The sequence below is a fragment of the Salmo salar genome, chromosome ssa09, assembly GCF_905237065.1.
Source record: "Salmo salar chromosome ssa09, Ssal_v3.1, whole genome shotgun sequence".
Lineage (NCBI taxonomy): Eukaryota > Metazoa > Chordata > Actinopteri > Salmoniformes > Salmonidae > Salmo > Salmo salar.
In genome coordinates this window covers 1537115-1609203 of record NC_059450.1, presented here as the reverse complement: position 1 = coordinate 1609203, position 72089 = coordinate 1537115, and the positions used below count along the sequence as shown (strand labels likewise).

General features: G+C 41.7%; 1 protein-coding gene across 3 annotated transcripts; it reads right to left on the bottom strand.

Annotated features, from left to right (window-relative positions):
* Positions 1–53754: 53754 nt before the first annotated feature.
* LOC106610621 (protein odd-skipped-related 1) lies at positions 53755–62028 on the bottom strand. Of its 3 annotated transcripts, none has more exons than XM_045723337.1 (4): positions 61757–62023; positions 61233–61499; positions 55496–56236; positions 53755–54670 (listed from the first exon to the last, which is right to left on the bottom strand). In XM_045723337.1, exons 3-4 carry the CDS (start codon positions 56194–56196, stop codon positions 54538–54540), a joined length of 834 nt encoding a protein of 277 aa, XP_045579293.1. In that variant the 5' UTR covers positions 56197–56236; positions 61233–61499; positions 61757–62023; the 3' UTR covers positions 53755–54537. The 3 variants fall into 3 exon arrangements, with proteins under 3 accessions (XP_045579293.1, XP_014065511.1, XP_014065510.1); XM_014210036.2 differs by having other exon boundaries at positions 61404–61499; XM_014210035.2 differs by lacking the exon at positions 61233–61499 and having other exon boundaries at positions 61757–62028.
* Between the last annotated feature and the right edge of the window lie 10061 nt (positions 62029–72089).

Below are 72089 nucleotides of genomic sequence, written 5' to 3'. Positions count from 1 at the left end.
TGTGTGTGTGTGTGTGTGTGTGTGCGCGCGCGAGCAAGCGAATGTAGTGTGTATGTGTGTGTTGGAGTGTCGGTGTATGTATAGTATGTGTAAGTGTGTGGGTACTGTAAGAGAGTCAGTGTACAGTACATAGTGTACAACGTGGTGTTCGACCTAAGCCTATCCTGTCTTTTCACCTGAATGGTCGTGAGAGAGAGTATAAGAAGAGAAGCCATTTAAGAGCATCGGCACACAGTCCAATTCTCCTTTTCCCCCACATCCTTTTTACTGCTGCTGTAAGAGCCGACAAGAATGATTTTGGCTGATGGGCCAAAAGCCTATTTAGAAAGATATAAATATAGCAATAGAACGTCAGGTGCTCTGCGGTCTGGTATCCATAACTACTAAACTGCAGCCGGCTCCCATGATTACAGGCCCACGGTGTAATTTCTAACGTCTGCTTTTGCTTAATCTCGTTCTTCCCTCATCTCTCACCCCCCCCCCCACCCCTTCCTTTATTGCTAACATCTGCAAGAATAACAATGGTTTCGAATCTACAGCACAATTGATAGTATTGGCTCGAAGCTGCTACAGGGGCGAATTCTTGGGGTTGGCAGCTCTCTCTTTTTTTTTGCACATCTTAATTTTCTATTAATTTCAACAGGCGATCAGTTTAAATTATGCAGAGATTCGTTTTTTGACAAGGAAAGGTGTGTTACAGTATCTGGGCGATTCATCACAATTAATGTTATTAGAGTTATTATTTTTATGCTGATTAATTTTACCCTTTGTCTGGATACAAGGTTAAATCTAGCCCTTCTTCTGGAAAGGGGATAGAAGTATGTTTGTTTGGTTAGTGTTCATCTGCAAACCTCTCAAAGAGAAATGCCTTTTGGATTAGTTTTTGAGGGGAAACAGACAATTAGAGGCTGTCTGTTGAGGATGTTATTGAAAAATCATTCACTACCAAGAAAAGGGGTGCAGAAAGTTCAACAAGAGAGAACAGTGTGCTTGTTGTGGATGGAAGTGTTTGTATAGTGTGAGTACTGTCTGAGTGTCTGTTGAATTGAAAATGACTGATATACATTTTTCCTACAGTACATGGATTCAATGGAGCCTCTGCAGTTTTCTTCATTATAAATAAATGTTATTATCAAATCAGTCACAGAGAGGGTGATAGATAGTTTGGTTGGCGGAAAAACGGTACAATTGTTTTCAAGGCATTTTGCTAATAGGGAGAGCTCCCAACATGTAACACCAAATGTCAGCCACAGAATGTTAACCATACATTGCGGTTTTCACAGTGAGGAGGTGAGGACGTTGGTGAACTAGGTGTAAAACATACCACCCTCCCCTTTCAGTAGCATAGGTCTACTTGTCGCCCTCAACCCAGTATCACAGATTATTGTGAAATAGACACAAATTGTTTATTGGAAATTTGTGACAGGCGCACAAAAAATATTTTTTCAATTGCAGTATATGATTTTGTATACAGTGCATTACAATCACAGATGAAGACAATAGGTTACTTAAAAGACAGAAACGATAAGAGGGAAGTTGGTCGGGGAGGATGGGTGGACTTAAAACACAAACTTCTAGCAATCCAAAGGTTGTGTGTTCAAATCTCATCATGGATAACTTTAGCTACTTTGCAACTACTTAACATGTTAGCAACCCTAACCTTAACCCTTTAACTTAACTCCTAAACGTAACCCTTTAACTACTTAGCTAACTAGCTCTAACCTTAACCCCTACCCTAACCTTAACCCTAACCTAGCTAATGTTAGCCACCTAGCTAGCTTAGCTAACATCAGCCACAACAAATTGGAATTTGTGTAATGTACACGAATGCGTTATGAAGAAAGAAAATTGTGTAATACACACAAAATGCGTTGTGATGAAAATCTTGTCATAAATTTAGAATAAGTAGTTTGTGTCAATTTCACAATAATCTGTGATAGTGTGTTGGTTGTTATCTACAGAAAATGGGGGTGAGTTGTTGAGACAGAGGTGGGAATTTGTGTTGGGTTTCAACTGCATATATTTAGCCTATTAACTGGAAATAGCTTGCAAAGAGCCCCCAAAATGTAACACAGATGGTACTGCCCGATTTGGATGACTCACTTGACTTCAGAATTCTCACAGAAGCATCATCCCATGGGCAGACACTGCTAATGTAGATGTACGTAGATTAATAGAATGTAATCAATTCCAAAATGTCTACTTAAATGAAAAAGCAATATCTAGGCCAACAACCGATTCAATAAAGACATTATCCACACATTCTGTATTCGTTTTTGCTTTGGTTTGGCACACACACACACACACACACACACACACACACACACACACACACACACACGTGCGCACGCGCACACACACACACACACACACGTGCGCACGCGCGCACACACACACTGATGTAGACATAAGAATGATATTAGCTTGTTATCTCTGTCAGAATCCAGTGAAAAGGCAGCAGGAATCCCTTACAAGTGTAGCTTGACCACTTGTTGATAGTTTATAAACATTGTTTAAATGACTGAGTGAGGGTGGCTGACACTTCCAATGTTTGTCTTCACACAGATAATTGAGGAACCACTTGCCTAATGAGCGGCCTGTAACTCTTAGCACTCTGTTGTCAAGTGCCACTCTCAACATCAGTGGAGAGATGAGGAGTTAGAAAACCAATCTGAAGTGAAGGGTTAAATAATTATATGGCCTGCAAACTGGGCCAGGGCTGAGTGTGTGTGTGTGTGGTGTTAATTGAATCATATACTGTTTCAAAGTTATCACTGTAAAAATATTGACAAGCATTTTGAGTTATTCTCATGAATTACAATACAATCAAAGCAAAGTATATTTGCCTTGTCTAGTATGACAGAAGTGCTTCTGTTGGGGAATGAAACTTGATTAATCAAAACAAGTGGCTGAAATAGAAGCTGACATTTCTGCTGGTTGACGTTTATTGTCACGAGTCTTGTCATGGAGGCAGAACTGAGAGATTTCCATTAGAAAAGTCAAAATTGTTATATTGTAAAAATGTATGAAAACAATTTAATTGATTTAAGGTTAGGGTTAGCTTTAAAATCTGATTTTATTACTTTGTGGCTGTGCAAGCTAGTGATCACTCTGCAGAGCTGCCTCCAGAACAAGATTCTTGATGAAAAATGCAAACCTGTAACATTTTTGTAGAGATGGCCTGCAAAACCAGAGCCATTCCAAGAGTACACTCTTCGAAAAAAAGGTTCCAAAAAGGGTTATTTGGCTGTACCCATAGGATAACCCTTTTTGGTTACACGTACAACCCTTTTGAGTTCCATTTAGAACCGTCTGTGGAAAGGGTACTACATGTAACCCAAAAGGGTTCTACCTGGAACCAAAAGGGTTCTCCTATGGGGACAGCAGAAGAACAATTTTTGGTTTTAGATCATCTTTTTTCTCAGAGTGTAGATATACAGTAGATAGCCTTAGGCTGTATAATTATCTAACACACACATTTCACAGCAAGGTATTTAGATCATTTAACTATTCCTTTTTTAAGGGATGAGGGCATGAGAGGCTCAGAAAGTTTGGGCTGGATTCAATCTGTATTGGTGAAGTTCAGCGTTATAGCATCATTGAAATGTAAAGGCAATGTTCCCACGTTAGTGGAGAATGCATCACGGTAAACACTGCATATGCTGGCTCAATAGTAAATTACCTTTACATTTCGATAGCGCTTAAGCTATACAGATTGAATCGAGCCCTTTGACATTGTACTCATTGTGACTGAATTACATTTTATCTTTATGCTGATTATCACATGGATGTGAGAGTTATTTAGATTCGAGTATCAATAACCACTCTATTTCAAGGGGGCTTTGTCATGTTTTAGCATGGTATTCCTTATTCGTTTTGTAACAAAAAGAGGCAGAAGTAAAGTGAATTTTCTCAACAGAGGAAGCTATATTGTCAATGTTATGGTTATAGAATAAACCCACATTTGTAGAAAAAGGATCCATCTTCACTGAAAGAGGCCTTAGTTCACAGGATCATGTTCATTAGGGAGAAAACATTTAGAAACTGGGTGAATCTGGTCCAAAAATAAATACAAATTCTCGTCAATGGTTCAAACTATGTGCCCCACTAAACAGGAACCATAATGTTAGCTGGTGAGATGGTGCGGGGGAAGGGGGGGCACACCAGTGAGGTAACACATCGCACGGCTGAGGAAAGTAATTTTTTCCATGAAGCAGCATCACATGAATCATAGTGGAAATCAACATAAATAGCCAGGTTCAGTACATCAGTTCAGGTCCACCGACCAAGGGTGTGTCCAAAAAATCATATATGTAAATTTGATGGTCCCAAAAGGTCTGTGAAGGCAAAGGTCAGTTATGACAGGCTCCCTTTATAATTATATACATTTTTCAAATTAACCTGGAGCACCTCATAACATAATACTGTGACAGATGCCCATCCGGCTTAGAATGAGATATAGGCTAATGGTGTTATATTCTGTTATTGAAATACATGTTATAATTGCACGGTGTGACTGACTTCAGAACCTAACTAATTACCTGGATTTATACTGTCATTAAGATGTCACGATTGACCCCTGCATGACTACAGCTATTTCCGTCGGCCTTTGTGTTTCAAAGAAGTCATATCCCTTGACTTATTCCACATTTTGTTGTGCAACAGCCTGAATTCAAAATGGATTAAATAGATTTTTCTTTTCACCCATTTGCACACAATACCCCATAATGACAAAGTGAAAACATGTCTTTAAAAATGTTAACAAAAGTATTGAAAATTAATTACAGAAATATCTCATTTACATACAGTAAGTATTCACACCGATTACAGCCCTGAGTCGTCTTGAGTATGTCTGTATTAGCTTTGCACATCTGGATTTGGGGATTGTCTCCAATTCATCCCTGCAGATTTTTTCAAGCTCTGTTTTATTTTATTTGATTTCATTTAACCTTTATTTAACCAGGAAGGGCTCATTGAGATTTGAAATCTCTTTTTCAAGAGCGTCATGGCCAAGATAGGCAGCACCAAGGCATTACAAAATTACAGACAGACATGAAATCAACTACAGGTAATCTAGTAAAAAAACATAGAATGCATACGAGTATAACAAAATCATAAAACAGCTAATTAAAAACAGGGAATCAGCCTCAAAATCCTTCATCAATGATTTAAAAACACCAATCGGGACAAGTTCTTACAGTTTAAAAGTGTTTTGTAAGGCGTTCCAAGCCGATGGCGCAGAGCACATGAAAGACCTTTTATCAAATTAAGTTCGTACAATTGGAACAATTAGCAGGACAAAGTCCTGCGAACAAAGAGAGTACCCACCACACCGAACAATAAAAATGCCCAAATAAAATGGTAGTGTAAAATGGCTTTGTAAATAAAAGTATACCAGTGACTGAGCCTAGAATTGACTAGAGAAGGCCAGCCAACCCTTGTATATAAAGTGCAGTGGTGCGTAAGGGTTTTGCAGTTTAAAATAAATCTCAATGCCCCATGGTAATGGGTGTCAATTGATCTCAAATACTGAACGGAAGCATTCATATATTAAATATCTTCATAGTCTAGTAAAGGCATAAATGTAGCTGATACTAGCCTCCTTCTGGCTTCAAAAGAAAAACAGGCCTCATTCCTAAAATAAAATCCCAACTTCAGCTTCAATATTTTCAGTCATTGAATATGCAATTTAAAAGAGAGGACATCATCAATTAAAATGCCAAGATATTTATATGAGGTTACAGTCTCAATCTCATTGCCCTGACAGGTAGTAATAGGTGAAAGGTTCAGAGGTCTATTTCTTGCTTTAGAAAACACAATTAGTTTAGTTTTGTCAGTATTGAGGATACGCTTCAATTCAAGGCACAAGGTATGTTGAACACTATAAAGCGCAGTTTGCAAGTTCTGGAAAGCTTTTGTGAGAGACGAGGCACAACAATAACAGTATCATCAGCATACATGTGAAGTTGTGCATTTTGGACATTTTTGTCTAAATTATTTATATTAATAGTGAATAAGAGGGGACCAAGTACAGAGCCCTGGGGCACACCATTACAGACAGACAATTTAACAGACATGAGCCCATCAAATTGAGTGCACTGAGTTCTATCAGGAAGATAGTTCGCAAACCATGCAACTGCCTGCCCCCGAAAGACCTACGCTCGACAATCTCTGCCTCAGTATAGCATGATCACCTGTATCAAAAGCCTTAGAGAGATCAATAAAAAGTGAGACACAGTGCTGGGTTTCAAGTATTTTCACCAGGGGTGACAGCTTTGAGATTGGCCAATAATTATTTAAAAGAGTTGGATCTCCCCCTTTTAAAAGTGGTTGGACAAATGCTGATTTCCAGATCTTTGGAATTTCATTACATTCCAGGGTTAGATTGAACAGATATGTAAGTGGTTCAGCTATGAAATCAGCTGCCAGTTTTAAAAAGCAGGGATCAAGAAGATCAGGACCTGCAGGTTTTCTCTGATCCAGGGATTTCAGGGCTTTATGTACCTCCTGCACTGAGAATGGCAAAAAGTTACAAGTTTGACCAGCTCTCACTGGTTCATCCACACAGGGTTGTACAGAGCCAGAGGATACTGAATCATACAGCCTACCAGATTATAGAAAGTGCTCATTGAAACATATACAGCAACAGTCCTTCAATACACTTGACGGTAATTCATTAACATTACTGTTACCAGACATAGACTTAATAGCCTTCTAAAACTTTCTAGGGTCATTCAGGTTGTCAGTGGTTACAGACATAAAGTTTTCAGACTTGGCCTTCCTGATTACATGGGGAGCAATGGTGAACAGCAATCTTCAAGTTTTTCACAGATTTTCAAAGGGATTCTTGGTTTTGGATGGTTTTGCAAGGACTTTCACATTCTTGTTTTGAAGCCATTCCAGTGTTCCTTTGGCTGTATGCTTGAGGTCCTTGTCCTGTTGCAACGTAAATCTTCACTTCAGTCTAAGGTCATTTGAAATGTGAAGCAGGTTCTCATCGACTATTTGCCTGTTGTTGGCTCCATTCATTGTTCCGTCTCTCCGTCTATCCTAGTCCCTGCTGCTGAAAAGCAATGTGGAGTGTCATAGCGAAGGGGTGTGAATACTTAAGTAAATGAGATAGTTATTCATTTCATTTCTAATACATTTGCCAACATTTCTAAAAACATGTTTTCACTGTTATTATGGGGTTTGTGTGTAGATGGGTAAAATGCATATATTTAATCAATTTTGAATTCAGGCTCTAACACAACAAAATGTGGAATACGTCAAGAGGTATAAATACTTTCTGAAGGCACTGTATATGCTTGAGGTAGGTACATCACAAACATAAAAATGTAAACACTAGAGGCGCCCCCTTTTGGAGGGAGTGTTAGGGAGTGTTACATTTGCTAGCAAAAAGAAGTGCGGTAGCTAACTTACTGTTCATCTTAGAAATCCAGAATTAAAATTATCCAAATGGTGTGAATTAAGATACAGATTTTCATAGTTGGTTCTGTATTGATTTGTAGATTTACAGTATCATTGATCTACAAATCAATACATAACCAACTATTAAATCTGAATCTTATTTCCCACCTTTTGGATATCAAAAACAACTTTACACGGGGTTGGACAAAGTTCCCCTGCTCACCAATGACTGTTGTCTATGTGGAACAGAGTCCAGACCCGTTGAACCAGAGGTGGGTGCTTACTACTGGTCCTTGCACTTTCCATTCCCCTGCCTGAAAATGTAACTTCTGTTTAGAGTGATCACCCCATTTCTGAGACACATTTCAGCAATGGCTAAATACTGTATATCTGAATGGAAGACCTTTATCTGTTCGTGAATTTCAAATGTCATCTGGCTTTTACTTTCTCATTCTTTCACTCTTCAAAAGCTGATCCAAGACCATTCGTCATGTCAATGACTTCCTACCATTTGAATTATGCAAAAATGTGCTAACTTCTTTCATCTTATACTGTAAACACAAGACAGCTGAGTCTTTTTCTCTCAAAGCGTGTGGGGGGAAAACCGGGCAAAGGGAAACATGTAGTTCAATGCGTCGAGTGAGCACCTGTATTTTAGCAGGATGGCAGGATTTGTATCTGAAATTCACTCTAAGCCATTCTTAAAATACCTCAAAACATTTGGATGTTATTTTTTTAGTTTAAGACTTGGCAGGTGTGTAACACGACTCTCGATCGCAGATGATTATATTCTTCCAACAGAAAACCATTTTTAAAAGCGGGTGGATGGATGTCTTGGCACAGAAACTGTTATTGCATGTCTGCAGGTGTTTGGTAATTGGATTAATGCAAAAAGGGACAAAGAGAAATTCCTGTTGTCCTTGAATTGAGAAGCGCTGAGGAAAGACACATTTTTGTCTCATACAGCCAGGCCATGGAATATGTGATGACAAGTCATTCATTCCCCCACCCACAACCACCCACCATCTTCCCAAACTCAAACTTTTCTCCCCCAAAGCTTTCCTTCCTTTAAAATGTAAAAGGAAAAAAAGTGAAACTGCTGTGAGCAATCACCTTTTAGAAAAGGGTTTATCTAAAAGGCTAACCATAATAACAGCAGCGGGTGAGGGATGACGATAAAGGCTGCCCGGGCCTCGCTGAGGTTTGATCCTTCTCCAAGAGCAACTTGGGTAACCTTAGCCATACAACCCCCCCGAGCGCACTGTGTATTCCTTACTCCTTTCACCCAAGGTGTCTAGATGAAACAACTACTTTGTGAGGCTCTAGACAAAACAATTGTCACGTTGATGTTGTGAAAGGCCCTGTTGCAAATTGTCCTGTGAAAATGTTTCTTTATTGTTTTGGTAAAGTTCAGCCCCCTGAATGTTGTTTCAACGTTTGGTTCATTGAGCACCTTGTGCGGTGTGGGTCTCTCGGTTCAACTCGACAGATAAACGCAGCAATTTGTTTAATTCAACGTTAGACAATTTAGGAATGGTAGCCCATGGATAATTTTGTCAATATAAGTGTGCAAATGTATTTCGTAGTTATTAAACTAAGCAGTAAAATGACTATTCAACATACTGTCTAGTTCTCCAGTAAATCATGCCCTTTCATAAAGCCAAACAATAGCTGATTGAGCTTTTTGGGGAAACAGTTGCTTTCCTCTCACAAGGGATTTTTTTTTCCAGCTATTGCACAAGGTACAATCAGAACATGTCTTGATCTGCTCAGAGCACAATCTGTAACTGTGCTGTCTTGTTTATGACATACAGTATCTTCTCAAGACACTTCTGACTACAAATTTGACCTCTGACCTGCTCAGTGCCGGTCAATGTGCTCGAAGCAGATCAAGACATGCTCTGAGTGTACCTTGTGCAATGTCTGAAAAAAAAATCTATTGTAGTTCATTGGTAAGCCTACTCTCACCTGGCAATTTCACCTTTGCTAACATCTGAAGACGGCTATCATTTCAGTGACACGGTACAGTTGACTTCAGGGACTGGGACCAGAAATTGGGCCAGGCATTTCATCAGAAACATTTTTTGGGGAGATATCCAATTGGAAGTTACAGTCTTGTCCCATCGCTGCAACTCCCATACTGACTTGGGAGAGGCAAAGGTTGAGAACCATGCATCCTCCAGAACACGACCCCGCCAAGCCTTACTGCTTCTTGACACACTGCTCGCTTAACCCGGAAGCCAGCTGCACCAATGTGTCGGAGGAAACACCGTACAGCTGGCGACCAAAGTCAGTTTGCCTGCGCCCGGCATCGCAACACTGCGATGCAGCACTGTGAAGCAGGGCCAGCCATTTCTAACACACAGGACTATTTTATTCCTCTAGGCCTGAGGATCCATCTGGCATTTGCCAGAACTGCCCAATGTCTGTCTCTAGTTGACTTCAGAGTGAAAGCCTGCTGTTGTATGGTTAGGATCTGCTTCAAGGAGATCTTCTCCCCCAATGCTCACCTCACTTCCTTCTAATCTTTTGAGAAGGAGGCGAGGAGAGAAGATGCAAGGAATCTCAAATCAAATCAAAGTTTATTTGGCACGTGCGCCGAATACAACAGGTGTAGACCTTACAGTGAAATGCTTACTTACAGGCACTAACCAATAGTGTGAAAAAAAAGGTGTGTGTGTGTGTGTGTGTGTGTGTGTGTGTGTGTGTGTGTGTGTGTGTGTGTAGGTAAGTAAAGAAATAAAACAACAGTAAAAAGACATTTGAAAATAACAGTAGCAAGGCTATGTACAGACACCGGTTAGTCAGGCTTATTGAGGTAGTATGTACATATAGGTATGGTTAAAGTGACTATGCATATATGATGGACAGAGAGTAGCAGTAGCGTAAAAAGAGGGGTTGGCGGGTGGTGGGACACAATGCAGATAGCCCGGTAGGCCAATGTGTGGGAGCACTGGTTGGTCGGGCCAATTGAGGTTGTATGTACATGAATATATAGTTAAAGTGACTACACATATAAGATAAACAGAGAGTAGCAGCAGCGTAAAAGAGGGGTTGGGGGGGCACACAATGCAAATAGTCCGGGTAACTATTTGGTTACCTGTTCAGGAGTCTTATGGCTTGGGGGTAAAAACTGTTGAGAAGCCTTTTTGTCCTAGACTTGGCACTCCGGTACCGCTTGCCATGCGGTAGTAGAGAGAACAGTCTATGACTGGGGTGGCTGGGGTCTTTGACATTTTTTAGGGCCTTCCTCTGACACCGCCTGGTGTAGAGGTCCTGGATGGCAGGCAGCTTTGCCTCAGTGATGTACTGGGCCGTACGCACTACCCTCTATAGTGCCTTGCGGTCGGAGGCAGAGCAATTGCCGTACCAGGCAGTGATGCAACCGGTCAGGATGCTCTCGATGTTGCAGCTGTAGAACCTTTTGAGGATCTCAGGACCCATGCCAAATCTTTCCTGCCTGGTAGTTTCCTGAGGGGGAATAGGCTTTGTCGTGCCATCTTCACGACTGTCTTGGTGTGTTTGGATCATTCTAGTTTGTTGTTGATGTGGACACCAAGGAATTTGAAGCTCTCAACCTGCTCCCCTACAGCCTCGTCGATGAGAATGGGGGTGTGCTCGGTGCTCCTTTTCCTGTAGTCCACAATCATCTCCTTAGTCTTGGTTACGTTGAGGGATAGGTTGTTATTCTGGTACCACCCAGCCAGGTCTCTGACCTCCTCCCTATAGGCTGTCTCGTCGTTGTCGGTGATCAGGCCTACCACTGTTGTGTCATCTGCAAACTTAATGATGGTGTTGGAGTCGTGCCTGGCCATGCAGTCGTGGGTGAACAGGGAGTACAGGAGGGGACTGAGCACACACCCCTGGGGAGCTCCAGTGTTGAGGATCAGTGTGGCAGATGTGTTGCTACCTACCCTCACCACCTGGGGGCGGCCCGTCAGGAAGTCCAGGATCCAGTTGCAGACGGAGGTGTTTAGTCCCAGGTTCCTTAGCTTAGTGATGAGCTTTGAGGGTACTACATTACATTACATTACATTTAAGTCATTTAGCAGACGCTCTTATCCAGAGCGACTTACAAAATGGTGCATTCACCTTATGATATCCAGTGGAACAACCACTTTACAATACATTTACATTTACATTTAAGTCATTTAGCAGACGCTCTTATCCAGAGCGACTTACAGATTGTCAATGAATAGCATTCTCACATACTGTAGGTGTTTTCCCTGTGTCCAGGTGGGAAAGGGCAGTGTGGAGTGCAATGGAGATTGCATCATCTGTGGATCTGTTTGGGCGGTATACAAATTGGAGTGGGTCTAGGGTTTCTGGGATAATGGTGTTGATGTGAGCCATTACCAGCCTTTCAAAGCACTTCATGGCTACTGATGTGAGTGCTACGGGTCGGTAGTCATTTAGGCAGGTTGCCTTTGTGTTCTCGGGCACAGGGACTATGGTGGTCTGCTTGAAACATGTTGCTATTACAGACTCAATCAGGGACATGTTGAAAATGTCAGTGAAGACACCTGCCAGTTGGTCAGCACATGCCCGGAGCACACGTCCTGGTAATCCGTCTGGCCCCGCAGCCTTGTGTATGTTGACCTGTTTAAAGGTCTTACTCACGTCAGCTACGGAGAGCATGATCAGACAGTCGTCCGGAACAGCTGATGCTCTCATGCATGCCTCAGTGTTGCTTGCCTCGAAGCGAGGATAGAAGTGATTTAGCTAATCTGGTAGGCTCGTGTCACTGGGCAGCTCGCGGCTGTGCTTCCCTTTGTAGTCTGTAATAGTTTGCAAGCCCTGCCACATCCGACGAGCGTCAAAGCCGGTGTTGTATGATTCAATCTTAGCCCTGTATTGACGCTTTTGCTGTTTGATGGTTCGTCGCAGGGCATAGGGGGATTTCTTGTAAGCTTCCGGGTTAGAGTCCCGCACCTTGAAAGCGGCAGCTCTACCCTTTAGCTCAGTGCTAATGTTGCCTGTAATCCATGGCTTCTGGTTGGGGTATGTACTCCAACTGTCGGGACGACGTCCTCGATGCACTTATTGATAAAGCCAGTGACTGATGTGGTGTATTCCTCAATGTCATTGGAAGAATCCAGGAACATGTTCCAGTCTGTGATAGCAGACTGGACAAGGTGATTGCCTTGATTAGAGTTCCACTAACTTGGGCCAGCAGTCATCAAACGTGGCATTTAGGATGTAACCTTTGGTGGATCTCTTGACATTTGGATTCATAAATGTTACAAGTCCATGTTGATTCATGGTTGGTGCACTGCGAGGCAGACATTTTAAAATACTCCTACCTTCCTAATCTTGTTTTTATTCTAAAAATCTGTAAGACATTCTTCGAAAGACCATCTCCTCTTGACCCATACCTTATATACTTTAGTTTACTTCACTTTAATTTAAAAAAAATGTTACGTACTGCTCATACACTACATAGTGCGTAATAAAGTATTAAGACCCCTTGACTTTTTCCACATTTTGTTAAGTTACAGCCTTATTCAAAAATGCATTCAATTGTTTATAATATACACATAATAACCAATAATGACAAAGCAAAAACAGGTTTTAGATATTTGTGCAAATGTATTAAAGAAATATAAAAATCACATTTACATAAGTATTCACACCATTTACTCAGTAATTTGTTGAAGCACCTTTGGCAGCGAGTACAGCCTCTAGTCTTCTTGGGTATGACGCTACAAGCTTGACACAGCTGTATTTGGGGACTTTCTTCCATTCTTCTTTGCAGATCCTCTCAAGCTCTGTCAGGTTGGATGGGGAGCGTCGCTGCACAGCTATTTTCAGGTCAATCAAGAGATGTTCAATCGGGTTCAAGTCTGGGCTCTGGCTGGGCCACTCATGGACATTCAGAGAAGCCACTCCGGACTCAAGGATCTCTGTGTATTTTGCTCCATTCATCTTTCCCTTGATCCTGACTAGTCTCTCAGTCCCTGCCGCTGAAAAACATCCCCATAGCATGATGCTGCCACCACCATGCTTCACCGTAGTAATGGTGCCAGGTTTCCTCCAGACGTGACGTTTGGCATTCAGGGCAAAGAGTTCAATCTTGGTTTCATCAGACCAGAGAATCTTGTTTCTTATGGTCTGAGTCCTTTAGGTGCCTTTTGGCAAACTCCAAACGGGCTGTCCTGTGCTTTTGACTGAGGAGTGGCTTCCGTCTGGCCAATCTACCATAAAGGCCTGATTGGTGGAGTGCTGCAGAGATGGTTGTCCTTATCCACAGAGGAACTCTGGAGCTCTGTCAGAGTGACCATCAGGTTTTTGGTCACCTCCCCAACCTAGGCCCTTCTCCCCCTATTGCTCAGTTTGGCAGGACGGCCAGCTCTAGAAAGAGTGTTGGTGGTTCCAAACTTCTTCCATTTAAGAATGATGGAGGCCACTGTGTTCATGGGAAACTTCAACGCTGCAGAAATGTTTTGGTACCCTTCTCCAGATCTTTACCTCAACACAATCCTGTCTCAGAGCTCTACGGACAATTCCTTTGACCTCCTGGCTTGGTTTATGCTCTGACATGCACTTTCAACTGTGGCACCTTGTATAGACAGGTGTGTGCCTTTCCAAATCATGTCCATTCAATTGTATTTACCACAGGTGGACTCCAATGAAGTTGAAAAAAAAATTCAAGGATGATCAATGGAAACAGGATGCACCTTAGCTACATTTCAAGTCACACAGCAAAGGGTCTGAATACGTACAGTTGAAGTTGGAAGATTACATACACTTAGGTTGGAGTCATTAAAACTTGTTTTTTAACCACTCCACAAATTTCTTGTTAACAAACTAAAATTTTAACAAAGTAAATAGGACATCTACTTTGTGCATGACAAGTAATTTCCCAACAATTGTTTACAGACAGATTATTTCACTTATAATTCACTGTATCACAATTCCAGTGCGTCAGAAGTTTACATACACTATGTTGACTGTGCCTTTAAACAGCTTGGAAAATTCCAGAAAATTATGTCAGGCTTTAGAAGCTTCTGATAAGCTAATTGACATCATTTGAGTCAATTGGAGGTGTACCTGTGGATGTATTTCAAGGCATACCTTCAAACTCAGTGCCTCTTTGCTTGACATCATGGGAAAATCAAAAGAAATCAGCCAAGACCTAAAAAAAAGAATTGTAGACCCCTACAAGTCTGGTTCATCCTTGAGAGTAATTTCCAAACGCCTGAAGGTACCACGTTCTTCTGTACAAACAATAGTATGCAAGTATAATTACACTGGGACAACGCAGCCGTCATACCGCTCAGGAAGGAGAAGCGTTCTGTCTCCTAGAGATGAACGTACTTGAGTGCGAATAGTGCAAATCAATCCCAGAACAACAGCAAAGGACATTGTGAAGATGCTGGAGGAAACAGGTACAAAAGTATCTGTATCCACAGTTAAACGAGTCCTATATTGACATAACCTGAAAGGCCGCTCAGCAAGGAAGAAGCCAGTGCTCCAAAATTGCCATAAAAAAAGCAAACTACGGTTTGCAACTGCACATGGGAACAAAGATGGTACTTTTTGGAGAAATGTCCTCTGGTCTGATGAAACAAAAATAGCACTGTTTGGCCATAATGACCATCGTTATGTTTGGAGGAAAAAGCGGGATGCCTGCAAGCCCGAAGAACACCATCCCAACCGTGAAGCACGGGAGTGGCAGCATCATGTTGTGGGGTGCTTTGCTGCAGGAGGGACTGGTGCACTTCACAAAATAGATGCCATCATGAGGGAGGAAAATTACGTGGATATATTGAAGCAACATCTCAAGACATCAGTCAGGATGTTAAAGCTTGGTCTCAAATGGGTCTTCCAAATGGACATTGACCTCAAGCATACTTCCAAAGTTGTGGCAAAATGGCTTAAGGACAACAAAGTCAAGGTATTGGAGTGGCCATCACAAAGCCCTGACCTCAATCCTATAGAAAATTTGCGGGCAGAACTGAAAAAGTGTGTGTGAGCAAGGAGGCCTACAAACCTGACTCAGTTACACCAGGTCTGTCAGGAGGAATGAGACAAAATTCTTCCAACTTATTGTGGGAAGCTTGTGGAAGGCTACCTGAAACGTTTGACCCAAGTTAAACAATTTAAAAGCAATGCTACCAAATACCAATTGAGTTTATGTAAACTTCTGACCCACTGGGAATGTGATGAAAGAAATGAAAGCTGAAATGAATCATTCTCTCAACTATAATTCTGACATTTCACATTCTTAAAATAAAGTGGTGATCCTAACTGACTTAACCTGTTAGGGCTAGGGGGCAGTATTGACACGGCTGGATAAAAAAACGTACCCGATTTAATCTGGTTACTACTCCTGCCCAGTAACTAGAATATGCATATAATTATTGGCTTTGGATAGAAAACACCCTAAAGTTTCTAAAACTGTTTGAATAGTGTCTGTGAGTATAACAGAACTCATATGGCAGGCAAAAACCTGAGAAGATTTCATGCAGGAAGTGGCCTGTCTGACAAGGTGTCGTTCTTCTTGCCTCTGTTTATTGAAGACTGAGGATCTCTGCTATAACGTGACACTTCCTACGGCTCCTATAGGCTCTCAGAGCCCGGGAAAAAGCTGAATCGTGGCTTTGCAGGCTCTGGTTGAAAAAAAGTGGCGCGTTTGGGTAGTGGCTGGTTACAGTACTGTGAGACTCAGGCGCGTGCCCGCGTCGACCAAATGCTTTGTTTTCTTTCCTCTGTTTACCTAAACGCAGATTCCCGGTCGGAATATTATCGCTTTTTTACGAGAAAAATGGCATAAAAAATGGATTTTAAACAGCGGTTGACATGCTTCGAAGTACGGTAATGGAATATTTAGAATTTTTTTGTCACGAATTGCGCCATGCTCGTGACCCTTATTTACACTTCGGATAGTGTCTTGGAACGCACGAACAAAACGCCGCTATTTGGATATAACGATGGATTATTTTGGACCAAACCAACATTTGTTATTGAAGTAGCAGTCCTGGGAGTGCATTCTGACGAAGAACATCAAAGGTAATCAAACTTTTGTAATAGTAAATCTGACTTTGGTCAGGGCTAAACTTGGTGGGTGTCTAAATAGCTAGCCGTGATGGCTGGGCTATCTACTGAGAATATTGCAAAATGTGCTTTCACCGAAAAGCTATTTTAAAATCGGACACCTCGATTGCACAAAGGAGTTCTGTATCTATAATTCTTAAAATAATTGTTATGTTTTTTGTGAACGTTTATCGTGAGTAATTTAGTAAATTCACCGGAGGTTTGCGGGGGGTATGCTAGTTCTAGACGTCACATGCTAATGTAAAAAGCTGGTTTTTTATATACATATGACCTTGATTGAACAAAACATGCATGTATTGTATAACATAATGTCCTAGGTGTGTCATCTGATGAAGATCATCAAAGGTTAGTGCTGCATTTAGCTGTCTTCTGGGTTTTTGTGACATTATATGCTAGCTTGAAAAATGGGTGTCTGATTATTTCTGGCTGGGTACTCTGCTGACATAATCTAATGTTTTGCTTTCATTGTAAAGCCTTTTTGAAATCGGACAGTGTGGTTAGATTAACGAGAGTCTTGTCTTTAAAATGGTGTAATATAGTCATATGTTTGAGAAATTGAAGTAATAGCATTTCTAAGGTATTTGAAAATCGCGCCACGGGATTACACTGGCTGTTGCGTAGGTGGGACGATTACATCCCGCCTAGCCCAGAGAGGCTAAGACAGGGAATTCTTACTTGGATTAAATGTCAGGAATTGTGAAAAACTAAGTTTAAATGTATTTGGCTCAGGTGTATGTAAACTTCCGACTTCAACTGTAGGTAAATAAGTTAATTCTGTTTTTATGTGTAATACATTTGCAAACATTTCTAAAAACGTGTTTTCATTATGGGGTATTGTGTGTAGATTGATGAGGAATCATTTTTATTTTATTCGTTTTGGAATAAGGCTGTAACGTAACAAAATGTGGAAAAAGTCAAAGAGTCTGAATCCTTTCCGAATGCACTGTACATACAAAAGAAAGTGGACACCCCTTCAAATTAGTGGATTCGGCCATTTCAGGCACACCCATTGCTGACAGATATATAAAATCGAACACACTGTCATGCGTCTCTACAAAGACAGACATTGACATTACTGAAGAGCTCAGTGACTTTCAACGTGGCACCGTCATATGATGCCACTTTTCCAACAAGTCAGTTCATCAAATGTATGCCCTGCTAAAGCTGCCCCAGTCAACTGGAGCAACAATGTCTCAGCCACGAAGTGGTAGGCCACACAAGCTCATAGAACGGGACCGCCGAGTGCTGAAGCGCGTAGCGTGTAAAAATCATCTGTCTTTGTTTGCAACCCTGACTGCCGAGTTCCAAACTGCCTCTTGAAGCAACGTCTGCACAAGAACTGTTCATCGGGAGCTTCATAAAATGGGTTTCCATGGCCGAGCAGCTTCACACAAGCCTAAGATCACCATGAGCAATGCCAAGCATTACAGCTCACCGCCATTGGACTCTGGAGCAGTAGAAACGCGTTCTCTGGAGTGATGAATCACGCTTCACCATCTGGCAGTCCGACGGACTAATCTGTGTTTGGCGGATGACAAGAGAACGCTACCTGTCTATATGCATAGTGCCAACTGTAACGTTTGGTGGAGGAGGAATTATGGTCTGGGGCTATTTTTCATGGTTCGGGCTAGGCCCCAGTGAAGGGAAATCTTAACACTACAGCAAACAAAGACATTCTAGACAATTCTGTGCTTCCAACTTTGTGGCAACAGTTTGGGGAAGGCCCTTTTCCTGTTTCAGCATGACAATGCCCCTGTGCACAAAGCGATGTCCATACAGAAATGGTTTGTCGAGATTGGTGTGGAAGAACTTGACTGGCCTGCACAGAGCCCTGACCTCAACCCCATCGAACACCTTTGGGATGAATTTGAATGGTGACTGCGAGCCAGACCTAATCGCCCAACATCAGTACCTGACCTCACTAATGCACTTGTGGCTGAATGGAAACAAGTCCCTGCAGCAATGTTCCAACATCTAGTGGAAAGCCTTGGCAGAAGAGTGCAGGCTATTAAAGCAGCAAAGGGGGACCAACTCCACATTAATGCCCATGACTTTAGAATGAGATGTTCAACGAGCAGGTGTCCACATACTTTCGTCCTGTAGTGCATCTGACTCTACTTTTTAGGAAAACCAAATATTTGAGGTGGGCCTCATAGGTATGGTGAGTGTTGTGCTTGGCCGAAGCTGAGCTGCAGCTTTGATAATAAGCGGTGTGTTCAGGAAGTCATGATCCCGAGTTACCAGAAGCCACCTGCGGCTTGGTTCAACTCCGGGGGGAGAGCACAGTATTTTGTTTGGACACCAGTTCAGGTCTGCATGCTGGACACAGCTTTTAATCCTCATATTTATTGTTTAAATGTACACAGCAATATGACATGGATGCAGAAAGTAAACAGCATAGTGGATCGATATCCGCAATAACTAAGAGCGTAGAAGCGCAAGGCTCAACTTCTCCACTGTTATGGTCCCATGGCTACTATGCTGTAACAGCATGAAGCGAAACCCATGTACATGCAAAGATACTGTGTGTGACTGTGTGAATACAATGTCTTGCATCACGCTCATCTCAATATCTGCCGTGCTGCTCATGGCAATGTCATTTCGCCGAGTCTAGCTTTAATATTCAAGATACTTGGCTTTACGTTATGATGTTTATACTGACACCCTCATTCAGATTTAACTCTAATCATCCCATCACAATTGTCCCTAGGCAATTGTTTCCCCGTTAGCAGTAGTTTCATATAGATGTAAATGTTAGACAGTTACTGGTTCATTGAAACACAATGTTATTTCTTCCATTTCCCTATCTTCCATTGTCCTATCTGAAGATGATCATCTTCCCATTCATTGAAATATGTGATCGGTTTCTGACCTTCACAAGCATATGTTTCCCATTCATGAACGAGTGGAATCGGCCAAACCATTTTAGTGAGAACGTCTTTATAGGTGAAGAATGTCCTTTTAAAAGTAATTTATACATACTGTACATTATTTTCTACAATTCTACAGTTTCCCATTACACTTATATTGTTACTGTGTTTCTTGAGAAATATAACATGTGTTGGTGTATTTGTCAGTAATGACTGAGAAAGTAGGAACAATTTAAAGATGTACAAATGACATACAAATGCACACAAATATCCCACAAGGCCGCTGATTTAGACAAATAAGTGTTGCACCTTTATTAAGGTACATTATGGTCGTTGTGCATTTTGTAGTCCAATTAATGAAGAGGTAATATAACCCCCAGATAGATTTTCTCTTAGAATCATTAAGATTATTAATGGTGACAGACAAGGTTTCTTTCAGTGGAAAATGTAGGGGTTTCAAAACATAAACAATGTATTCTTACTCAACCAATAAGATTTATTTGCCCTGTCACTCTTTATTAAAAGGATTTCTAACAATACACACCCTCTCGTATTTTTACTAGTTTTTTCGCGAGGTTCAATAGTAATGATTAATAGTGTCACCCCAGGCTTCCAAAAAGTGATTAATTTGTGTAAATGAAATGTCAGCGAACGGCAACAGTACAGGTTATACAGTACACCTGGCCAACAGGAAAAATACAGTAGAAATGCAATGATATCCCCTCTCATGTTCACAAACAGGTATTCACTAGCAATATGGAACTCTGTCTCATTGATATGTAAATGTTGGTTTTTGTCAATATTATTAATACATCATAGGTGTAGGCATTTGTGAACTTAAAGTGGGCTATTATAAGGAGACATGAGCTGTTATGTTCATAGCAAACATTGTACATGCATTGTACACAGGTGTTTCAAATGAAGTGTTACCAAATGTATATCTACTTGACCCCATTACCATCCCAAATCAGTCAGTATGCATAGTTTGAACATGCCTAGTTGTTTTACTACGGCCTATAGAACATTTATTAAAAACCTCAGTGGGCTCGAATCCAGCCAGACACCGGCCCATTGAACCTTTCAAGGTTTAGTGTTAGGGACATAAACAATATAAAATACATTTTCAATCACAGCTTGCATGCGTCTTGGCCTGCTCTCCACCAGTCTTTCACATTGATGTTGAGTGACTTTATGCCACTCCTGGCGCAAAAATTCAGTGCAGCTCGGCTTTGTTTGATGGCTTGTGACCATCCATCTTCCTCTTGATCACATTCCAGAAGTTTTCAATGGGGTTCAGGTCTGGAGATTGGGCTGGCCATGACAGGGTCTTGATCTGATGGTCTTCCATCCACACCTTGATTGACCTGGCTGTGTGGCATGGAGCATTGTCTGCTGGAAAAACCAATCCTCAGAGTTTGGGAACATTGTCAGAGCAGAAGGAAGCAAGTTTTCTCTGAATTTTTTCCAGAGCTATATGTGTACTAAATGGTACCTTAATAGCAAAAATTGTATATACAGTACATGTGCACATATCTCCCATTGATGTGCATGATTTAACTGAAATTACAAATAATGCCCTTGTAACCTAAATTAAGAATTTACCCTTACTGAATGACCCTAAATAATTATAAATGGCAAATCAGTGTATACTTTACTGGATGAATGCAGTCTTTAGTTCTTTATTTCTTTCTTTCTTGGGCTGTTCAGAAAGGAGGGTGATCAGTGCCAGACAGAAAATGCAATGCTTAAATTCTAAATAGGAAGGGGAAAATGATAAATGCATTTTTATTTTCATATGAGTGTGCATGATGTATGCAGCCTGGTCTCATAGACTAGACATAACATAGTAAATGTAAATCCGGGACACACAAATTAGTATGATGCAGTGCGTTAGGAAAGTATTAAGATCCCTTGACTTTTTCCACATTTTGTTAGGTTACAGCCTTATTGATTAAATAGTTTTTTCCCCCTCATCAATCTAAACACAATACCCCATGTCAAAGCAAAAACGGGTTTTTCGAAAATTTAACTAATAAAAATAAATAAATAAATATTACATTTACATAAGTATTCAGACCCTTTACTCACTTTTTTGAAGCAACTTTGGCAGCGATTACAGCCTCGAGTGGTCTTGGGTATGACACTACAAGCTTGGCACATCTGTATTTGGGGAGTTTCTCCCATTGTTCTCTGCAGATCCTCTCAAGCTCTGTCAGGTTTGGATGGGAAGCTTTGCTTTCAGGTCTCTCCAGGGATGTTCAATCAGGTTCAAGTCCGGGCTCTGGCTGGGCCACTCAAGGACATTCAGAGACTTGTCCTGAAGCGACTCCTGCGTGGTCTTGGCTGTGTGCTTAGGGTTGTCCTGTTGGAAGGGTTGTCCTTCACCCCAGTCTAAGGTCCTGAGCGCTCTGGAGCAGGTTTTCATCAAGGATCTCTATATACTTTGTTCTGTTCATTTTTGCCTCAAGCCTGACTAGTCTCCCAGTCCCTGCTGCTGAAAAACATACCCACAGCATGATGCTGCCACCACCATGCTTCACCGTAGGGATGGTATTCTAGAGCTCTGTCATAGTGACCATCTCCCTGACCAAGGCCGATTGCTCAGTTTGGCCAGGCGGCCGGATCTAGGAAGAGTCTTCGTGGTTCCAAACATTGTCCATTTAAGGATGATGGAGAACACTGTGTTCTTGGGGACCTTCAATGCTGTAGAAATGTTGTTACCCTTCCTCAAATCTGTGCCTTGACACAATTCTGTCTCGGAGCTCTACGGACAATTCCTTTGACCTCATGGCTTGATTTTTGCTCTGATATGCACTGTCAACTAAGGGACCTTAGTGCCTTTCCAAATCATACTCAATCAATTGAATTTACATCAGGTGGACTCCAATCAAGTTATAGAAACATATCAAGGATGATCAATGGAAACAGTATGCACCTGAGCTCAATTTCGAGTCTCATAGCAAAGGGTCTGAATACTTATGTAAAAAAGGGTATTTCTGTTTGCGAAAAGTTCAAAAAACTTGTTTTCACTTTGTCATTATGGGGTATTGTATAGAATGCTGAGGATTATTTTTAAATCCATTTTAGATTAAGGCTGTAACATAACAACATTTGGAAAAAGTCAAGGGGTTTGAATACTTTCCGAAGGCACTGTATGTTATGTTTGGTATGGTTACATAGGACAGATGGTTTCTTAAGGCAAAAACAAAAGTAAGGAGGTTGGTTGAGGTGGATGTGTGGGTGTGGGTGTGTAAGTCGAACATCTAGCAACCCAAAGGTTGCGAGTTTGAATCTCATCAGGGATAACTTTAGCTGATTAGCAACTTTTCAACTACTTACTACTTTTTAGCTATTTTGCTTCTACTTAGCATGTTACCTAGCCCTTCCCCTAACTGCAACTATTTTAGCTAACCCTCACCTAACCCTTTAACTTTAACTTTAACTCACCTAATCCTGAACTTAATCTTAACCCTAACCCCTAACCCCTAGCCTAGCTAATGTTAGCCCGCTAGCTAAGGTGAGCCACCTAGCTAGAATTCGAACATATAAGTTTTGAAAATTCGTAACATATAGTACGTTTTACAAATTTGTTACATTTTTTTTATGTTTTGCTAATTCGTAACATAAAATACGAATTGTAATTCGTAAGATATCAAACGAAATGGGTGATGGACTACCACAAATTAATACATACCATACGAAACACTAAATATCATAATAAATAGAGGGTCTCGGATTTGCGTATTATATAATATGAAATGCTTTAAGACCAGGTTGAATTTATGTCACAATTACATTTAAAAGTTTGAAAATAGTAAATGGTTAATTGAAAATTATAAATGGTAAACAGAAATTCTAAATAAAAATGGTAAATTGTAAACGTAGAAGCCAAATTGCAAACAGAAAATCGTAAATGCAATGTGCAAAGTGAAATTGGCTGTTTTCTAGTGTATGCTATTGCTTCTTGGAGGTGGGAACCAGGAGAGCAACACACCCTCATGTACTAGTACATCCTAGCCATGTCGTGCTCTCTGTACATTGATTTTAGACTAGTGTAACCAACACACATGGTGCTAACCCAGGTTTCCTGAGCACCAGAAAAGCATAGGCCTGCAAAGCTGAAGCCTAAGCATTGACTCGGGGAGCCAATGCTACTCTTCAGGTCTCAGGCAAGGTTAAACCTAATCATCAAGCATGTGTAGTAACTGAACTACCTCAGTTACAATTCACCATTCTTTGACCTCCTCCTCCTCACAGAGACCCATCTGAGCCACTGCACAAATAGGAACAAGCATCGTCTGCACATCAGTGGAGGACATTAGCCCGCTAAACCAAAGCCTATAGCCAATGCAACTCTTCAGGTATCAAGCAAGGTTCCTCATCATGCGAACAACAAACCAGAAAGAAGTGGTTTGATGACCACGCACATGTGATGAGTAACTTTGTGTAACTTTGCCTGAGTGAGATCAGAAAAATTGCAATGGCTCCCCAAGCTAATTTGCCTAGGCTTTGGCTTAGCAGGTTAAGGTGTTCTTCTGGGGTACAGGACACCAGGTTCAAACCCCATCAGTTACACTAGTGTAAAATCAATGCACAGTGAGCGTGACATGGCTAGGATGTATCTCTGCAGGGTGGTGTCGTGTTGGTTTCCTGGTTCATGCCTCCAGGAAGCAATTTGCTAATATTTTGAAAATGAAAAGAGAAAAAAAAAATGCTACATTGGGCAGTTGAAAAATAAAAATACCCACTTTCCATTTACCATTTTTTGTTTACCATTTGCCAATTTAATTTATAAATTCCATTTCAAATTAGCCATTTCAGATTTTCATTTAAACATTGCAATTTCATTGTGGCATGAATTAGTGATCTAAAAATATACGTGTATTTATCATTTTCACATTCCTATTTAGCATTTAAGCATCTCATTTTCAGGTAACACTTTATTTAGATAGTCCATCTGTAGACACAGTAACATTTTAACTATCTACTAACCCAATTTCTAACCCTAACCTTAACCCTTATCCTAACACTAAACTTAACCTTAGCAAGCAGATGCTTATCAACAGATTGTTGCTAGTATGATCATCTGGCACTGCTCACCCTCCATAGTTCAGCAACGTTTTCTGTTACTTCACTAATCAGGAGTCAGAAGGAATTTAGAGGGAAAGAACAGCTACAGTAAATGCCAAAGGAGGATGACTACGGGGAAGCAGAGTGGAAGTCAGGGTTAGTCAAAATCCCAAGCTATGCTTTCACTCCCGGTAGGGAACCTGGTGCAAAGTACCTAGGGCACCACTTTTAGATTTCCCCAATGTTCATAATTAAACGTTGGGGGGGGGGGGCGCTCCTTGGGCTCATATTTTTTGCAATGGGCTATTGTGTTTGTGGAGCCAAATATGAGCAAATTTGATACTGAATCCCTGCTATCTGTTAACTTTGGCAGGGGTGCAGGGATTATGGGGATGCTTGCCTGTGTCTTACTCCACCCCTCCGACCCTCTCTCAGGTCGCAGAGTTCCTTGAAGCCACTGGTCTGTGTGTTTGGGGGGGGGGTGAAGTCGTGGATGGGAGCAGGGAAGGATGAAAAATGGAAGGGGAAGCATGGGGGGTTATCACAGGGAAGACATTGTGATGCAGCTCGGAGTGAAAACCTGCTCTCCAGTGTCTCAGAGAGCCGAGGTTTGCTGAGAAAACACTTCTCCAGCCTTTTTTTGTGCCCTATCTCCCCTCGCTGCTCATGCCGCTGTGCTGGATTGTAGGATGAGCTGATTCTGGGGCTGAGAAACTTGAGAGCCGGCTGCCCAGTGGGAGAGACCAGAGTCAGCAAACAAGCGGCAGAGCAAATAAGTGACATGTATTGTTTGCGTTTCAGCCTTTGTGTGTGTGTGGGGTGTGTATACGTACGTGTGTGTAAAAGCGTGGCAATGTTGTTCAAGTCCCTCTTGGATCACAAAACGTTTCATTCTGCTTATCAGGAGCGATTGGCACTTCTTTTCCATGGTGGCCATCTGAGGTGTCTTCCAGATTGCCACTGATACTGTATCTGTATTCATGCATGGCTTCTCTTCTCCACAACTTTTCCAGAGGAGTAAGATTAAAGGGCCTGACCAAGGGGAAAGTGGCAAAAACGCTTCTCAGTAGGAGCACAAAAGACCAGAGGTGTTGGTTCACCCCTTATCAAGACGAGGGAGGGGAGACGGGAGGCCAGGTCGGGGTGTGAAACCCAGGGAGGGGGTCAGGGATGTAGGGTTAGCCCCCTACTACTGAGCCTACTGACCCGTTACAGGGGTGGGCTCTGCCTCTGGGTTAGTAGGGGGGACGGTTTATTTACCTAGCCTTCGTTTAGAGAGCGTCTCCCCTGAGTGATTGATGGTGGTTGCATAGGTAAAACCGCTGCTGTGTTAGTCTGTGTCCAATCTAATCAGCCAATCACTCACCTCGGCAGGGGGTGGGGTGGGGGAGATACTGTGGGGTGGAATACTGGATGGAGAAAGAGCAAGAAAGGTTCGGAGGATAACTACAGATGCACACACCACAAACTGACAAAGTTAATAGTCACATAATACAAATGTGGTACTTGGCGGTGATCTGTTGGGACAGAGAGAGAGTTTGGGGTGACACAAGCGCTCACACACAGCTATCAAATGCTCTTAATCCAGGCAGAGAATTTGTGAACTCTTCTGACATGAAAGCTATCAATGCTTCCCATTGACAGGATCAACATAGCCTGCTGCAAGACATTGTTTATCAGCCTACCATCAGAGGAACAATGGGACAGTATTTTACTGTTGATATGGCATTATCACCACACACACACACAAGCAAGCACGCACATACATACATCATTTTTAGGAGAAGTAACATCTCTGTTTGGCTTGCCCGGAACAACACTGAAGTTTATCGAAATGTTCATTAATGACTCAAGTTGAACGGCATGGGTCATCCCCCACGCAGAGGCCCACACGCAAGTATGCAAACAAACACACACACCGTAGAATGTCAGCATATTAATATGCTTTCTGTTTGACTCAAAAGAGAAATACAATTAGCAATTTTTCATGGGCCACAGAGACCATCTTCTAGGAAGGAAGGGTCTTGTGTACTGGTGTTGAGAGAGAAAACAGTGATGCCACCCTAAGCTACACTAATGTTGTTCCAGACTGTGTTTACAATGGTCTAGGCTATCAATGGGGCCACAGACTTGTGCTTTTTAACTGCAGGAGTACGAAACCTCACACCGCTTATTGGTGGTTGCGGTACCTTCAGCCTGTTTGCTTTTTATTTACATTAACTTATTAGCACTGTCAGTTGAACACTTTCTCCACTTTCTAGTTCTGTCTTTTCCTCGTTACTTGACTTTCAAAATGCAGTTAGTAGAAGTAGCGGTTGAATTGGTTTTATTTCATCACTATTTTAACCAAGTAAACCTAATCAAATAATTGTAGGGTGATAAGACAAAAATAACAAATGAAATTAAAGCCCCCATGCTTAAATTAGATTTTTAATCATCACTGTATTTCTAATAAATCAGTGTCTGTTAATTTCATGAAAATAACTCAAAATATATATTTTAAAATGTATTTCCTTTTTCCATTGAAATGCTCAGTCTTGTCATGTGGGCAAGTTGATACAAATGTACATATATTTACAGTTGAAGTCAGAAGTTTACATACACCTTAGCCAAATACATTACATGCATGTATTGTATAACATAATGTCCTAGGGTTGTCATCTGATGAAGATCATCAAAGGTTAGTGCTGCATTTAGCTGTCTTCTGGGTTTTTGTGACATTATATGCTAGCTTGAAAAATGGGTGTCTGATTATTTCTGGCTGGGTACTCTGCTGACATAATATAATGTTTTGCTTTCGTTGTAAAGCCTTTTTGAAATCGGACAGTGTGGTTAGATTAACGAGAGTCTTGTCTTTAAATAGCTGTAAAATAGTCATATGTTTGAGAAATTGAAGTAACAGGATTTTTAAGGTATTTGAAAATCGCGCCACTGGATTACACTGGCTGTTACGTAGGTGGGACGATTACGTCCCGCCTAGCCCAGAGAGGTTAAGAATTATAGATACAGAACTCCTCTATGCACTCGCTATGTCCGATTTTAAAATAGCTCTTCGGTGAAAGCACATTTTGAAATATTCTAAGTAGATAGCCCGGCATCACAGGGCTAGCTATTTAGACACCCACCAAGTTTAGCCCTCACCAAAGTCAGATTTACTATAAGAAAAATGTTATTACCTTTGCTGTTCTTCATCAGAATGCACTCCCAGGACTTCTACTTCAATAACAAATGTTGGTTTGGTTCAAAATAATCCATTGTTATGTTCAAATATCCTCTGTTTTGTTCGTGCGTTCAAGACACTATCCGAAGTGTAAAGAAGGGTGTCGCGCACGACGCGTTTCGTGACAAAAAAAATCTAAATAGTCCATTACCGTACTTTGAAGCATGTCAACCGCTGTTTAAAATCAATTTTTATGCCATTTTTCGTATAAAAAAAGCGATAATATTCCGACCGGGAAAGCGTGTTTACGTTCAAAGAGAGAGAAAATAAAAACATGGGATCCCCTCATGCACGAGCCTCAGTCTGATGGTCCTCTGATAGACCACTTACCCAAGGCGCTAAAGTTTTTCAGCTTTTTCCCGGGTTCTGAGAGCCTATGGGAGCCGTAGAAAGTGTCACGTTACAGCAAAGATCCTACATTTTCAATAAACAGAGCCAAGAAGCCCAAGGAATGGTCAGAGAGGGTACTTCCTGTACAGAATCTTCTCAGGTTTTTGCCTGCCATATGAGTTCTGTTATACTCACAGACACCATTCAAACAGTTTTAGAAACTTTAGGGTGTTTTCTATCCAAAGCCAATAATTATATGCATATTCTAGTTTCTGGGCAGTAGTAATAACCAGATTAAATCGAGTACGTTTTTTATCCGGCCGTGTAAATACTGCCCCCTAGCCCTAACAGGTTAACTAACCTCCAGACGAGCTTCAATGCCATACAACTCTTATTCCGTGGCCTTCAACTGCTCTTAAATGCAAGTAAAACTAAATGCATGCTCTTTAACCGATCGCTGTCCGCACCTGCCCGCCCGTCCAGCATCACTACTCTGGACGGTTCTGACTTAGAATTTGTGGAAAACTACAAATACCTAGGTGTCTGGTTAGACTGTAAACTCTCCTTCCAGACTCACATCAAACATCTCCAATCCAAAATAAAATCTAGAATCGGCTTTCTATTTCGCAACAAAGCATCCTTCATTCATGCTGCCAAACATACCCTCGTAAAATTGACTATCCTGCCGATCCTTGACTTCGGCGATGTCATTTACAAAATGGCCTCCAACACTCTACTCAGCCAATTGGATGCAGTCTATCACAGTGCCATCTGTTTTGTCACCAAAGCCCCATATACTACCCACCACTGCATCCTGTATGCTCTCGTTGGCTGGCCCTCGCTTCATATTCGTTGCCAAACCCACTGGCTCCATGTCATCTATAAGTCTTTGCTAGGTAAAGCCCCGCCTTATCACAGCTCACTGGTCACCATATTAGCACCCACCCGTAGCACGTGCTCCAGCAGGTATATTTCACTGGTCACCCCCAAAGCCAAATCCTTATTTGGCCGCCTGTCCTTCCAGTTCTCTGCTGCCAATGACTGGAACGAATTACAAAAATCACTGAAGCTGGAGACCCATATCTCCCTCACAAATCACTGCACCTGTACATAGCCAATCTGTAAACAGCCCATCCAACTACCTCATCCACATACTGTTATTTATTTTTTGCTCCTTTGCACCCCAGTATCTCTACTTGCACATTCATCTTCTGCACATCTATCACTACAGTGTTTGATTGCTAAATTGTAATTATTTTGCCACTATGGCCTATTTATTGCCTTACTTCCCTTATCTTACCCCATTTGCACACACTGTATGTAGACTTTTTTCTCTATTGTGTAATTGACTGTATGTTTGTTTATTCCATGTGCAACTCTGTGTTGTTGTTTGTGTCACATTGCTTTGCTTTATCTTGGCCAGGTTGCAGTTGTAAATGAGAACTTGTTCTCAACTAGCCTACCTGGTTAAATAAAGGTGAAATACATAAAAAATTATACGTTTTTTCGATCTCAGTGTGGGAATATCAGTAAAAACTGGACAAATACATTTTTTACTGCACTGCCCCTTTAAAGACCAGAAATTAGAACAACTCTCTGCATTTCCTATTCACAATTAAGTCCAAAAGGTTTGAATACGGGATTGAGGGACTGTCCATTTTAAATACATATTTTTTACTACACATGATGACCTCATCATAATTACTGCTATGTCCAACATTCTGATGAAAGGAAATCCAAAATTATTTCAAAAGTAAGAGCCAGGTGGAATCTCCAATAAGTTTAGGATTGGAGCAGCAGGTAGCCTGGTGGTTAGAGTGTTGGGCCAGTAACCAAAAGGTTGCTAGATCAAATTCCCATTCTGCCCCTGAACAAGGCAGTTAACCCACTGTTCCTAGGCCGTCAGTGTAAATAACAATTTGTTCTTAACTGAATTGCCTATTTAAATGAAAAAAGAATATGACAAAAACTTAAAGGCCTGAAAGTCTATGCAGATGAACAAATAGTACTTTGGTCATGTACCTAATGTTTTAAGAATCGTCTCTCCCTTGTAAAGGACAACCTTACTGTAAATTAACCCCCCCCCGATGGAGCTACTTTTGGCAAAACCAACATCCTGAATGCTCCCACAGCGTTGCAGGAATGTTCTGATAGTTATGGTAATCCCATGCTGCTGTTCTGATTTAAATGCCATTCTCCCCTCCCTAGATTATTGTTGCAAACTATAGAGTACCATATGTAAATGATTAGATGTGAAATATGGGATTTATTAATAGTGTAATGCTGGTTTATTGTTATGCGTGGTTGCACGTTAGTGACAAAGTGAACATTATGCAGCGCATGGCTTCAAATGAATCAGCGCCATGGGCAAGGAATGTCTTTAGCTATAGTATTTTCCTTTCAGAGCCCTCTAAAAACAACTGAATCCTAAATTGAGGTCTGTGTGTGCTAAATTTGGACATTTTTGCTAAAATAAGGCCTTGATGTCAATATGTGGATCTCAAGTAAGGATTCAGGCTGAAGAGAGATCCTGTTATAGTGTTCTTATGTGGGAAAATATGTGGATTCCACTTTTAACGGTCCTTTTTTTACTAGTAACTCTGAAGATATCCATCCTGTTGGGCATTAACTGTGAAATTCTGTTCAGCTGAATCATTTTCAACAAATAAAACAAACCACACCAATCCTTGAGGTCTTCAGTGTTAAAAAAGACTCCATAAAAAGGGGTTCATATCTGTGCTTCATTACTTTGCTTAATGTACAGAATATGCACGCACTTGTTAATGGCTCTCATGGACTCCTTATGTCCTGGCAGTTAATATCTATAGAGTCGTGTTCAGTAGGGCGTACCGTAACAAAACGTTTCTGTTAAGGAGCTGGTGTCAGTCCGTGTATGTTATTCTACTTGACACACTAAATAACCAGACTTTGAAATGGTTTATGGGTTTATGAGAAAGCATAAATGATTGAATATAATAAGTGTTTATGTATGTGTTTACCCATGTCCTTCGCTTCTGTTTGCCTGTAACAAGAGAGAAATGCACGTTAGAATTTGTAGTCGCTAGCCTGGTCTCATAGTCTCGACGTAACATCGTAAATGTAAATCCGGGACACTCAAATTAGTATGATATGTTACTTTTGGTATGGTTACATAAGACATGTGGTCACTTATGGCAAAAATGATAGTAGGGTGGTTGGTCGGGGTGGATAAGTTGGCATATAATTATATAAAAAGTCTGCTAAATGACTTAAATGTAAAATGTAAATGTAATATAATGCGAACGTCTAGCAACCCAAAGGTTGCAAGTTCAAGTCTCATCACTGACAACTTTACAAATTTAGCCAATTACCAACTTTTCAACTACTTACTACTTTTTCGTTACTTTGCAAATACTTAGCAAGTTAACTCTTCTCCTAACCTTAATCTTATCCCTTTTAGCTAACCCTTCTCCTAACCCTTAACCCTTAACCTAACTCCTAAACTTAACCCTAACCCCTGGCCCCTAGCCTAGCTAACATTATCCAGTTAGCTAATGTTAGCCACCTAGCTAGAATTCTTAACATATCATCCGTTTTGCAAATTCGCAACATATCCTACATTTAGCAAATTTGTAACATATTGTACATTTAGCTAATTCTTAACATATAATACAAATTGCAATTTGCAACATATCCTACAAATGGGTGATGGACATCTACAAATGAATACATAACATACAAAACGTAACATATCATATCATACTAAATGGAGTGTCTCAGATTTATGTACAGAATAATACAAAATGCTCTGAGACCAGGTTGAGTTGGCACTCCTACATTCATTTGGTTTTGGGTGTGAGCCAGATCATTGTTTGTAGTGCTGCTAATTTACTCTGTCTAATCTGACTTTGCTTATGAATGTTACCATTCAAGTGCACATGCCATAAGGCACCATACAATTGGGTCAGTGCTGTCCAGTTTAGGGGAGGGTTTGGCCGGGAGAGGGCTTTACTTGGCTCATTGCGCTCTAGCGACTCCTTGTGGTGGGCCGGGCACCTGCAGGCTGACCACGGTCGTCAGGTGAACAGTGTTTCCTCCGACACATTGGTGCGGCTGGCTTCCGGGTTAAGCAGGCGGGTGTTAAGAAGTCTGGCTTGGCAGGTCATGTTTCGGAGGATGCATCACCTCACAAGCCCATTGGGGAGTTGCAGCAATGAGACAAGATCGAAATTGGGGAGAAAAGGGAGGTAAAATACAATGAAAAATAAAATATCTCTATAATTAAATGTTTAACTGTTACTGAGTTTTATATCTTGTAAAACAACATTCAAGTCACGAGTGTGTCCCAAAGTTGATGGGCTTACCGATCCCCTCGCCACTCTCTGGAAGTCACCCTCAGAGTTTTGTCAGTTTTGTCACCCTCAGAGTTTTGTTTAGGCCAAACAGGGACAGAGCTAAGGTTGCCATGCTGGCATGCTACAGGCATTATTGAGGCCTGGTTTCTTTTGATTGTTAACCTGTTAGGGCTAGGGGGCAGTATTTACACGGCCGGATAAAAAACGTACCCGATTTAATGTGGTTATTACTACTGCCCAGAAACTAGAATATGCATATAATTATTGGCTTTGGATAGAAAACACCATGAAGTTTCTAAAACTGTTTGAATTGTGTCTGTGAGTATAACAGAACTCATATGGCAGGCAAAAACCTGAGAAGATTCTGTACAGGAAGTGCCCTGTCTGACCATTCCTTGGGCTTCTTGACTCTTTTTATTGAAAACTTAGGATCTTTGCTGTAACGTGACACTTCCTACGGCTCCCATAGGCTCTCAGAACCCGGGAAAAAGCTGAATGATGTCGAGGCAGCCCCTGGCTGAAAAACATTAGCGCCTTTGGTAAGTGGTCTATCAGAGGACAATGACACTGAGGCACGTGCACGAGGCGACCCCATGTTTTTATTTTCTCTCTCTTTGTACTAAAACACAGATTCCCGGTCGGAATATTATCGCTTTTTTACGAGAAAAATTGCATAAAAATTGATTTTAAACAGCGGTTGACATGCTTCGAAGTACGGTAATGGAATATTTAGATTTTTTTGGTCACGAAACACGTCGGGCGCGTCACCCTTCTTTACCCTTTCGGATAGTGTCTTGAACGCACGAACAAAACGCCGCTATTTGGATATAACTAAGGATTATTTTGAACCAAACCAACATTTGTTATTGAAGTAGAAGTCCTGGGAGTGCATTCTGATGAAGAACAGCAAAGGTAATAACATTTTTCTTATAGTAAATCTGACTTTGGTGAGGGCTAAACTTGGTGGGTGTCTAAATAGCTAGCCCTGTGATGCCGGGCTATCTACTTAGAATATTGCAAAATGTGCTTTCACCGAAGAGCTATTTTAAAATCAGACATAGCGAGTGCATAGAGGAGTTCTGTATCTATAATTCTTAAAATAATTGTTATGTTTTTTGTGAACGTTTATCGTGAGTAATTTAGTAAATTCACCGGAAGTTTGCGGGGGGTATGCTAGTTCTGAACGTCACATGCTAATGTAAAAAGCTGGTTTTTGATATAAATATGAACTTGATTGAACAAAACATGCATGTATTGTATAACATAATGTCCTAGGAGTGTCATCTGATGAAGATCATCAAAGGTTAGTGCTGCATTTAGCTGTGGTTTGGGTTTATGTGACATTATATGCTAGCTTGAAAAAATGGGTGTCTGATTATTTCTGGCTGGGTACTCTGCTGACATAATCTAATGTTTTGCTTTCGTTGTAAAGCCTTTTTGAAATCGGACAGTGTGGTTAGATTAACGAGAGTCTGGTCTTTAAAATGGTGTAAAATAGTCATATGTTTGAGAAATTGAAGTAATAGCATTTCTAAGGTATTTGAATAACGCGCCACGGGATTCCACTGGCTGTTACGTAGGTGGGACGAAATCGTCCCACTGGCCCTAGAGAGGTTAAAGTTATTTGATTTATTCAGTTTATGTTTCATGTTTCCTCATGCTGCTTATTTTCATTGTACATATGTATATGGTGTACAGTTTGCCTCTAGTTCTCTGTTACTGTCAGTGGCGGATTTAGGTATAGGCGACATGGGCAGCCGCCCAGAGCAACATCTTGCCGGGGGCGGCACGAGGCACCCGCACAAAAAAATTGTAATGGTGACATTTGCGCGATCGGTTTTCTATCGCTCATTTGCACGTCACGTCAATGATATCATGTCACTGTGTGGGACTGTGGGTCAGTTAACATTGTCGGTGTAGGCGCCCTGATTGTAGTTTGTGAGCTAGGCAGGCTACTGCCTGGGAAGGCCCCCACTCAGAAGTATGAGATGGGGAGGGGGCGGGGGTAGGTTGACCTCAGGTCTCCCCACTGGAAGCCGGAGGTAGGAGGAGCGGGGGAATCTATCAAATAGCGCACCTCTAACTATGTGCAGTACTAATGCAATTAGTAAAATCAGTCACACTACGAAATGCTACCAAATAAACCACAATTCATTCATAATACTGTGAATATATAGTTTCACAGACATATTGTTGCATTTTTTTCTGGTTTGTGTGAAATCGTTAAGAAAAATATAAAACCAGTCTGCACACCACCATGGTGAATTGGTTTAGTCTTAATTCTTGGTTGACAGTGTTGGGGGATGGGTAATGTTTTGATGCTCGAGTGCCAAATCAACACAAATGTGTTTCTATTTGACTTTGTTACTTCTTTTTCATATTTTTGTATATATTTGTATATTTATATACACTGCTCCAAAAAATAAAGGGAACACTTAAACAACACAATGTAACTCCAAGTCAATCACACTTCTGTGAAATAAAACTGTCCACTTAGGAAGCAACACTGATTGACAATACATTTCACATGCTGTTGAGCAAATGGAATGGACAACAGGTGGAAATTATAGGCAATTAGCAAGACACCCCCAATAAAGGAGTGGTTCTGCAGGTGGGGACCACAGACCACTTCTCAGTTCCTATGCTTCCTGACTGATGTTTTGGTCACTTTTGAATGCTGGCGGTGCTTTCACACTAGTGGTAGCATGAGACGGAGTCTACAACCCACACAAGTGGCTCAGGTAGTGCAGCTCATCCAGGATGGCACATCAATGCGAGCTGTGGCAAGAAGGTTTGCTGTGTCTGTCAGCGTAGTGTCCAGAGCATGGAGGCGCTACCAGGAGACAGGCCAGTAGATCAGGAGACGTGGAGGAGGCCGTAGGAGGGCAACAACCCAGCAGCAGGACCGCTACCTCTGCCTTTGTGCAAGGAGGAGCAGGAGAAGCACTGCCAGAGCCCTGCAAAATGACCTCCAGCAGGCCACAAATGTGCATGTGTCTGCTCAAACGGTCAGAAACAGACTCCATGAGGGTGGTATGAGGGCCCGACGTCCACAGGTGGGGGTTGTGCTTACAGCCCAACACCGTGCAGGGTGTTTGGCATTTGCCAGAGAACACCAAGATTGGCAAATTCGCCACTGCGCCCTGTGCTCTTCACAGATGAAAGCAGGTCTACACTGAGCACGTGACAGACGTGACAGAGTCTGGAGACGCCGTGGAGAACGTTCTGCTGCCTGCAACATCCTCCAGCATGACCGGTTTGGCAGTGGGTCAGTCATGGTGTGGGGTGGCATTTCTTTGGGGGGCCGCACAGCCCTCCATGTGCTCGCCAGAGGTAGCCTGACTGCCATTAGGTACCGAGATGAGATCCTCAGACCCCTTGTGAGACCATATGCTGGTGCGGTTGGCCCTGGGTTCCTCCTAATGCAAGACAATGCTAGACCTCATGTGGCTGGAGTGTGTCAGCAGTTCCTGCAAGAGGAAAGCATTGATGCTATGGACTGGCCCGCCCGTTCCCCAGACCTGAATCCAATTGAGCACATCTGGGACATCATGTCTCGCTCCATCCACCAACGCCACGTTGCACCACAGACTGTCCAGGAGTTGGCGGATGCTTTAGTCCAGGTCTGGGAGGAGATCCCTCAGGAGACCATCCACCACCTCATCAGGAGCATGCCCAGGCATTGTAGGGAGGTCATACAGGCATGTGGAGGCCACACACACTACTGAGCCTCATTTTCACTTGTTTTAAGGACATTACATCAAAGTTGGATCAGCCTATACTGTGGTTTTCCACTTTAATTTTGAGTGTGACTCCAAATCCAGACCTCCATGGGTTGATAAATTGGATTTCCACTGATTATTTTTGTGTGATTTTGTTGTCAGCACATTCAACTATGTAAAGAAAAAAGTATTTAAGAAGATTATTTCTTTCATTCAGATCTAGGATGTGTTGTTTAAGTGTTCCCTTCATTTTTTTGAGCAGTATAGTTTTAAATGTTTTTATATGATTATTTGTCATGCCCTGATCTGTTTCACATGTCCTTGTGATTGTCTCCACCCCGTTTCCTGTCTCTCTGTGCCAGTTCGTCTTGTATGTTTCCAAGTCAACCAGCGTTTTGCATTCTGCTTTTTCGAGTCCTCCCGGTTTTGACCCTGGCCTGTTTCTGGACTTTGTACCCGCCTGCCTGACCATTCTGCCTGACTTGACCACGAGCCTGTCTGCCACTCTGTACCTCCTGGACTCTGATCTGGTTTTGACCTTTTTGCTTGTCCACGACCATTCTCTTGCCTACCCTTTTGGATTAATAAACATTGTAAGACTCCATCCATCTGCCTCCTGTGTCTGCATTTGGGTCTCACCTTGTGCCTTGATAATTATTTATTTGTGTTGTTCCAAATGTCTGGATAAAAATTACAGTTTGTGCAGAATGGTGCTTTTTTTGGGGGGGGGGGGTTGAAGGGGGAATTCGCCCAGGGAGCCATACAAGCTAGAACTGCCACTGGTTACTGTACATAAACATCCACCTTGGAACATTGCACTGCTACTCCTTGTCTGCCTCTTCACTGAAACCTCTACCGCTAGGGCATCCTCCTGTTACAGTTTCACAGTGGAAAACGAAAATGTGTGTTTCAAAACATTTTCCTTCTACTGAACAGGACCCAGGTCTCCTGCGGACCTGTCCATTGGTTTTCCCACACTTTTTTCTGTTACAGCCGCACCGGCTTTGCATCACTGGGCAGCCAGTTAGTTGGATACTTGCGATGCCAAGCAGACCTACGCAGGTCAATCCCAGCTACAGAGGTGAATCAAGCCTGGGGAATTCTAGAATGCTAAAGAAATAAATAACAGAAAATAATACTAACTGGGTTATTGAAATCAGATTTGCATGCAGCCCATTTCTCCTGCCAAGGAAGCTGTGTTATATATAAAGTAATGGGAGCTCTTGGCCACTCAACTTTTCACTCAACTCTTCTCCTCCTTTCCACTATTTTCCCTCTTGCTGTTTCCCTTTTTTGACAGAGAACATGCCGATCCAAGCTTTCAACAAGGTGGAGAGTTGGAGTGTGGGAGAGGAGGATCCCAACTTGAAAGGAAGAACGACAGTCTAAATGTAATATTATGCAACAGTTTATTATCATTTGATCATTAAATCTGAAGTTATTATTCTGTCATCCAAGCTGTTTAGCAAAGGAATACATGTGCAAGGGCCGGATGTGTTTGTAAACGTTGACAGAATCTTGTTGATGAAAGATGTGCATAATACTTCTTGTCATCCCACTGGCGTAATCAATTCCATGTAGCTATATTCATGTATTTATATACTGTATACTTACTTTGTATGATGTAGATGGAATCATGTATGCTAGGCTACTTGATGGATCCCTTAATGTATGCTTGTTGCCTACAACTTTGCCCCTACCACTGTCCAAACCATAAGGCACGTCTCCAAACCATAAGCCATATTTTAAGACATTATAACGGCTTATACCTGCTTATACCTGCAGGTGAATTGTTTTTTCCCAAAAAATGATCATCCACATTACAGCACTGAAGAATCAACTAAATTTGAGCCTTAAAACAGTGGGAAGTCATGGAATAATATGGCTGTCAAAGATGCTATCATGAGTTGACAAACTGTCCTTAAGCCTTGAAGGATGAGTGCAGGACAGTGGAGCCACAAACATTGCCCTGACCCAAGGACCTTGTTTACAGAGCCATGTAGCATCCAAAACACACAAACACACCCTGCAGTGATGGGGTCTCCGTCCTGTGGGGGGCTTGCTCTAAAGTTGCAGGGGGGACTTGACAGATCTTTATTTGTGGGAGTGGGGGTATGGAGGGATGAAAAGAGTATAGTGAAGTAAGTGTACTTTGGGTAAGTGGCTTACAAGAAATGTGTTGGACCTTGACGAGGTGCAGGGTTTCTCTGGGCCTTGCTTCTCTCATGGTACACAAAGAGTACACAGAGTACACAAAGAAATGATGTCATTGATCAATTAGCTATTTTGGGTAGCAGTGAATTAAATGTATTTCCGATCAAACTATTACTATTTATAAAAGGGGGGGGGGTATGAGTTAACGTACAAAACAAGAAGGAGAGATGGTGACCAGAAGGGATAAATAAGGGGACTGTTTGGTGGGTCCATACAGAGACAGTGCTGCAGCAATGGTACATCGTTAGTGTGACAAACTCTCTCACAGGTCGACACCAAGTGACAAGTTTATTTGTGATCGTCTAACACTAACCTGCGCAAAGAAATGCATTTTTGAAATATGCCCATGACGGTGTAGTTATATGCACTTTGCAGCACAAGGAACCTTTTTTAATGCACCCAACTATACTATGTCCTACATTTACTGTACACACACAAATAGAATCCCAGGTGTTCATATTGAACAACCCCCTTTGAGCAACAAACACTAACAACAATGATGAGGGAGCATGCTTAACTTAGGAAAATTGCATCAACCTGTTCAGCCACCCCTTGTGATGACAGAACAAATTATTTCAGGTTCCCATGTAGTTCGCAGAGTCGTAAACGAGGGCCTTTTAATCATGGAATGTGATGTCATGATATGAAGTCATGTTTGCCACCTCCTCCGCTTGTTTCTGTTCATCATATGTTACATAAAGGGAGTGTTGTCCCACAAGGATCTGTATTCACGCCAGGTTAATTTTGCTCTGCTGCCGGTCTTGCAAATGAACCATCAACAAACGCAGATGATGGGAGCATGTTGTGAAAGTTAATTATCAGAAGATTAGTTGCAATTGGGGGTTGTTTTTTCATCTTCTTTTCACATCCCTGCAGATATTCCTGGCAGCAAGCAACTTCCTGTACTTTTAACATTATTAAACAAACATGTCTGCATTGCATTTGCCCCTATGCCAATTCCTAACCCTGCTGCTGGTCTGGTTTCATGCTTTAAATAGCCCCAAAGGATTTCAATAGCTTGTGGGGCTCAGTGGAAAGTCTTAAACATAACCATTTTGTGGGCAGTTTTTGCCTCACAATTGCACCTGCACCTGTTTAAGGGGCTATAGCGAAGAATAAGTCAAATCAATGAGAATAAACTAAATCAATATCTCAATTTCCTTAACATTTGAATTGGAGCTGAATTTGATGCATCTGTAGTTGTGCATCAATTCAAATATGTTTTTGTTTGTCATACTATCAAACATACTGTATGTTGTCATTGGCTAAAGATGCATTTTAACTTTGAGCCTCCTGAGCCAAAAAGGGTCCTCAGGAATGAACCCTCATTGGACAGAAAGGTGCACACATCTCCACTCCCACACACAAAAGCTTAGGAAATTTGGTCAATCTTTTTTAATTTTCAAAGTTGGGTACTCACAAAAAAACAAAGTATTTTGTGGTTAAATGGGGTAAGATATGAATGTATATTGTATATTGCGAAGATATGAACCATATAGTTAAAATCATACCCAACATTCAGGCTCACTATTAACAACTAAAATTCCACAGTGTACCTTTAAGACATTCACCAGCTGCTCTTAAAGACATATTGCACAATTACCAATGTCAAAGCCATAGACTGTATAAAGAATAATTGGACATAGTATAATTGGACATAGTATAACACCAACTGTGACTGGAACCCGGGTCCAGTGACTGTCAACATAAGCAATACCTTAGCTGTTGTGCGATCCAAACCTCTTAATGAGGCCTCTAGGTGTTGTGTTAAGGTTGCAATACTACCCCCTTCCTTTGGTAGAGCATGTCCCCATGCTTCTTTATACCAAGTCCCTCACGTGTACACACTTCTCCGATGCGTGGCCACGGGAAGATGTTTTGGGTTGGGGTTGCTTGTCTATGGGGGGAGTATTTTTCTCCGCTCATACAGGAGTAATAAAGGCCTAGTTCACTAATTTTGTATTTTATTTGGATTCATCAGGGGATGCTGCAGCACCCCTAATTCCTCACGGGCACCATCCCACTTCTGACACCAATGTAGTGAATTTGGGGGTTAGCCCTGACCGGTACTCCAACACAGTCGCTATAATTCCAAGATATGAATGATCCAAAGAAACAAGATGTCACCATCATGATTGAAAATGTCCTTATTCCAAAGAGTTAAGATGACCAGTGTGATGGTAATTATGTGGTGTCAAATCCTAAAACTCTCCAGAACATTGGAAGCTGCTGAGGGGAGGACGGCTCATAATAATGGCTGGAACGGAGCGAATGAAATGGCATCAAACATATGGAAACCATATTTGATACCATACCACTTATTCCACTGCAGCCATTACCATGAGCCCGTCCTCCCCAATTAAGGTGCCACCAACCTCCTGTGATCCAGTAAGCCTCTTGGATAACAATAACAGCCAACATCTACATCTGCAAAGAACCATTGCTTTTCGTTGTTAATCACTATGTCAATTGCAAGCATGAGGTACAGTGTATTCGGAAAGTATTCAGACTCCTTGACTTTTTCTAAATTTTGTTACGTTACAGCCTTATTCTAAAATGTATTAAATAATTTTTTTCCTCATCAATCTACACACAATACCCCATAATGACAAAGCAAAAACAGGTTTTTAGAAATGTTTGCAAATGTTTAAAAAGTTCAAAATTGAAATATAACATTTACATAAGTATTCAGACCCTTTACTCAGTACTTTATTGAAGGACTTTTGGCAGCGATTACAGCCTCGAGTCTAATTGGGTATGAAGCAACAACCTTGGTACACCTGTATTTGGGGAGTTTATCTCATTCTTCTTTGCCGATCCTCTCAAGCTCTGTTAGGTTGGATGGGGAGCGCCGCTTCACAACTATTTTCAGGTCTCTCCAGAGATGTTTGATCAGGTTAAAGTCTGGGCTCTGGCTGGGCCACTCAAGGACATTCAGAGACTTGTCCTGAAGCCACTCCTATGTTGTCTTGGCTGTGTGCTTTGGGTCGTTGTCCAATTGGAAGGTGAACCTGCGCCCCAGTCTAAGGTGCCTTTCCAAATCATGTCCAATCAATTGAATTTACCACAGGTGGAGTCCAATCAAGTTGTAGAAACATCTCAAGTATGATCAGTGGAAACAGGATGCACCTGAGCTCAATTTCGAGTCTCATAGCAAAGGGTTTGAATACTTATGTACATATAGTATTTATTTTTGTATTTTTTATAAATTAGCAAACATTTCAAAAAATCTGTTTTGTTTTGTCATTATGGGATATTGTGTGTAGATTGATGATGGAAACAGATCATTTAATCAATTTTAGAATTAGGCTGTAACTTAACAAAATGCACTGTATCTGTTCAATTCTACCAACATTTTTGGGCTTTAAAAGTCAATGATTTAGATAAAGAATCTTAAGCTAAAATATGATGGACACTCACATACTTCAGTGTGTTCTGATTAGAAATAAAAGGGAAAATAAGTCTGGCACCTCCTTATTCTTGTAAAATGTTTGAATGCCTTCATTATTGTGCAATCCCTCTGATTTATTTTGGCTCGGGTTTTTACAACACCATATATACTTCCTTTTTACATTAAAGGGCCAACATACAAAGCAGTTCGAGGAAGCCAAGCCTCAGTTAGATTTCCACAGCAACGTGCCGAACACTTGATAGGCCTGGGAGGCCAAGTAGTGGAGGAGCTAAGTGCTTTGGGGTTTGACATGGTTTGTTTCTACAAATAATAGAGAGATTTTAGCATGTGGTTATGGACATGGTTGTGAACAATACTATTAACATTTGCTGGTGCTTTTGTGACAGTGGATACATTGACACCTGTTTAAAGTATTCTACTTTGGTTTTAGACTGGCCTTCCAGAAGCTCAAGTACACCATCTCAAATTCACAGCATGGACGTACAGATAGAATACCTTATGGCTGTAGGCGCTCTCTCTACCTTTCCCCAGAGTTCATCTAAGTAAATTCATCCCTAAGAACTTGAAACATTTCCAAAATGTGAAACACCACAGAAGTTGGCTAGTTTGTCTGCTGTCTGAGCAGAGATTTCAGAACAGATTAGCTTTGATTTGCTCTGGGTTTTTACTACAAAGACGAGCAATGGAATTGGCCAGCCGTTAGGAATTGGCCAGTCTTTTGATTAAGGTAATTGTCATTGCCCCCTGTTAGGGTCATGTTAATGCAATGCCAGCCACAGAGATACTCTGTACCCGCTGTGTTCGCTGTCACCACCATGTTAACCCAATCTTCTGTGACAAATCATCAGAACCACTGGCCAGAAGACTAAGAGGCACTTGATTCAGACAGCTTTTTAGTTTCAAGCAGAGCAGCTACCAAGAGACCGGGATAACAAATTTGACTTAGAAGTGGAGTGCACAGATTTTCCCGTGCACGGCTGGTGTTTTCCCCCTGAACCAAAACATGCGTCTGGTCTGCTGGAGAGGGCACCGTCCTCGAAAACCAGAAGTTGGCCCTATTTGGGTCGAGACTAGGGGATACACATAGGGAATAATACAAACCACTAACATATGCTACCACATCCAAAACCCTGAGAAAGACAAATACTTGAATTGAAAAAGTCAAAATGCAACATTTTCTTTTCCATGCACATATGCAATCCAAGTGGGGCCCAGTTAGTTCTTCCTGCTCCTTATACTGTCTTAATATTACAGGACTGGAGAAGTGCCCCCAGGGCCTATCTGCAGAAATGTATGGCAGCCAAAACCACCAATGTGATGTCCTTGTGAAGTTGACAATCAAATGGACAAAAGTAATAAGGGTATTACGGTACAAATACCCATGTTTATCATAATCAATGGCAATAAGGGAGTATTTTGCGAGTGGACTTTTGTTCCAGAGGATGAAGGCTACAAAATACTTAACACGCCTCATTAGGATTGTGCTTATTGTTTACCTTGGCCTTGGTTTATAGGCCCTAGTTTTGCTAACTTCAATTTCGGTTGCCCGACAGTAATGCGTTGAGCCAGCACTGACTGGGCTATAATAATTTGTTAGAAAGGGTACACACCAGAGGGTCTTTCCAGGGGTTGGGGAACTGGCGAGATGTAGGGTATTATGGTGGTGTGGGAATTCAGTTGAATCCATATTCAAAGGAGTCAAAAAAGGCTTTCTGGGTTCAGTGGAAAGAACATGGATTTAATGACGGAACTTGATGTGCCTTTTTATTTCACAACTGTAAAAAATTGCGTTTGTTCTCCCCCGAGTGAATTCAAGAAATAGAACACATAATGCCACACAGGCCGACTGTAACAGTCAATAAATATAACTATGAGTATCAGGGAATTCTTCCACTGTGATTGAGAGCGACATATTTCTCAGTTTAATTGTATTTATGAGTGAATTGTTTGGTGAGTGGGTTGAATCTACGCTGGAGTAGCCTTTGTTGTGAGGCTCATAGTTCAAAAGTCAAGTATATAATAATTATTTGTATTTGGGTAAGGATTAAGATTTATTCTTCAAAATGTGTAGTGTATCATAGGGGAACAATATTATTGTACAGCAAACTATCTTAGTGGAAAAGTTTTTACATTGGCAGTCTATAAAACTTCACTCTTTGGCTTTCACTTAATCTCGACATTCCACATAAGCTCTTTTTGTAGACCATAGAATAAAATGTCAAATGTGCAAATCAAATCAAAGTGAATATGGAGAGAGCTGTTACATTCAGTTTCAGAGCATGAACTAGATACACCAGGAAAGTCTTTGCAGGGACACCAGACAGCACTTTCTACACCAGTCTTTTGAATGTAGCAGGGTCATTACAGAGCCTGAAAAGCATGTTGGCAAACTGCTATAACCCAGACCTTGTGCTGAAGATTTTCAAATCACTCCTTGTCTTGCTTGAATATTTTCACCTTACAGAAGTTAAATTAATGCATTTTTGTTCACTTAAAGTTACATCACAGAAGACTTGGCCTTGGGGGTGCTCTTGAGTCAAAAATGGTCTCCTAAATGGCCAGAAGAATTGTCCAGAAATGACCTGATTCGACAGAAATTGGCACTCCTCCATCGCCCATGAAAAAAAGCTTATATTCCATTCAAGGTTTGTTAGTCTAAAACTAAGGATTGTGCAAACCACACAGTCAACACAGCCAAGGTAAACAATTAGCAACTTAACTTCCAAAGTGCACCTTTAACAACTAGATCCTGGACTTCCTGATGGGCCACCCCACATCTGCCACGCTGATCCTCAACACTGGGGCCCCTCAGGGGTACGTGCTTAGTCCCCTCCTGCACTCCCTGTTCACCCACGACTACATGGCCAAGCACGACTCCAACACCATCGTTATGTTTGCTGACGACACAACAGCCGACAATGATGAGACAGCTGACAATGATGAGACAGCCGACAATGATCACCGACAATGATGTGGTGCCAGGACAACAACCTCTCCCTCAACGTGAGCAAGACAAAGGAGATGATCATGTACTACAGGAAAATGAGGGCCGAACAGGCCCACATTAACATCGACGGGGCTGTAGTGGAGCAGACCGAGAGTTTCAAGTTCCTTGATGTCCACATCACCAACAAACTAGCATGGTCTAAACACACCAAGACAGTTGTGAAGAGGGCACGACAACACCTTTTCCCCTCAGGACACTGAAAAGATTTGGCATGGGTCCCCAGATCCTCAAAAAGTTCTACAGCTGCACCATAGAGAGCATCCTGACCTGTTGCTTCATCGCCTGGCATGGCAACTGCTCGGCATCCGACCGTAAGGCGCTACAGAGGGTAGTACATCACTGGGGCCAAGCCTCCTGCCATCCAGGACCTATATATTAGGCGGTGTCAGAAGAAAGCCCATAAAATTGTCAGAGACTCCAGTCACCCAAGTCATAGACTGTCCTCTCTGCTACCACACAGCAAGTGGTACCGGAGCGCCAAGTCTAGGTCCAAAAGGCTCCTTCACAGCTTTTATCCCCAAGCCATAAGACTGCTGAACAATTAATCAAGTGGCCACCCGGACTATTTACACCCCCCCCCATTTGTTTTTACACTGCTGCTACTCACTGTTTATTATCTATGCATAGTCACTTTACCCAGACCTACATGTACAAATTACCTCGACTGACCTGTACCCCCGCACATTGACTCGGTACCGGTACCCCCTTTATATAGCCTTGTTTATTTAGAAATTTCTTAACTCTATTTCTTGACCTGCATTGTTGTTTAAGGGCTTGTAAGTAAGCAGTTCACGGTAAGGTTACAATACCTGTTGTATTCGGAGCATGTGACAAATAAAACTTGATTTAACTTCAAATCTTGTACGTTCTTAAGATGATTTATGCATGTTCAGTACAGTTTGCTAAGTATAAGGCAACATTGGTTTCATGCAAGAATCCAGCTATACCCCTGTGATTTAAAATGTGAAATTCCCAAACAAATTGCATGCAGGGAATTTTCTCTCTCGCACAGTATTTGACCACTAAAACATATTATTACACTCAAAAGTGTAATTGCTTTCCTACCCTTTGGCAGCGCCCTGCATTTTTAGGGCCTTAGGCACATTGAAATGATCTTCAAATTATATTTTCAGCTTGTTGCTTTCAATAATATCATAAAGTTGTTAAACGGTCATAAATTTGTATTTTAGTAAATAAATCAGCATTTTGGGCATGGAAACAGTTTTACTCTGGGCCTGTCAAAGCTTAGGTAATGGACTAAGCTTGGAGAGGATCACACCGATTCAATAAGTGTTAACTCAAGGCTAACTTTGAGTTTTTCGGCGTTGTTGGATATTACTAAATGAGGCACCATTCCATTCCATACAGTCAGATCTCTTATACTCCTTATTGCCTTTTTGTTTCATATTTATGGTATGGATTGATTGTCTGGGGAAAATAAAAGAAGCACATTTCTCCATCGGGATAGATAATCACTTGCCATTTATTTTGGGGACTAAAAGGTCAAAATCCAGGCAGTGTTTAGATAATGTGTAGAATTTGGACTTTCACCTTCCATAAAGTTTTATTTTCTCTTTGACCTTACTCTGACATTTTCCCATGGTCCTTTGTGAACAACAGCCATTGGTTTAATTGGCCATTAGATGTAATTCTGACTGAACTCCCAAATTTACATTCTCAAGATTTTTTCCAGTGTCTTATACAGTAGAACTATAGGTTTGCTTGGTGAACCCTTATGTATCCTTAATTGTAACAGCACAATAAGGTCTTAGTTGTCATTCTACCAAGGGCAAACCAAGTTTACTGCCCCATTTCCTTTCCTCTCTCAAGTCAATCAATTGCAGATGGTGGATATTCAGGGTAACCCTATTGTAAGTGCTTTTGATTTGCATAGCAGTGTGCCCTGTATAGAGGGAGTTGACACCTGATATAGAAACAGCAGTCACATGGCCTTTAACACAGTAATGATGCACTTCAAACACTTGTAATATTGCCCATATATAGAAATAGGATTGTTTCTGAGTGTCCATAGTCTCAAAAGGGCCGTGGCGAATCACTACATACTTTAACTTAACTTGCTCCCTTTTCCCAGCCAATCAAATTCAGATTAGTTGTCAAGAGAGAGCCAGATCACATTAACCTTAATGGCGTGTTGGCAATCAGAAAGGTGTAAATGCTTTAAGTTATATGAAATTGCACATTTGTAGGACTCACTTGCAAAATGCACAGCAAATCTGTCTCCATTTGACATCTGCATTTTAAAATCATCTTAGTCATACGGCGGTGTTTGCATGTATTAGGTCATACAATTAAGCACGCATCACCTTTAATTCGCCCCTATGAGAGCTATAGGCCTATGACTAACAACCTTAACATATAGCCCTATGGTCAAATGGGGCCCGGTGCTTATTGTGTCTCTCTTTGACGGTCAAAAGGTAAAGAGGCCACACACTAAGTGGAAGTGATTTTCATCGAGACCCGCTTTCACCTTCCTGGCCTTCCCCTTGTTCTTTTCTATATTGGGGGAGCAGTTTTTCTGTCACACCAGTTTCCCTTTTCCTTGCAGGAGGAAGCGAGGGCGGACCGGTCCCCCTCGGCCGCTGTGTCTGTCAGTCCCTCGTCTGCTCATCCTGCCGCCCTCTACCTTACCCCCCGGCCAGGGGCATTAAACGTGTCATCGCGTAGGCCACCGTCTACTGCATGCAGCTCTCCAAAACACTGACACACACATACATTTACCCCTTGCACTGTCTTCTGGAGTCTGCCCTAAATCATTCCATTTGTACAGTAGTTGTGAATGACATCTCTGTCAGCAACAGAGGTAAAAGCACTGCTTAAAGGCTATAGGAGTCAGGTATGGTCATACAAAGGTTCATATTTGACTGAAAAGCTTGGCAACCTTTTTGGAAGTGTGTTAGATCCCTCCAGCTTTTACAGTTTGAGAGATTGTCTTCATGTCTTATTCATTTCCCTATTTGGAATGTACCATTTCATCTCTCTGCGGGGAGGGAGGGGGGCATTGTTACAAAGGGCACTCCTGTGTCCTCCTTGCCCTCTCAGCCACCTGCAGTGGCTGAGACTAGAGAAGTGTCACGACACTGTCCCAAGGCTGCCACTGCCTGGCTGGCCAGCTGTGTGTGTGAGTGTGTGAGTGTGTGTGTGTGTGTGTGTGTGTGTGTGTGTGTGTGTGTGTGTGTGTGTGTGTGTGTGTGTGTGTGTGTGTGTGTGTGTGTGTGTGTGTGTGTGTGTGTGTGTGTGTGTGTGGATGACCAGCACAGACCAGTACATGTCCCTGGCTTGTCCCACCGGAAGGTCAGACAGTGAGATGTTGATGGACTGATGAGTTCTTGGCGGTGAGCAACAGGGCTCGCCATCCTGTGACCTCTGCTTCTCCCCGTAGCCAGCCCCAGAGCTGCTTCCCTACTGCACAATCCACCACAACACAAAACCTGACGGAGGATATCTAACAAACAGGGCCTACCACTACATAATGTCATAGTCTTACCCTAAAGTCCTGATCCTACACATAAATCCTGTACTGTCTGACACTATTAATCAACTATTGTGTTTATGTATGTGATTTTACGTCTAACAACGTTATTGAGATGTAGTTTTATGAGAAACCGCACTGCTTTTTACCATGAAGACTGCACTGGGTACGTACATAAAAGCTATATATCGACCACAAAGGCTTAAGGTAGCTTCCTATACTAAAGTCCCCTACTGAGTCAGTGGTACAACCACAACCATGGCTACCCTCAGTAGCTGTTCTCTGGTGCCAGATATATGAGAAACTGAAGTGCTTCTCAATACATGTGTTTGTTGTTTGGATGTTGAGCTGTACTGAAAAATATTAGAAAAAGAGACAGATTTGAAATAACTTGTTTGTAAGGATGAAAAGGCCTCACTCAAAGTTATTTGTTTACAATTATTTCAATTCAGAAATCTCTCTGCCTCTCTCGCTCTGCCTGGGAGAAATGGAAAGAGCACGGTAGCGCTACAGTGTCCCCGTTGACAGAATTGGTGAACTTCAGGAAAAGTCTGTACGCAGATGAACTGATATATTTACACTCATAGTACTGTACTGTTTTTGGGACAAAAAGACAGCCAGTATCTAGTTTCCATGATTGTGTGGTTAACAAAATGTTCACACAGTCTGAAACGTACAGTATGGTGTCGTGGATCACATCAGCTATAGAAGTTCAATGTATATTCTCAGCCTTTCTAATAATGCAGAGTTGTATCGCTCAACATACTTCTATATTGACTGTATGTGTTGTGTATACAGTCCATTTGGAAAGTATTCAGACCCCTTCCCTTTTTCCACGTTTTGTTACGTTATAGCCTTATTCTAATATGGATAAAATTATTTGTTTTACTCATCAATCTACACACAACACCCCATAATGACAAAGGAAAAACATTTTTTTAATGTTTTGCTAATTTACATAAGTATTCAGACCCTTTGCTATGAGATTCAAAATTGAGCTCAGGTGCATCCTGTTCCATTGATCATCCTTGAGATGTTTCTACAACTTAATTTGAGTCCACCTGTGGTAAATTCAATTGATTGGACATGATTTGGAAAGGCACACATCAGTCTATATAAGGTCCCACAGGTGACAGTGCATGTCAGAGCAAAAACCAAAGCATGAGGTCGAAGAAATTGTCCATAGAGCTCAGAGACAGGATTGTGTCGAGGCACAGCACTGTGGAAGGGTACCAAAACATTTCTGCAGCATTGAAGGTCCCCAAGAACACAGTGGCCTCCATCATTTGTAAATGGAAGAAGTTTGGAACCACCAAGAATCTTCCTAGAGCTGGCCGCCCGGCCAAACTGAGCAATTGGGGGAGAAGGGCCTTGGTCAGGGAGGTGACCAAGAACCCGATGGTCACTCTGACAGAGCTACAGTGTTCCTCTGCAGAGATGGGAGAAACTTCCAGAAGGACAACCATCTCTGCAACACTCCACCAATCAGGCCTTTATGGTAGAGTGGCAAGACGGAAGCCATTCCTCAGAAAAAGGCACATGAGAGCTCGCTTGGAGCCTAAAGGCACCTAAAGGACTCTCAGACCATGAGAAACAAGATTCTCAGGTCTGATGAAACCAAGATTGAACTCTTTGGCCTGAATGTCAAGCGTCATGTCTGGGGAAAACCTTGCACCATCCCTACGGTGAGGCATGGTGGTGGCAGCATAATGCTGTGGGGATATTTTTCAGCGGCAGGGACTGAGAGACTAGTCAGGATCGAGGGAAAGATAAACGGAGCAAAGTACAGAGAGATCATTTATGAAAACCTGCTCCTCAGACTGGGAAAAATGTTCACCTTCCAACATTACAACGACCCAAAGCACACAGCCAAGAAAATGCATGAGTGGCTTCAGGACAAGTCTCTGAATGTCCTTGAGTGGCCCAGCCAGAGCCCGGACTTGAACCCAATCAAACATCTCTGGACCGACCTGAAAATAGTTGTGCAGTGACGCTCCCCATCCAACCTGACAGAGCTTGAGAGGATCTGCAGAGGAGAATGGGAGAAATTCCCCAAATACAGGTGTGCCAAGCTTGTAGTGTCAAGAAGACTCAAGGCTGTAATCGCTGCCAAACAAAGTACTTAGTAAAGGGTCTGAATACTTGTGTACATGTGATATTTATTTTCTTTTTTATTAGCAAACATTTTTTAAAGCCTGTTTTTCTTTGTCATTATGGGGTATTGTGTGTAGATTGATATGAAGAAAAAAAAGTAAAAAAATCAATTTTAGAATGAGGCTTTAACGTAACAAAATTGGGGAAAAATCAAGGGGTCTGAATACCTTCCGAATGAACTGTATATACACATACGCATGTGTGTGTGTATTGCCTCTTCATCACTCACTTTTGTCTATCCAGTGTTTGAATATAATTGCTTTTGAACATGCCAGAGTTTTCCATGTTGCTTGCTACACAATGCAATGGTTTGGGTGTAATACTGGGGCTCAGATTATTCCATATGGGTCTGGATCCAGGGACAGACTGGGACCAGATATTGCCAGGGCATGTCTAACACACTGGCCCATTTTTTTTCCTCGAGGCCCCCACTATTAGCCATTTTATGCAACACCAAACAACTATTTAGACAGGCCCACCAGGCTAAAGATGGACCAGCCCATCTGGGAAACTACTTCAGCAGTCACCAGGACCAATGTAATAGAGTCAAAGAACACTTGTCAAAGACATTCTAATAGTCTTTAAAACCACAGATTATTTGAATCATTCCATTAGTTTCATACTATTCATTAACATGTCATTATCTGACATACCTTACATCCCCACTGTGCTCATGTGCTCGTTAAGGTGTGTTCAAATATGCAACGTCATGTCATTTCGGTGCGCAAGGGACTGAACCACTGAATTGATTGATGTCAAATGCTTCCATGCCACGGTTCTGAAATCAAACATAAGGCGATTATTAGAACACAGTGTAGCGTACCCTAAAGCAAAAAAGCATTCATATCAAATAGTATGGCGTGTAATAAAGAACACTGAATTGACACAAAGTTAACCAATAACCAAAATCGGCTCTGGATTGGAATGTTTTGTCCCTACCGCCTTAAGAATCATAATAGTTAATTATGTATGCACACAATATTAAGTTGTATGATTTCAAGGTGGGAACTATAATGTGCATTCCAAGGTAAGGATTTCCAGGAAATGTTCTTAATGTATATATCCATGGCTTTCATCGGCAAAAATGTACACTCTATTTACAAATAATCATTCATGACACATCCAACTCATCGATAACAGCTCACCAGAGCATGTTCAACGCATTACAGCACACTTGACATGTAGTGTGCTCTGTCCCTTGACGTCATGTTTATGTATGAGTCAGTGACTCATTTATGGATGTTATATTATAAGCGCTATAAATATGTTCACCCTTAACTTGTTCTAGTAGTGGCTGTATGGTTGATGGTATTAGGTTATAAATGGGGTCAGTTTAGTCTTTACATTTTCAAACTTCATAATGACTTAGGTTTGGATTGGAACATGATAAGCTGATCCAAGACCTGTGCTTAGATCATCGTTTTCCCCAATCAGTACTATTGGACCCAGCACCAAGGGGTTCTTGGATAACTCCAAGACCTTCCACACGTAGATTGAGAAGTTTCACTGCAGGCACGTTCCAAACAGTCCCAGTTTGTTGATCATGTGATAACAGTGTGGAAGGCCCTGGTCAAAAGTAGTGCACTAAATAGGGAATAGGGTGCCATTTGGGACACAGTGAAAGAAGAAAAAAACAGCTGCAGGTTAGAAACTCAAATGAAACATCAGTGTAGTAAAGGGCTCCAAGGAGACATTGAGCAAAGTAAGAAAGGTCAGCACGAATCTGCATGAGATACGCTTTTGCTTCATATCCCCAAGAGGTACTACCATAACGTACTGTAGGTTTCTCTGGATTTTACGAGTTAGGGTTTAATTATCTTATTTCAGAATCAGGGGCAATTTAGGTATGCTTTGCAGTGCAATCGGATCTGATTTCATATTCCACCAGACCATACAGTTATCATAGGTTACACAGTCTCTAAATATTATTATTATTTATATTTTTGTGTATTTTATTTACCCCTTTTTCTCCCCAATTTCGTGGTATCCAATTGGTAGTTACAGTCTTGTCCCATCGCTGCAACTCCCGTACGGATACGGGAGAGGCGAAGGTCGAGCCAAGCCTCACTGCTTCTTGACACAATGCACGCTTAACCAGGAAGCCAGCCGCACCAATGTGTCGGGGCAAACACCGTACACCTGGCGACAGTGTCAGCGTGCATTGCGCCCACCCACCACATGAGTCGCTAGTGCGCGATGGGACAAGAACATCCCTGCCGGCCAAACCCTCCCCTAACACAGACGACGCTGGGCCAATTGTGCGCCGCCCCATGGGTCTCCCGGTTGCGGCCGGCTGCAACATTATTTTACTTATTTAACTAGGCAAGTCAGTTAAGAACAATTTCTTATTTCCAATGACAGCCTACCCCAGCCAAACCCTCCCCTAACCCGGACGACGCTGGGCCAATTATGCACCGCCCTATGGGACTCCTGATCACGTCCGGTTGTGATACAGCCCGGGACCGAACCAGGGTCTGTAGTGACGCCTCTAGCACTGAGATGTACTACCTTAGACCCCTGCACCACTAGGGAGCCCCTTACGTCTGTACATGCCTTTCAACTTACAAAAATGCTTAGCAGTCTAACCTGATATATGAAAACTGTTTCAGATGACACATTTTGTTCCGCAGAAACAGTTATGGTAGGTTAAAGGTTGTCTTTCTCCTCTAACATTGATGGTCCGGTTTTGAAATGATCTGACAACATTCTTTTTAAAACTATGCCAAGATAGTCATTTGATACTGTCCGAATGTTTCTTGAAATGTTCCATTACACTTGGGGGAACGTTTGTTATTGACTGGGGTGTGGTATGGTATAGTCAATGGGTGTCATGCATTTGATCTCTACAATGGGGAGAATTTGGAATAAGATAATCTATTGAGGTGTCATTAGTATCATCTCTTAACGTCGTTCATTATGTCTTTCACATGCATAGTGTGAAGTGACAACTTGTGAGAGCTTCAAAAGGGAAGAGAGTGACAGGGTGCAAGGTAACGGCTAATGTTTGTACCTGTCCTTTTATGTTCACAATATACATGTCTGATGATCCTGTTAACACCTAATGTTGACAGTGAGGTTAGCTACCTGCCACCAAAGTCACGTTGCCAAGTGTTAAACCAACTCCTAAAATGCTGCGATTCAGATTAGGACCACTGCTACACCTCACAACACACACGCACGCACACTCACACAGATACATGCCATTATGTAATCAATCTATAGTAGGTTCAAGGTATTTGCTGAAAATGTCTCTATACTCTTTATGTAATGTGCCTATTAGTTGTTTCAATTCAAGGGAATCTCCTTCAGAAACAAGGAAAACCCAATAAAATGAATGTGTCAACTACAGGAAATTTGTAAACAAAACATGTTTGCAACTGATTTCCATTGAAAAACCTCAAAAGAAGTTATGGAAATTAAAAGGGCAAAGTATTTGATAGTATTTCTCTCACAACAAACCAGAATAAATTATACAATATTTATTTTGTTTAGAAAATGACTATTTATTTTTAGAAAATAAGTTTAAGGAATCCAGTGATATATGTAAATAATCAATAATCAGGTTAAAGTGCAAAAATACAATTATACAAAAAGATATCTGTACAAAAATAACATTGGAATGTGAGCTTCGAAATAGGAATAAGGCAGTTAGTTATGCTGACATGGCTTTAACCAAATGAGCAAATTTTACAAAGACTGCGTTAGACACGTAAATGTCCCTTAAAAAATGTGAGTCTCTCGGAATGTCTGAGAGGTCAAATTTGTCAGAAAGATCTGGATCACATTCCATACATCCATGATGTATGATCCATTCGCACCACTGGGTTTCATCATGCCCAACCAATACACAGCCTCTAAGTCCTTTAGTCCAATTCTCTCTTAACTAAACTTGGAAAAACAACTTAGTTATAGTCCAAGGTGCTCCTGGAAATTGTCTGGATACATCATAGAGATCCAGGATTTTCAAATCTCTGAAGAATCGTTCCCCACGATGAGCTCAAGAGGCTGGTGTGAAATGTTGGTGAACATTTCACTTTTTCAGTCAGAAAACTTCAGTTCAGTTCAAGTTCAGAGATGTTCTATGTTAAAAATCTGTTCATGTGCCCTTGAGCAAGGCACTTAAACCTAATTCCTCCTGTAAATCACTCTGGATATGAGCGTCTGCTAAATGCCTAAATTTGCTTTAAAAAATGTCTTTGCTTTTATTCTTTCCAGTGTCCCCTATTCCTCTTTTTTAGTTATTGATATCACTTAATCTTGGATGGCTTTAGTTCCTTGACCTGCATGTGCAACGTTTTGTGGACGGCTAGAGTTCTGGACTGACAAAATCCCTTTCCACACTCCTGGCACTTGAAAGGTTTCTCCTTGGAATGGATGTACCTGTAGGGCAGAACAGAACAAAAAGAGTGTCAGGTTTGAGTAACAAAACATAACAAACACACAAAGACAACTATCAATCTAAAGCCACAAATTAATAAAAGACAACAAAGAAATAAGAGAAAAAGGAGGTGAACGTTATGGTGATATATTGTTCTAAAGGTATGAATTACAATGTATGCCTCTTATACTCAACATGTATGCAAAATGTTGATGTTGTTTATATCACTTACAGCTATAATTCAAATCAATATCAACAGTGCCAATGTCAATTCAAAGGCATTCCGACATATTAACTTTAGATTGTCCCCGCTAAACTCTTTAATATGGACATGATATCGCTTCATGCCTTTGTTGCAGCTTTTCACACTACTTAACCAGATTTTTACCCGATTTAATTCACATACTGGATTGTTACTGGATTTTTTTCACATACTGATCATGTTAGTGGCCTGTCGCTCTAAATGGATTAACAGTCCAATGCATAATATGGTTGGGGCAAATTCCATTCAGGGCTATTCCATGTCTTGAATTAGAATGAATTCAAATGGAATTGGACTCAACCCTGATGCATTACACTGTCAGAGACTCAACATGATTAATCAGTAGCGTATACGACAATTTTGGAAGCAATTACTCATATTTTGTATTAATATCCTATGCTGTTCTTATGTAGAAGGTTCTGTGGCCAATTAATACAATTTCCAATAATAAAATAATTTCCAATAAAATATTATTGATTAATTTACAACATTTTGGCAGCTATCTATCTCCATACTCCTTGTTCATTAAATTGAGCTTCATTGTAATAGAAAAAGCAGGTCTCACCTATGGTCTCGGAGGTGGTCCTGCCTCCGGAAGGCCTTGTGGCAGATGTCGCAGGTGTATGGCCTCTCGTCCGTGTGCGTCCGCTCATGGATAAGCAGGTTGTAGGACTTAGTGAAGTGGCGGCCGCAGAACTTGCACACAAACTCCTTCTTGGTCTTGGAGGGCAGGCGGCCGCGGCTGGGCTTGCGCTCGGGTGATGACAGCTTGGCTATGTCCATGAGACAGCCTAGCCCGCCATGGCGAGGGGAAGTGGTGGCGACTGCCCCCATTATGCTCAAGTCTTCCGCCTTCAGTGGGTCTTCCTGGGTGGCGGCGGCAGCCAAGTTGGCGAAGTCGAAGCGTGGCTGAGGCTTGTTCTTGGAGCCCTGGAAGAGACCCATGGCGGTAGCTGCGGCATTGGCCACAGCGGCCTGGTCCTTGGACTGGACCAGGTGGGGAAAGATGGGGATGGAAGGTATGCCGGGGAAGCGGCCGTCCATCAGAGCTGGGAGCTTGGAGAAAGTGCAGCGGGGAAGAGCGAAGGGAGGGTAGCCCAGGGTCCACTGATGGAGGTGGATGGCATGCAGGGCGCTGAAGCTATAGATGCCAGGGACCTGGTCCGTGGGAAGCTGGAAGCCATTGGAGGTCTGGAGGAAGGAGTAGTTGGCGAGCTGCAGGGAGGGGTGGAGGGGAACCGGGGCTGGAAGAGTCTTGCTGCCCATGGTTGGTGTCGCTACTGATCACCAGATCACGAGATTCTCTCTGGAAAAGCAACACCACAAAAAAGTCAGATCATATTGACAACACAACAGAACTGTACACATACAGTATAAGTCATAATGTGTTATTGTTTTACAAACCAATGATACATTGACAACAGCATCTTCTACTATACTAAAAATACAAATAAGGACAATAATGATCATAATTTTTCATAATGAACCAGGAAGCATAATTGTGATATTTAATGTGGATCAAATAACATTTCTAACTAAGTATTTCCTGCTACCCCCTGTTTTTGAGTCATCCTGGCATCTTTCCCCCACACCCTAACACAACCACAATGCCAAGCCAATACACAAGCGGCCCGGCTTGATTATCTAGTTGCTTTTCAAGAGGGCTCATATCAGTGGATTAAGGTGATGCGTGTGAATGTATCCCTTTACCACTGAGACAAAGGGGAAGACAGTGATAAGAGCTGTCTGAACCAGACCTCCATGCAACAGGAGCTACCAGCTCAACACATGGTCCGACACACACACACACCATGAATCACGTATTGTCCTCAAGGCACACGATGAGTGAGGACAGCCTGCGTGTGTGGGTTTGTGTGTGTACACACATGCATGTGTGTGTGGTACAGGTCAGAGAATAGAAGGTGTGCACTGCACTCTCAGTGCTGACACACAGACACTGGTGTGCATTTGGTGTGGGTGTTTCCCATTCCCAGAAAACATGCCGGGGGCTGTTAAGACGAGGGTAAATAGAATGACACCATTCACTGAGGTGAAATGCCTCCGTGAGCAGGGCTCTAAAGTGTGAGCATATGCTCCTAAATATTTTGCACCAGTGCGACTAGATTATAATTGTCGTAATGATGAGGCTTAGCTGTACCGCTGTTTCCGAGTGCCCCCGATACATAAAAGTGAGCGCAGATTCGTGACCGTGGATGTTGCACCATTACTACAGATAAAACCGCTTGTCCCTAGCCCAAACCATTCAAAAGTTGTGACTACAGTATATTACCAGCACTACGTTTTTTTTCCAGCTGCATGCATCTCCATTGGCAGGCCATATTTTACATTAATAAATCATGTCGCAGGCCGTTAACACCTTGTTTACTAACATTACCTTATTAGCTAGCTAGCTAACAACCTGGTAACTTTACCAGTGTATCCAAACATTTGGGGGTACAGAAAGAATGGTAAAGGGACAGCTTCTTCAGGAGACTAATGCATAGTCTCACGTCAGATGGCATCATTTGTCAGTTGCCAGGCGCCATTTGTCTAACCAAACATGGAACTACTACGGCAAACCATGCTTGATCAGCTGAGCAAATTTGACCCAGCTAGCAGCCTAGTGTTTTGAATGGCCATTACGGTAGCTAGTTTGCCAGCTTGTTGATGAAGTTGTACGGCACCAAAGTTATGGGACTGTTCTCAGAAATCAGCACGTATTTGACTGACAGCTGGCACTGTGCCTACTTTGTAACATTTGGCAAACACGATAAAGTCACAGCTAAAGCAGTCAGCTGTGCCGCAAAAATCGGTGAACTAATCACAGCAGAACAGAAACAGTCTTATCATGAAAACTCACTTGCGCTGTTATTAGCTAGAATTTCACTACACTAGCTTCAGGGAGCATTGTGTGTGAACTGATGTTGTTAGCATAGCTTTCATTTCATATGGATTAATTTGAGACTGGTTCAGCCAGCAAGCAGACACACGCTAGTTAATTTTCATGCACATTTAGATTTTCATAAATACTGATTCTACAACCACAAAACACCTTAGCTACATGTAGAATTATGTGGTGAAGACATGCTCATGAAAAAAAACAACAATTTTAGCTTTTAAAATTAAGAAATGTCTTTACAGGGTTATATTAGTTTCTAGTGGACACCATGTACTTCAAAAGTATCTCAAATTCATATAGGCCCAATAAAGGCTGTAAAAATCTTAGTTTCTGGTGCTCCTACATTTTATGTGGTGCTCTTAAGTGTTTTAAATTGGGAGCACCAGAGCTACCAATTCATGTTTTTAATGTATCTGTTTAAACAGGTTTTGATAAGAGGAAATATAACAAAGCACAATAATGCCTCTGTTTCTGTGCCTATTTGATGGTCAAGATATGACAAAGTTATCCTGTGTCTTTTCTGTCTAAGTCTAAACAGAGCTGGCATGCCGCACCATTGTGATATGATTTAGCTTTCCACAAAAAAAGCATTTCCCCTAAGCCAAGCCATTTCCTTTGTTTGATTTTGTTAGTCATAGGGAATTGTGTGTAATCCCCATTTGTTACTGCTCTGCAAATATGACTTCGTCAGAATTCTACTACTGGTTTATATTATTCATCTTATTGTTAAAAATGGTCATGGGTTATCTACTTTAGTCATACATACTGTGTTATCATAACATAAGGAAACCACAAGATATGGCCTAATCAAGATATAGATAATAATAGGCTACATGGATATAGATAGGCCTATTAGAGAAAAGGACCCCTTGATCATATTGGTGAACATAGGCCTAAAATGTTGATAAATAAAAGTGGGGAGTGAGTGAGAGCCATGGTTGCGCTGCAGTAAATAAAAGTAAAATAGTCCTAATTAGAATTACCGAAGCTCAAACGTCCCCCGTGGATTTCTCCTTTCTGATCATGACGCAGAAGTAATTGACTTTTACTTAGAGGTCATTAGGGGAGATCAGCGGTTTCTCCCGAGCCGTCTCGTATCCTTAATAATCCTTTGATGTCTACATACCATCTCAACAACTCAACAATCAAGCTGAACACTGCTACGTCCCATTCCCCGTTAGTCGTGACTGGCCAACTGTTAAATTCCGCGCCTCGGCCGAAAGCGGACGTGTTGTGAGATTTGAGATACAAGATAACGCAAAGCATGATCGAATTGTCCCACACACACATCACGCCAGTATATTATTGTTAGTATGTTTCAGAAATGTGCTCTCTCTACTCTAATTCTAAATAGATAGAGGCTAGACTACTAGGACAGTTCAACACAAGATCCCAAATCCTATGGATTAAAGGTGACCCGAGGTAAACCTAAATTACATTTTGCCAAGACGTTGTTGGCTAATTAGGAGGATTTTGCATTGGTGTTGGCAAGAAAAATCACACCAGCATTTCCATTTCGTTCCCCACACGTCCAAATGGATGAAAATCAGGGCAGCTTTTCCTTGCCACAAGTGTATCTAAACTGAGGTGATGAAAAAGTTCATGGGATCACTTTATGTTGTATCCATATATGCGCGCTCTTGTAGCCTACAGATATGGGCCTTACCTATAACATTAGGCCTACATGTAATTTCAGGATTTAGAGAGAGCTTGCATCTTTCATGTTGTACATAAACAAAGAGACGAATATAGGCTACAGTAAGCATTACATTGTAATGCACTAGTTTAGGATTAAAGAATGTGGGAATATTTTTTGTTATTCATTATTATATATTTTTTATTTAACCTTCATTTAAGTAGGCAAGTCAGTAAAGAACCCATTCTTATTTACAATTATGGCCTACCCCGGCCAAACCCTAACCCGGATGACGCTGGGCCAATTGTGCCTATGGGACTCCCAATCACGGCCGGATGTGATGTAGCCAGGATCGAACCAGGGTCTGTAGTGACGCCTCTAGCACTGAGATGCAGTGCCTAAGAATGCTGCGCCACTCGGGAGCAAATACACTCGGGAAACTACAGGCTACGACTCAGTCAAACTAAATATATATTGTCAATTTGCCTGATAGCCCTAACCTCACTACTGTGGCTAGGATAGGCTTTCTGTCATATGCCTACAAAGCTTTTTGGTAAACTAAACTGCATGCAAACTTGGATGACTTCATTTCATTAGCTCTCCTGTTTAAAAGTGGATTAAAGTAGACTACAAAGCATATTTCTAAGAAACATATATTGCTCAATTCTTATAGATGTGGAATGGTGACCTTGTGTGTACTCACTGGGCACACACTGGTTGAATCAACGATGTTTCCAACGGGGAATAGATGTTGAATTGACGTCTGTGCCCAATGGGTTTTGGAGAGCAACTTCAGAGTTCTTATGTTAATGCAGATCCTTTGGTCAATTGTGCAGCAATTACCGCGAATGCGCATGTTTTTAGCCGTGTGTTGATGCAGAACATGAGAGGATATGGGCACTTGAGCGCAATAAAATAAAGCAACTGATGTGTGCACCTAAGCAACGTGGGAAACAGCGCTCTGAAAATAACAAGGAAAAAATTAATAGGCCTAAGAATGATCCCAATTTAAGACAATTGTTCCAAATCATATTTGATACCATAAACCCGTGAATTTGTCCATAAGAATTAGCACAAACATGTGGTCACTGTTTTAATTCAGATTATTGTAATTCCAGACAAAATACCGTGTTTTAATATGAGATGTATAGATTCCTACAGCAGAAAACACTGATAAATTTGTGTGTTCATGTAAAACTATTACGCTTATCCATGTAAATTAGCCTACAATAAAATGACGACTTTGGTTATATTCCATAACATTGGTTTAACTCTAAATATGTGATTATTAATAGCATGAAATTCCCGTGCAACTAAGACAGCTTAAAGTTGAAAGATATCAAAATAAATTATGAAATGTACGCCGACACTGGCTTTTGTTTTTTGATGGCCTATTGAAATTCCTTGAAGTAATTGACTATAAGAGACGCTTAAAACAAATAACAACGATAGCCTAATGGTCATAATCATCCTAACCATTCCAGCTTTATTAGAGTAAATCAATATATTACTAATATTTGGAAGTAGGCTTACCTTATGCCACAAATGAATGTTTTTTTTTATACATTATAGACAACAGAAAAATGCATTCACTACGACTTTCATACTGGTTTGGATAAATATATTCGGGCTAAACCCTCAAAATAAATGGCCATCATCGTCATCAAACACAGGAATCTTTCTTATGTTAACTCAGACCATGTAAAGTATAATGCAATTCCACGAAATGTATGTTTTGCATGGAATTATTTCTTTATTTACACATACCTCCTTGTTGATTTTGCTCCATCAACTTCACATCGTGCTGGAATGCGTTTACTTCTGAAAGATCGGTCAGTGCTATCCAGAGTCCTTGGGACGTTCATACCCTAACCTTAACCCCTACCCTTAACCATAACCCTTACCTAAGGATCCCGTATAACACGTGAAAGATCCCACCTGTTTCACAGTCGCCTGGCGCATCTAACTCAGAAGGCACCCAGACCTGACTCCATGCAAGCTCGAGACACTGTCGACGATGTTTACTTCTAGTTCCTGCGTTAAAACATGCCAAAAAAGTCACAAACGGAATATTAGGGGATATTGTAATAACACCTATATTTACTTTTAATGGAACAGTTACTAGAACTCAGCTCAGACCAGTTGCGCTAAAGTTGACAGCTTTGTTCATTGTGCCTCGCGTTGTCATTCCCCCCGAAGAAGCCCGAACATAAACAACTTTTATACGTCATATTCTGACAGATGGCTCAGAGAAAAATTACAGACAAAATGTAATGCAAGGAAATAGTTACCAGCTCAGATTGATTGGTCCTTGGATCCGGAGGGGTCCTGGAGTTGAAAACTTGCGGACGGCCCGATGCAAAACGCCTTGGAAAAAAGTTTCAAGTAGTTCAGAGAAAGTTTTTGACTTCGCAAAACAACTTGCCCCGCATGTTCACACCGAGCTCAGAATGTAAGCGCGTGTAGTTCACAGCTGTCCCAAATAGTTGTGTGCAGGACTTCTATAGTGACTCTGGGGAAGACGCCTTCTGTTACTGCCCTGCGGTCTGCACTCAAACCGCCTCTTTATTGCAACCAAACCCTTTACTCGCACATGCGCGTCATTTAGTCAGCCCCCATTCGAATTTGAGATAGCTCTTTACTGTAAACTCAATTCCCCCCATTTTTTTTGGAAGTAGGCTTACTTTATGCCACAAAGTGGTGGGGGGTGGGGTGGGGGCGAACACAGTTGTAGGGCGGAAATAGTTGCAGCACACTGTCAAACGTGATCTCTTTCAAAACGTTGGTGTATGTGGCCTTAATGAGCTTAATGCATACAGTATTTTCCTATTTACAAACTAATCAAAGTATCAATTTGCCATTTTGTCTAGCCCATAACTGAAAATTGATTATTTTTTAACAAGCGTATAGGCCTATAGACTTTACAAATAGGCATGTCATTAATATAATTATTAAGATATTATCCACATTATATTATTGTTATTATTATTATCATCATTATCCTAGTTTTAATAACAATGTTTATACTTATTTCCATAGGGTTGGTATTATTAGTGGATGCAACAACATGTGGATTTAACCTCATGCACCTAAAGAATACAATCTGTAATCTGAAGGGCAAAAATCCCCCCAAAAAATAATTTCGATTATTATATTCATTGGAATGAAAGCAAATTGCTCTTTTAAAAATAATTCCTTCCTATTTAAAATAAGCTTCTGTACAAGGTGGAAGGGACTAACAAATCAACTCCCTCTTTCTCCTAATTAAAGTAAATATGCAACTGTCACTTTAACTTGAGATCGGGAGGGAAATAAATAGCATTAGTGTATTTCACCCCCCCAAACCATTATTCAATTAAGACGGATCTCAACCTGTGTTCAATTTCAATTGCAGGAGAAAATATCTTCTTTATACGGAAGAAAGAGCAGATGAGATGAGGTATTTCTAGGCTGTTTATGTAATCAATTAAATATCCGAAGTTAAACTCGAATTAAGCAAAGCAGGGAAGGAACATTTACGAAACTGGAAACATTAGGCCCGCTGAGATGTATGACTTTGTTGAATAATCACTAAGTGAGCTATTCAAAAAATCGAATGAATACATTTACCTAATACATTTGATTCATATAAAACACACACACAAATGCAGCTCACTGTAGGTCTTCACCGTTATCGTTGTTATATTGACAAGGTGTTCGTGCTCCTGTGGTCAAGCTGTTTTTTCTTCTTCTCGCATTTGCAGGGCATTTGATCCCTCTTAAAAGTGTGGATAAGCAACACCTTGCGGTGGTGCTTTAGTGTACAAAACCCGCCACCTGCTGGACATACCATTATCTTCTCCTGCATGGTCCTGTGTTCCTCCTTTACAAACAAAGGAGGGGTAAGGCCAGAGCCCTAACCCCATGCCATGCATTGTCTAATATCGACCCAAACAACTTACCTTTGTTGTTGGTATTATTATCAGATTTCAGTAATATTGTTACAGAAAAGTAGCCTTCTGTCAACTAAAACACTTGGAAATACACTACATGGACAAAAGTATGTGAATACCTGCTCGTCGAACATCTCATTCTAAAATCATGGGCATTGATATGGAGTTGGTACCCCCTTTACTGCTATAACAGCCTCCACACTTCTGGGAAGGCTTTCCACTAGCAGCATTAGTGAGGTCGGGCACTGATGTTGGGCGATTAGGCCTGGCTCGCAGTCGCCATTCCAATTCCTCCCAAAGGTGTTCGATGGAGTTAAGGTCTCTGTGCAGGCCAGTCAAGTTATTCCACATCGATCTCGACAAACCATTTCTGTATGGACCTCGCTTTGTGCACGGGGGCATTGTCATGCGGAAACAGAAGAGGGCCTTCCCAAACTGTTGCCGCAAAGTTGGAAGCACAGAATCCTCTACAATGTCATTGTATGCTGTGGCGTTAATATTTCCCTTCACTGGAACTAAGGGGCCATGCCCAAACCATGAAAAACAGCCCCCGACCATTATTCCTCCTCCACCAATCTTTACCGTTGGCACTATGCATTGGGGCAGGTAGCGTTCTCCTGGCATCCACCAAACCCAGATGGGGAAGCGTGATTCATCACTCCAAAGAACACATTTCCCCTGCTCCAGAGTCCAATGGCGGCGAGCTCTACACCACTCGAGCCGACGCATGGCATTGTGATCTTAGGTTTGTGTGCGGATGCTTGGTCATGGAAACCCATTTCATGAAGCTCCCAACGAACAGTTCTTCTGCTGACATTGTTTGGAACTCATAGTGAGTGTCACAATCGAAGACAGACGATTTTACGAGCTTCAGCACTCAGTGATCGTGATCTGTGAGCTTGTGTGGCCTACCTCTTCACGGCTGAGCCATTGTTGCTCCTAGACGTTTCTACTTCACAATAACAGCACTTACAAATGACCGGGGCAGCTCTAGCAGGGCAGAAATTTGATGAACTGACTTGTTGGAAAGTCGGTGCCATGTTGAAAGTCACTGAGCACTACAGTATGGCCCATTCTACTGCCTAAATTTAAAATTGATACATTTATATATTTTCCCACTGGCCTACACATAGTACCCCATAATGTCAAAGTGGAATTATGTTTAACTCATAAAAAAATTCAAAACAGGCCTCCCAAGTGGAGCAGTAGTCTAAGACACTGCATCGCAGTGCTAGAGGCGTCACTACAGACCCGTGTTTGATCCCAGGCTGTGTCGCAGCCGGTCGCGACCGGGAGACCCATGAGGCGGTGCACAATTGGCCCAGTATTGTCCAGGTTAGGAGAGGGTTTGGCAGGAAAACACCGTACAGCTGGAGACTGAAGTCAGCGTCCATGCACCCGTCCCACCACAAGGAGTCGCTAGAGCACGATAGGACAAGGACATCCTGGCCTGCCAAACCCTCTCCTAACCTGGACGATACTGGGCCAATTGTGCACCGCCTCATGGGTCTCCCGGTCGCGACCGGCTGCGACACAGCCTGGGATCGAACACGGGTCTGTAGTGACGCCTCTAGCACTGCGATGCAGTGTCTTAGACTACTGCTCCACTTGGGAGGCCTGTTTTGAATTTTTTATGAGTTAAACATAATTCCACTTTGACATTATGGGGTACTATGTGTAGGCCAGTGGGAAAATATATAAATGTATCAATTTTAAATTTAGGCTGTAACACAACAAAATGTGGAAAAAGTCAAGGGGTATATGTCACACTCTTCGTCGTCTGAAGATAAAGAGAAGTCATCGTCGGAGAAAGTGGACCAATACGCAGCAGGGTTATGTGTACTCATCTTCTTTTTATTATGGATAAGAAGGTAAACCGAAAACAAAACACGTACACAGGAAAACCACGACGACGACGACGACGACGACGACGACGAACAGGCTTGTAAGGCACAAAGCTATACACAGCAATTAATCTCCCACAACTCACAAACCCAAGCACATACCTATATATAGGGCTCTCAATCAGAGGCAACCAGAAACACCTGCCTCCAATTGAGAGTCCAACACCCAACCTAAACATAGAAAACTAAACTAGACAGAACGTAGAAATACAACCTAGAACATACCCAAAACCCAGAACTAACAAATCAAACACCCTAATACACAGCCAACCACCCCGAACCACATAAAACAAATACCCTCTGCCACGTCCTGACCAAACTACAATTACAAATAATCCCTAATACTGGTCAGGACGTGACAGTATAAATACTGTTTGTTAAGAAATTGGATATAACATTGATATGACAAGTTGATATGGTGAATGTAGCCTCTGGAGATATATATGTCATTCTTTTGCTGGAATAGTTGCTAAAGACAAACTATTAAAAAGTCCTATCATCTGGTGCACTGTTGCAAAGACAGATTTCATTCTGCTATTGTTTTTAAAGATGTTCAGGATTGACAAACATATTTGAAGATGAAGGTTTGACATGGTGATTGAAACTGCTCCTAAGTACTGTATCTTGTGAAACGTTTATTTTAAGACCATATTTTGGCAAGAGTCATCTAAATTGAATCACTGCGCCACGTTCAAGAGCACTGACCTCAATAATTAATCACCAATGCTGCCACAGAAGCACATGGAATAGTCCAAGTCTGTGTGTAATAAAAAACACAGGCAATACATAATAGTTTGTCAAAAAATGTAAAGAATGGACTGGGTACAAGCGCCTGCTAAGTGTTCAGCACGCTGTCCACGCTATACACACAGATGATTACACCACTAGACTGCCACTGGATTGACCCCCCTTCTCCCCTCCCTCTGAAATTATGTTTACAGATCACTTACATATTTTATTCCAACTATTTGCATCACTTAGTGATAATCCAAACACTTAAGGCAAGGGAAATGTGGTCTCAATGTTATCTGAGTCAAATCCAGACAGCCTACTACATGAGTGAGTAAAAGTAGAGTGTGTTGGAAGGCTTTTGTGGGAGGTAGCAAAGTTTGTGACCTTTGGATCAGTACAGGCAATATGACTGGAGCCTAGCTGTGGATTTAAGAAGAAAAAAACATACAGTATCCTCAGTAAAATAGTATTTCACCAGAATAATACATGAAAACTGATGAGATTGTCTATTCATGTAGGCCTATAGGGCTCCCAGACATTTAATCCAGTGTTTATAAGTGGCTATAAGCAATACTATGTATTATACATAGCTCATAGTTGTAAATGTGTTTATAATGCATTTGAAAGTGTTACCAACATTTTGTAAGAACACAATTAAGTCACTGGTAATGATGAAAGTAGTGGATACAGTAGCTCATCCACAGTATTATGTTGCAGAGGTGGCAATATGTTAGGTTAGTGATAGACTATAGAGTTCAGAGTGTTGGTGGGTTGAATGTCATTAAACCCAGGCACAGATTGGTCCATGCTATACATATGCATTCTGGTTTTCCAATGCATATACATTCTTCTATAGAGGACAGAAAGCCAATGATAATTGAAGACATTCAAAAAGGAATATCTGCAGATCTGTTCCTATTGGCTTTAGAAATAATCTATAAGCCTAAAATCTATGCAAAATGTCAGCTGTCCTCCAATGAATCTTAAGTCCATACACTCTTAGAAAAAGGTAGTATCTAGAACCATAGGAGAACCCTTAGAAGAACCCTTTTTTGTTCCATTTAGAACCCTTTTGGTTCCAGGTAGAATCATTTTGGGTTCCATTTAAAGCCCTTTCCACAGAGGGTTCTACATGGAACCAAAAGGTTTTTACCTGGAACCAAAAAGGGTTCTCCTATGGGGACAGCAGAAGAACCTTTTGGAACCCTTTTTTCTAAGAGCGTAGGATTCTCATAGACGTGGAATCAAATACGGGGCTCGCCCTGATAGGCTACATACATTTGAAGAGGATGTCTTTGTTTACAGAAGCTGGAGGATGCAGACATTAGCCATAACCTGACCTGTATGGTATGTTGGGCAGCTGTAATTTCATAACACACAGTTTACAGCTGGAGTATTGTACTCAATCATGTGCGTGCAGTGCACACAAGATGAGGTGTTAATGTAACATGTTGCAGCAGGGAATGATGTTTTACCTGTTTTAAGGGGAAAGGAATTCACCTCCCCTTTAAAATGTTGTTTTATTTGGATAGCTATGGTATATAGATGAAGTGAGAGGGGAAGACAGATGCAGTATTTAAAGTTGAAGAGGTCGGCATGGGGATCAAACCCTGATCTCTCACGGGGCATGTGTAGTTCAGAATGTGCTGTGTTATACTGTTAGACCAAACTCCTGCACCAGGGTTTTGAACTATACGGTCTGTTCTTGTCTATACTCCATCTCCATGTGGTTATGGTTGATCTTACATCATTCCCTTTCTGACTGACATGAATCATGGTGAGCCGAAAGGAGGCTGAATACATGACCTACGGTGTGATCGAAGCCAGGTCTCCCTCCCTGTTTGTGCCAAGCGAAACAGCGCATGTGTAGATTGAATTTAGCTAACAGCCAGCCACTTGCAGCTTGTCTTGAGAACTAGTCAGACTAAACAAAATAAGTTGTTTGTATTTCCAGGATAAAACATTTTACCAATGGCTAAACCCAAACAGAGAGTTCAGCTATGTTTTGTCTGTGCAGTGGCTGTTGTGTCGTCTGTCAAAACCTTTAGATGCAGATTAAAGTTTTTCTTATTCCATCTTGTTCTTGGGCAGCTCTGCTCAGAACGCAGAAATGAATGCAATTGCTTAAGTTAAGGCAAGCAATGTAATTGGTTACATTTAGGTACGTAATTCCAATTGGTTAAGGTTAGGGCTCAAGGTTTGGTTAAGTTTAGGTAAGAAATGTGACTGGTTAAGTTTAGGTTTGAGTTATATTGTTAGAAAACCAGGGACCGGGGACCTTGCAAATTACTCATTGGCAGTTACATTTGCAGAGACCCATCACCATCATTTGCAAACAAGTGCAGGGACAGCCACTTTTGACTGGAAATGAAAAGTAGCAGATTGTGCCTTTATTATGGGCCACACTGATGCTTTTGGAAATGTTCTGCCTTAATTTTCTGCTTAGTCAAGTTCCACTGGCCACCTAAAGTCTCTCATAAGTCACATTGCTTAATAACTATACGCTTCCCATACATTTGTGGGAATAAGTCATGATCAATGATCAATCATGCAATCAAGTGAAGCTCAAGCTGAACCTCGGCAAGACGGAGCTGCTCTTCCTCCCGGGGAAGGACTGCCCGTTCCATGATCTCGCCATCACGGTTGACAACTCCCTTGTGTCCTCCTCCCAGAGTGCTAAGAACCATGGCGTGATCCTGGACAACACCCTGTCGTTCTCCACTAACATCAAGGCGGTGACCCGATCCTGTAGGTTCATGCTCTACAACATTCGCAGAGTACGACCCTGCCTCACACAGGAAGCGGCGCAGGTCCTAATCCAGGCACTTGTCATCTCCCGTCTGGATTACTGCAACTCGCTGTTGGCTGGGCTCCCTGCCTGTGCCATTAAACCCCTACAACTCATCCAGAACGCCGCAGCCCGTCTGGTGTTCAACCTTCCCAAGTTCTCTCACGTCACCCCGCTCCTCCGCTCTCTCCACTGGCTTCCAGTTGAAGCTCGCATCCGCTACAAGACCATGGTGATTGCCTACAGAGCTGTGAAGGGAACGGCACCTCCATACCTTCAGGCTCTGATCAGGCCCTACACCCAAACAAGGGCACTGCGTTCATCCACCACTGGCCTGCTGGCCCCCCTACCTCTGAGGAAGCACAGTTCCCGCTCAGCCCAGTCAAAACTGTTCGCTGCTCTGGCACCCCAATGGTGGAACAAGCTCCCTCACGACGCCAGGACAGCGGAGTCAATCACCACCTTCCGGAGACACCTGAAACCCCACCTCTTTAAGGAATACCTAGGATAGGATAAAGTAATCCTTCTAACCCCCCCCTTAAAAGATTTAGATGCACTATTGTAAAGTGGTTGTTCCACTGGATATCATAAGGTGAATGCACCATTTTGCAAGTCGCTCTGGATAAGAGCGTCTGCTAAATGACTTAAATGTAAATGTAAATGTAAGTGTATGGGGAGCTTATCAACCAAGCAGTTGCCATGGCAACAGAGATAATTAAAAGCCTGTGGTCCTGTTTTCCCAGCACCTACAGTTGAAGTCTGAAGTTTACATACACCTTAGCCAAATACATTTTAACTCAGTTTTTCACAATTCCTGACATTTAATCCTAGTAAAAATGCCCTGTCTTAGGTCAGTTAGGAGTTATTTTATGAATGTGAAATGTCAGAATAATAGTAGAGAGAATGATTTATTTCAAATTGTATTTCTTTCATCACATTCACTGGGTCAGAAGTTTACATACACTCAATTAGTATTTGGTAGCATTGCCTATAAATTGTTTAACTTGGGACAAACATTTTGGGTAGCCTTCCACAAGCTCCCCACAATAAGTTGGGTGAATTTTGGCCCATTCCTCCTAACAGAGCTGTTGTAACTAAGTCAGGTATCTAGGCCTCCTTGCTCGCACACGCTTTTTCAGTTCTGCCCACAAATTTTCTATGGGATTGAGGTCAGGGCTTTGTGATGGGGACTCCAATACCTTGACTTTGTTGTCCTTAAGCCATTTTGCCACAACTTTAAGTATGCTTGGGGTCATTGTCCATTTTGAAGACCGATTTACAACCAAGCTTTAACTTCCTGATGTCTTGAGCTTTAACGTCCTGATGTCTTGAGATGTTGCTTCAATATATCCACATCATTTTCCTGCTTCATGATGCCATCTATTTTGTGAAGTGCACCATCCCTCCTGCAGTAAAGCACCCCCACAACATGATGCTGCCACCCCCGTGCTTCATGGTTTGGATGGTGTTCTTCGGCTTGCAAGCCTCCCCCTTTTTCCTCCAAACATAACGATGGTCATTATGGCCAAACAGTTCTATTTTTGTTTAATCAGACCAGAGGACATTTCTCCAAAAACTACAATCTTTATCCCCATGTGCAGTTGCAAACCGTAGTCTGGCTTTTTTATGGCGGTTTTGGAGCAGTGGCTTTTTCCTTGTTGAGCGGCCTTTCAGGTTATGTCGATATAGGACTCGTTTTACTGTGGATATAGATACTTTTGTTCCTGTTTTCTCCAGCATCTTCACAAGGTCCTTTGCTGTTGTTCTGGGATTGATTTGCACTTTTCGCACCAAAGTACGGTCATATCTAGGAGACAGAACGCGTCTCCTTCCTGAGCGGTATGACGGCTGCGTGGTCCCATGGTGTTTATACTTGCGTACTATTGTTTGTACAGATGAACGTTGTGCCTTCAGGCATTTGGAAATTTCTCCCAAGGATGAACCAGACTTGTGGAGGTCTTGGCTGATTTACATTTATTTTCCCATGATGTCAAGCAAAGAGGCACTGAGTTTGAAGGTAGGCCTTGAAATACATCCACAGGTACACCTCCAATTGACTCAAATGATGTCACTTAGCCTATCAGAAGCTTCTAAAGCCATGACATCATTTTCTGGAATTTTCCAAGCTGTTTAAAGGCACGTCAACTTAGTGGATATAAACTTCTGACCGACTGGAATTGTAATACAGTGAGTTATAAGTGAAATAATCTGTCTGTAAACAATTGTTGGAAAAATTACTTGTGTCATGTACAAAGTAGATGTCCTAACCGACTTGCCAAAACTATAGTTTGCTTAGAAGACGTTTGTGGAGTGGTTGAGAAACGATTTTTAATGACTCCAACCTGAGTGTATGTAAACTTCTGACTTCAACTTTAAATGAGTTGGGTGCATGAGGCAATGGGAACCCCATGATTGGTCAAGATGATTATTGTTATGTATCCTTTCTCGACAGTCCATTAGAACTTTATACCATTCTCAAGGTTGCAGAAACAACGTTGTGTTCGGAACCAACGATATCTTCTGAGATCTCCACCTTTCATTGTGGTTTAATTATTTTCCCCTCTAAGTCTCTCCTATTGTCAAATACAATAACTCAAAACATAAGATTAAACTGATCTCCAATCAGCTTACATTCAATTGTGTATTTCCATTATAAGAAAACCAATTCCATTTAGCTATATATCTTTTGGACTTTCATTATAATGCAAGACCAAAGGGGGTGGATCAGTCACGGCTCGGTGATGTCATTGAGGTATACTCAAAGTTAAAGGAACCCTAGACCTCAATGTTGCCCTTTAAGTTCACTCGTTCATATTACAATAATAATAAACCTGTAATAACTAATAAAGGGGGTTGGGAAGTGGCTGTTTCTCCTACTACCAACCGATACTTGGTGCCAGATGATGAACTCATGGCTGCTATGGGACGTTTCAGGCTATTAACTCAAATATTATTGTTGGTGATTAGATTAATGATTGTGATGTATGTTTCTGTGTGAGTGTTGTAATTGACAGATAAGGTAATAAAGGATTGTGATCCCAAGAGCTTTTGATTGACTCAGGGTATGTTTTTATATCGCTGAACAGACTATATTATATGACGGCATCATCCAGACCAGCAGCAGTTTAAAGATAAAAAATGGTAGCGTGTTTATATTGCCTTTACGTTGTTATTCGTGGCAATTCTTTGAATTATCAGACTGCATGGATGTCTGATGATTAAGGATGTATCATGGTTAATTGATGCAATTGAAAAAGCGATTGGAAAA

Bases quoted from the DNA above. Each gene is read 5' to 3' on its own strand.
- LOC106610621 (XM_014210035.2), bottom strand. From the start codon at position 56,196: ATGGGCAGCAAGACTCTTCCAGCCCCGGTTCCCCTCCACCCCTCCCTG. The intron at 54,671-55,495 runs GTGAGACCTGCT...TCTGCCCTACAG, and splicing joins GACCACCTCCGAGACCATAG to GTACATCCATTCCAAGGAGA.